General features: G+C 45.6%; 2 protein-coding genes across 2 annotated transcripts in view; one reads left to right on the forward strand and one right to left on the reverse strand.

Moving 5' to 3' along the window:
- Positions 1-4087, forward strand: part of LOC112960042 (vitamin D3 hydroxylase-associated protein-like) — a 10827-nt gene extending 6740 nt beyond the window's left edge. Inside the window, exons 12-17 of the mRNA XM_026054242.1 lie at positions 513-556; positions 1007-1046; positions 1853-1961; positions 2455-2600; positions 3204-3801; positions 3882-4087. Coding sequence (XP_025910027.1) covers positions 513-556; positions 1007-1046; positions 1853-1961; positions 2455-2600; positions 3204-3801; positions 3882-4039 — 1095 coding nt within the window. The 3' untranslated portion in view covers positions 4040-4087. The remainder of the gene's footprint in view (positions 1-512; positions 557-1006; positions 1047-1852; positions 1962-2454; positions 2601-3203; positions 3802-3881) is intronic.
- Positions 4088-27793: 23706 nt separating this feature from the next.
- DMBX1 (diencephalon/mesencephalon homeobox 1) lies at positions 27794-46964 on the reverse strand. Its single transcript, XM_026035734.1, has 5 exons — positions 46916-46964; positions 34330-34495; positions 30237-30415; positions 28757-29111; positions 27794-28286 (listed from the first exon to the last, which is right to left on the reverse strand). The coding sequence occupies exons 2-5, from the start codon at positions 34481-34483 to the stop codon at positions 27886-27888; spliced, it is 1089 nt and encodes a 362-aa protein (XP_025891519.1). The 5' UTR covers positions 34484-34495; positions 46916-46964; the 3' UTR covers positions 27794-27885.
- Positions 46965-70833: the final 23869 nt, after the last annotated feature.

Consider the following 70833-nt stretch of genomic DNA (forward strand, 5'->3'; position numbering starts at 1 on the left):
GTGAGGAGTTGAATGGTGAATGTGGGGCTCAAATTTCTCTGGAAGGCCAAAACAAATGTCTTTCTGGTGGCTGCTAGAAGCAGCCTTCAAAATGGAACAGGAATTTTAGGTAGTAGTTAGAGCTGGTGGCCTGTGAACCAGGGTTGCTGCATCCTCAGCCCAGCCACTCACTTCTCTAGGGTCTTTGGTCAAGGCAGATCATTGCTCTGTGCCTCAGCCCCCTCGCTGCAGAGCACAAACCCATCTCAAGGTCCTGGCTGTGATGTGCAGAGCAGCAGCAAAGGCAGAGGAAGAGGGCAGCAGTCCAGAGAGCCAGGGAGGCTGCAGAATGATGGATGGGATCTGGCGCTGGTGTCTGCAACTGGGAAAGGTGCATAGGGACTGAAGACACCTATAGGCAGAGACACCTATTGTGGAATCAAGCCCACATATTCCAGAACCAAACCACAGCCTGTTACAGCCACAGCCATCCTCAGCTTGTCCACTGATGGCCACTGTTCATTCCTTTGCAGTTCCCCAGTTTTGCCAGCTGTTTGGACATGCCATGTGGAGCACAGTAAGAACCTTTTGGGGGTCAGACACTGGGGTGGGGGCAGGTTGCTGCAAAAAGGGGCTTTGCAGTATAACACAGGGAAGAAAACTGAGCACAAGCTCTGGTCAGTCTCTCTGCTTTAGAACAACTGTTCTGGTGGGTGGATTAGCCAGATGGCAACTGCGAGTAGTAGGCATAAGAACAGTCATGAGACAGTGATTTCCTTTCCCTGCTGACGAGAAGAACAGCCCCCTGAGTTGTTCTTGTAATCACTGCGTGGCTACAGAGCCACAATAAATGTGTAGTGAGATTTCAGCTGGGCCCACTGTGCAGTGTAAGGAGAGTTTTGCTGCAGCATTTCTCGGGGCTGTGTGTGGGGCTAGTGGCCTTACTGCATTGCACACGTTCTGCCCCCTTTCCTAGGGAGGCTTTGCATCCACTCAGTGACCATCACCTGTGTTTGGCTCATTGCAGGTCACCAAAGGAACTCGCGGACCTCCGTGCTGCCATGATGGTAACGGGATTCCTTGAACGTGATAAATACCATCCCTGCTCCTGAGGGAGGTTGTCTCCCTGCTGGTGGGATGGTGATGGTTGTATGACATAGGTTCTCAGACTGTTGTGTGACATCCACAGATAAAATCCTGGACCCTGATTTTTGTAAGGTCACTATCCATGCAGAAAACAGTGTGCTCTGAATCCCAGGTGGCTTCATGCTTCTTGCAAAAAGTGCAGAATTGAATTTTACTGCTCCACAGAGGACACTTTTGCTATTACAGCCGTGGGAAGGAAAAGATTTCCCAGAAGTCAGTCTTGCAATGTAGCTTGTGTCTTTGTCAGCATCAAAGATTTTGTCCTGAATGAGAAACAGCAAAACACTTTTAGAGAAGTGGGAATTACTGGTGACTGATCCAAACACGTTCCCTTTTTCCTGGCGCTTGCAGCCTACTCATGCTGTTCACCTGCTTGCTGAAAGCAAACACCCTAAAGCTTCAGTCACTGCTCTGGTCTGTAAAACTCTAGTATTGCTCCCAGACAGCTGAAAGTAACAGATTACAAATGGGTACAACATATAGTGCTGTCAGGAGCATAAAATGTCAAATCCATATTGACTGCTAACGTGCTACAGAGGATGATAGGGTTATATAGAGAGGGGACAAGCTCCCCTCCCTGGACGCAGTGCTGTAAGTGTGGCTGGTCTGCACTTCTCTGCACCACTCTCATCACCTGTGGAGCTGGCAAAGCACCACAAGCTCCCAAGAGAAGAGGAGGCTGGTGCATCCTGGAATTCGTAACAATCTCTTGACTCTCTGTGGCCAGGTTTATCGCTGGGAATTCATCACCCGATGGAAGAACCTTGACCTGGATGTTGTGCTGTGCCCTGTGCTGGGACCAGCCTTCACCTTGGACCATGTGGAGACAAATCTTGGTAAGCCTCAAAGAGCAGATAACAAATAGACAGACTCAGCTGGAAATGCACCCATCTTACCTAAAAGTAGAGAAATCCAAGAAAATCCTTGTGGAAGTCCTAGCTTTGTTTCCATATGGCTCAAACTTTCCCTTCTCATCCTGCCTGTAGGATCTCAAGGGGTGATATTAAGGCAAAATGAAAGCTGGGATGATCACAACCTAAGGATCCTGAATGCCAAAAATATTTCAGCTACTAGGAAGGTAGCTAGTTTCAAGGTGGGGGACTGAAGTGATAAATTAGCTGGTTCAACTGCTCTTGTCTATGGTTAATGCTGGCCAGCTAAGTCCTCTGTCAGGAACTGCTCCAGCCTCTAAAATGTTCTGCTTCTGCTTGCATGGTGTGGACACCTGTGTTTGAAGCAGCAGGATGCGAGCCCACCTCAGTGTTTTGGGCACGTCACAGGCCTTACACAGGCTCCCAGGATTTCTCACTCTTTCCCCCTCTTTCCCAGATGCTCTGTCCTCCACTATGTTGTACAACATCCTCAACTTCCCCGTGGGAGTCGTGCCTGTCACCAAGGTCACAGAGGCAGATGAAGAGCAGCTGCAGCTTTACAGTGGGTACTTGGATGAGCCCTGGGACAAGGGGCTGAGGAAGGTGAGAAGGACAGGTCCTTTCCAGGGCTTGGGAAGTTCAGGGCAAACTTGTTGCTGCAGAGCTCACTCTGTCAGATCACAGTAATCCCATCTGGACTGTGGGGGTTGTGTGGACTTCATGCTTTGAGAAAACCTCAGCTGCTGTCATGTAGCCCCAAACCTGGCACAATTTAAGCATATGGGGTCTTTGCTCTTCTGCTTGTCTTCCTTTGCTGAGGTGTTAGCGCTAAAGGCTTAGCTAGTCTGCCTTTGGCTTGTTATAGCCTGATCCCATTGAGCTGGTTTGGTGGCAAACTCCAAAAGCCCAAACACTTTCACAAGAGTTTGCTGTTGGTGACACCATAAATTGCTGTATATGGGACCACTTGGAGCCTAGCTTTGCTCCTGGAGAAGAGGATATTTCCACCCCCTTCAAGAAAAGGTATCCTGAATTTCTTATTCTCCAAGGACCTTGGGTCAGGACAGTGCTCCTCTGTGTGGCTCCTGCTCTGTGGTACGTTCATTAAGGTCCTGGAGACCTTCCTTCCACCAAAACTTGGAGATGTACTAGATTTTCAGCTTTGAGTATGACCTGTTATGCTTCTCTGCTCTCCATCTGTTTTAGGCAGTGGAAGGAGCGGTAGGGCTGCCTGTGGCTGTCCAGTGTGTGGCTTTACCATGGCAGGAGGAGCTGTGCCTTCGGTTCATGAAAGAGGTTGAAAGACTGACCTGTGAGAAGAAACAGAGAAGTGATGATTCTGGGTCTAGCCCAGTCCAGAGCCATGGACTAAATGAGACCTCACTGGGAGAAGACTCTGTGGCTTGGCAGCCCCTAAAGTTGAGTTGCACGTTGCCAGAGGTGTCCCACACGATCAGCAAGGCAGAGGCGTGCCCAACTGTGCACAGAACAGCCTTGCGAATCATCATCGCTGATGACCAGAAGGATGACCTGCAAGCAGCTGTTCTCCAACCAGACATGGAGAGCGATGGGCAAACAGCATCATTCCAGCCTCTCACATCAACACCGGTGAAGCAGAGTGATGTAAAAATGTTGTCACCTGAGCCTGATGTGGCAACACTGGCGTCCTGGTCAGATGAGGAGAATGAAGGGCCAGTCCTGATTCGCCCACCTGATAAAAAAGGGGACCTGCAGCCTCATGAGGCGAAGCCTGATGCGCAAACACAGGCATCCCAGAAGGATGGAGAGAGAGACACGCAGACTGGTGAGTCAGAGCTTGATAATGCAGACACAGGAATCCTAGAGGGATGAGGAGAGGGACCCACAACCACCATGGTGAGTTAGAGTTTGATGTGCAAACACAGGTACCCCGGAGGGATGAAGAGAGGGACCGACAGCCTGGTGTCTCACAGCCTGATGGGCAAACACAGGCAGCTGAAGGTGACATGTCAAGCGAGGACCAAAGCCAACCCATCACCCTGGTTAAGCTCACTGCTCTGTGATATGCAAATCCTCACTTCCCCCTCTGTGGAAATAAAACTTGGAATGCAACTCAGCTGCTGTGCTGACCCTCCTTGTCACTGCTCACTTTCTGTGCCTGTGAAAAGTGTCAGGGGTCCCTTAGCAGCACGAGGACCTCTCAAAATATCTTTAAGAGGAGACATTCCCCTTCACTTGGCCTATTAAATTCTGTGGCTTGCTAGCTAGAAGAGCTTTTGGGGATTTTATAAGTACTTTTTACCCTTAGCTGGCTGCTGCATATGTAACATGGAAGAGGTATTGTGTGGTGGCTTGGTGGGACATCGGGAAAGTGATTAGCAGTGAGGTGCCTGGGATGCTGGAACCCTTTGGGAGATCCCTAAGATTGCTTAAACCGTCTTAAGCTTAACATGCAAACATGAGGACAGAGGGCTGGCTCTGAAAACCTCTTCCTCTGTGTGCAGCTTGGAGAATGAGTAGTGATTGTCACAGCAACCTGAGACCAAGCAGCTTTGAACTTCATGTGAACGTTAAAAAATAAGAAAATAAAAGAGGGAGAAAGGAAATTTAAGTGGCTAAAATTACTCCCATAGTTGTTTTACACAGCTGAATGAAGATAATTGTATTGGCAATTGTGAGTGATTACAGTATTATCTGCCATCAAAAAAGTTATTTTTTTGAATGCTAAAGGAATTAATGATACATAAAACTGTGCTTAGATTGAGTGCATTCATCAGCAGAAATGCCTCATTTTGGCACTGCTGCACTGTAATTACTCCAGCTGCTTGGAGAGAGAGAGAGAGCAGGAGATAGGGGCTATTGTGGATACTGCCAAAGATTTACATACATTTACATCCTGAGCAACTCTGGGGGAGCAGAGCCAAGGCAGCAAAGCTGGAGAGGGGCGACAAGTTTGGCCACCTCTGTTTCTGTAGTAGTGCATTTTGGAGAAGAGAATAAGGGGTCATCTCTGTTTCTAAAACTTTATCTAGAGTGTAGCCAGCATGGAGAAGAGGGTGAAATGCTCCTGAGCACTGCACAGTATGAACCTGGCCTTTATAGGATGCTGCTCGGGGTCTTTTGACTCGATTAAACCCACTACTGGGGTCACAAGCAGTGGTGGCCCTGTCCTCTGAGAGGAGGAGGTTGCTGGATGCAATACGGCCTTTCGGGTGAGAGCCACCAGAGAGCAGGATTGAGCTGCTGGTCTGGCCTAAACCTGGGGCTCCAGAGGCCTTTGCGCCCTATAAGCCTGCACTTGGCTTGTGCAGTGAGCACTAATGGAGCAGCAGCCTCTTCTCTGTCTCTTCGGGTCATGGGACAGCTTGAGCATTTGTAGGAAGCAACACTTTGATTTCAAGTGATTTTAAGTCCTCTTAAAGCAATAATGGGAGATTTGCTGCCGGTCCTCCCTGGCTTGTCTCCTTTTGCTAAGGAGGATGTCTCAGGAGCTTGATCCTGGAACTACAGTGCTCAACCCGCTGCTGCTGGGGTTTGTGCCCGTGCCCAGGGTGGTGGCTCGGACCCTCGGGGTGCTGGTCTGCTCTGCCAGCTCTGGCCTCGCTGCGTGCGAAGCTCCCTGTGCTTTTGAACCTGCAAGGGCCTCTCTGCCCCTCTCATTGATTAAACATAGAGGGAGTGGGGGAAATGGTGGGAATTATTTGAGTTTCAAGCCAACACAGGCCAAATTTTGAGTCTAACGGGACCTGGGTTTAATCTCGACAATCTTCTTACAAAGAAACATTCTCCCGTAGATTGAGGTTAAGATTTAAGTGGGATCCTGAGCCCTTCTGTGTCTCTCAGCACGTCTAGGCTGAAATCAGATCTCTTTGGGCACCAGCACGACTTTTCCTTGCCTAGAAAAACACTTACCTGGAACAGGTTCATGGTTTTTTTCTGAGCCTCACTTTCTGAACAGGCCAGGAGAGGGAGACAACCAGCCAGGGACCGCACAGGATTTCCAGGCCAGGCAGCTCTCCCTGCTTGCCATGGGGTGGGAGCATCCGCTTCCACGTACACCCGGACATTCCCAGTGCTCCCAGAGGGAAGGTTTGATCTGTCAAACTCCAATTAACATTTAAAAGAGCAGGAGAGGCGCTGGACAGAGGGAGAAGCTGAGGCCAGGAGCAGACGTGCGCCTGGCTGGGAGCAGCTTGCAGGAGCTTCCTGATGGCAGGAGCAGGACTCTCCTTCCTGGGGACCCTCTGGGTCCTATGGCAGATTTGATCAGTCTGTGCACCGACTGACATAAACCCTCCTGCACCTCAGTCTGGGCAGGGTCTACAGGGTGGGCTAAGGGGGGACCATTTTAGCATCATCACATCAGGAGCTTGGAGAGAGCTCGACCCAGGTGCCAGGGAGGTCCAAGGGGTCTGAGCGTGCAGAAGCAGCCACAGAGGGACTCTTGCTCATCTCCTGCCATTTCATCCCCCTGGTGCCATCAGAAACTCACCTCCTCGAGCTCCTTCTTTAAAACGAACCAGCCCATGCATGGAGAGGTCCCTGCTGCCTCCCACACCTTCCCTCCCCATCGCGTCTCCCGCGGGCCGGCAGCACTGAAGAACTGCCGAGATCACCCCGGCGTTGAGCAGAAATAAATAAATAACCAAATAAAAATGCTGACGTGGAGAAGTCAATCAGCTTTGTGTGGCCTTGTAATATCTCATTTTATCCGCGCCACGCTTTATTAAATTCTCATAAACCTGTCAATGAGGACAGATACCATTTCAGTTTACCCCATTAGTTCTACACAATGACATCGGGAGAGAGGAGGAGAGGGAGGTGGGAGGGAGGCACTTGGTGTGGAGAAAAGAGGAATGAATTAAAAAAAAAAAAGAGAAACCCAGAGCCAAACTCGGCTTCATGACAATAATGTAATAACATTGGCGCCCAGGGAAAGTAATTGAATTAAGTGGCTTTTGTTAATGGTTTTAAGATTTAGAAATGTAAATAATAGTTAGGGCTCTTTAATGGGACTGTGGTTTTAGGTAACTGCAGCCTTGAGAATAAGAAATGCTTTGCTGTTTAATATGATGTCAGATAGTTTTGTTACTCCTCCGGTTTCATGCCTGCAAAGCATATTTTGCAGTTTTAAAGCCGGGTGTGTTTATCATCTTTCCTTTCTAACTTCAGATGGAGCTTAATTCGGGAGTATTTGCATGAACCCTTCTTAGCCCGCGCCTATCAGTTATTTGCACCACCAGGAATAAAGTATTATTTCTGCCGAGCTGCTTTGGAGAACCTCCCGACTGAGGGGCTGCTCTGCTCAGCAGCCTCCCGTCTATTTACGTGTTCATTAAAGGGCAGCGGGAGCTGGTGTCGGCCCCGGCTCGGCCGGACTCTGCTCCTGGAGTAGCGGCCTCCGGAGCAGCGCCGTTACGCGCGGCTTAGGCCACTGGGGATGGAGAATCCAGCCGACAGGTAGGATGAGCCGGGCGCTTTAGAAATCACTTTCATGGGAACTCGTTCTGCTTAAAATATTATTGGATTTTCATTTAGGAACCTATCAAAGTGCAAGAATAAAGCCTGAGCCGCCTAACCCACACGGGTCTAAACAAACAGCGCTCCTGCCTGCTCGGGGCTCTGCCGGCTTGCGAGGGTCCCTCGAGCAGGCGCCAGCTCCAGGCTACCTGCCGCACCAGGCAGAACAGGGGGCTTTGCCTTTATTGGCGCTGAAGATCTCCCCCCTTTCAGGGCAAAGGCCCTTCCTGGGCTCTGCTTCCAACATCATTCCCTTAATTCCACCTGCTGCCTTAGCCTGCAGCTCCGTGCTGCTGGTGAGGGAGGTGACACTGGGGACAGGCAGCCCCATGGCTCTAGATCCCTTCCAGCAGCAGCAGTCAAAGCCCCCAGTGCCTGACAACCCTGCTCCACCTCACCCCGGTGGACAAGAAGGTCCTCAAGTTGTAGATGTAAAATTAAAGGGTGCAAGTTGCACACTTCCCCCAAGGGTTTCTTAGGTCACTTGGCAAGAGGGGACAGTCAAGAACACATCTTAATCAAGCAGGGCAGCAGTTGGAAAGAGATTTACACAACTATGTTGTTCAGAAGGGCTATTTATTGCTTAGAGAGCCATTAAATGATTGGCCGTGATAAGATGCAGGTGATGCTATTTTCATTAAAAAAAAAAAAAGTTGTAAAAGCAGATAAACGTTTGTTTCCCATTACTGCAAAAAAATTTGGTGATGGTGGAGACATTTGTCACTCACTTCTGTAGTGTGATGTTTCAGCAGGTGCCAACAATATCCTCAATTAAAATGACTGAAGTTACTAAAGCCTCCATTGAAGAGCTTGCAATTTGGTGCATCAGGTGAACTAAGAAAGGGATGAAATGACCCTGATTCAGGACACTGTGTTGATGCACAGGGAGATGCCTAAATAGGCAGCTCAAAGGGCTCATCAGAGCAAGCTGGAGCTGCTCCCAACCTGCAGAAACAGGCACTTGTGTGAGAGCAGGAGTTTGTTGTGCACAGCACAGGTGAGTGTGGCACTTCAGATGGTGCAGAATGGTCTGTTGATGGGTCTGTCCTGGGAAAACGTCTTCACTGACCAGCTCCCTATACAACCTCTACCTCCTACAGATTAAACTAGCAGCTCCAGGGTAGGTGGAACCTGAAGGGCTTTGCTGCTGAAGAAATTTAAGCATTGTATTTTTAGAGGACAAAAAGGGGAAGTAAAGAACCTGGAGAAGGGATACAGGAAGACTATTGTGGATTAATGAATCTGCTTAAACTGATTTTTTGGATTCAAACAAGGCTGGTGTTGCACCCAAGCCAAGAAAATACAGGATAAATTAGCTGCTCACGTAAATATGGCAACCTATGTTAGGATTAGAATTTCTAATGTTCTCTATTTCTGCAATATAAGCCCCCAGGAAAGGAAAAGATGCTTGACAGAGGAGTCCTCAGAAGGGGCAGAGCCTCTTCTGGTGTTTGATCTGTGCTGGCATGGAAATGGTTAATAAGATAATCTCTGGACCCTCTAACACAAAGAGAAAGTGAGTTTTCTGATCCATAAAGGATCAGTCTGCAGGAAGCCCCATCAGACTCCTCAGCGTGAAATTACACCGCGGCAGGGGGGTACAGTCCTCCTACTGTACAACATTAAAGAGATGAATTAGAACTTGACATTCATGTGCTTAATATGCCTATTCCTGGCATTATCCCACAAGGACCAGTCACTGCCAAGGACTTATGGTCACCAAGCCTAGGAAGGTGTTTAGGGTTGCTCATTTGCTTGTATCCAAAGCCGGGCTATCTGCCTTCCCCATCTAATCTCAGCATTAGGAGCAGGGAGGCAAGCAGCCCAGCTCTCCTATCTCACGGCAGTCTGGTCCAGCATGCAAAGAGCGGCCACACCATCGTTGGCCAAGTAAATCATGGTGATCCTCTGGACTGATGTGTATAGAACAAGAGGAAAACATGAGACATGTAAAATTAAGACCTGATAGTCAAGAGGCTGAGAAAGAGGGAAAGATCCAACCTTAAAAGTATGTTTCTCGGATAGCTGCTGCTAAAATATATATATATATATGTATTTTTGTATATATATATAAAAGTATTTGCTGGAAAGGAAAGCCCCAGCAAATCTATATTAGACATTTTTTTCTCATTTTAAAACCGGATTATCTTCCCCAGTGTTAAATTGGTGGGAGGCGTGCCTTGGACAAATCTGGATACTTCGAGCTACTTTACTGAAGGGATGCCAAGAAGCCAGAGCAATTCCAAGGCTCAGGTCTGTGCTGTGTGAAAATCCTGCCTGTTTGAACTCCAAGCCAGTGGAGAATGTTTGGTTTTTTTATCCATGAAATATTTTGATGAATGAAAAAAAAAATGGGGGCCAGGAGGAGAAGGGAAGAATCTACTTCAAATTCTGGAAGATGTTATAAGGGAAAATGTTGACTGCAAAGTTGCATAGCTCTGTTTCAGAGCTGAGCATTTTCCAAGAGAAAATCCAAACTTTTTTTTTGTTTTCCAGAAAGTAGCTGTTCTGCAGGCAGGAAATGCCTGATTTCACAGATGTGCCACACTTCTAGCAAAACCCATTTCTGATCAAACTAATTGAAAGGCCATTTAATTAGAACTGCTTTGAGAAGTGACTAAAATTTGGCAGAGCTGGTGGGGGAAGCACGAACAGCCAGAAGGCTGAGAAGCAGAGTCTTTGCAGAAGCTAATTTTGCAATTGGGTGGTGTGGAGAAATGCTGAAAGCTTCTCAGAAATGGCACGTGGATACTTTGCAGCACACACGTTCTGCTCCTCTGAATGCCGGGGTTGACCTGTTAGACCCATCTGCAAAGCAAGGACCTGGGGAAAGGAGAGTGAATATGGTGTGGCCCTGAGATGCTTTTAGACATGGACATAATCTAGTCAGAGTCTGCATGGGCTGCGCATAAGTGTACAGGTTCAATCCTGAGCCTGGCAATAAAACATCTCCTATGTTGGACCCAGTGAATGATCAAGCTTTGAAAGATGTATTTTGAATATATGACACAGTTACATACACCACCATGGTGCTCCTGCGCTGGTTTCCCCTCATCTCTCCTGGTGACATACGGGAAGAAGAAATTTGATTTCATATGATTTTTTTTTTTTAAGAACTGGTTATTTATTTATGTTTTCTTTAGGCTCAGACATGGTGGGAGTATTTTTTTACTTAAATGTAAAGTAGGGATCACACTGCTGTGGATGAAATCCAATAGCATAACGCACCCTGGCATCTTTATGTTTTTACCCCATGTGATGGGTGTTCTTGGTGCTGGGCCACACAGGGCACATCTCATGTGTTGCAATGCTGAGTCAAGCGTGGAGCTGCTGCTTGGACATGCAGAGCAGTCTCTGTTGAATGTAGACGCCACTTGGTAGAAAACAAATGGAACTAATGGTGGAGGTGCCTAAACACCTTATTTTCATGGATAGGACATGTTGTCTAAAGTTGTTTTCTCTGTGTAGGGACATCATCTTGATGTGAAGCATATGGTCATCACCTCATTCTTGAAGTCTCTAGATGTGTTTCTTAATGAGGGACATCTCTTGAAACCAATAACCTAACTTCATATGAATGCTGCCAAGATGAACACAGTAGGACTCAGTTGTCACTTGTCACAGCTGGGTGAGCCTTTAGGGGTAACGATGTGGGGTGGATTATTGCCTAGAATGCCATGGTCTACAGGGTTTTTGTGACCTTGCTCTAAGGTGTGTTAATGTCCAAAGCAAACCATCAAATCTCCTGGATCTTCACCAAACAAGCCCTCAAGACCAGATAAACATTTTCAGAATAAACCAAGAGAGGATTCTAGGATCCTAAAACTCTGCCTCACTTTTCTGTTGTCCCATTGTCCTCTCGGGGCAGAGACAGTGCTCCTGTAGCTGTTTTGTGGAAATCCCAAGAACAACAACAAAATTTCAACAAAAATAGTGATGAGTGGTGATAGAGCTCTCACACCTGAATGATAAAGGCTTATTCTCCAAACAAGTGACATTTTTTTTTTTTTTAGTGCTCTTGGCTTTTGTCTCCTGTGAAATTAGAAGTCTCCCACTGAGGGTTGGGTTTCATGTCTGGGTCACAGTTTCTACAGAAAGGAATTTTCATTATAGTTTTGGAAACACTTAAGCCTCCCTTTGCAACTGATCTGGCTGAGCTTTTCATAACCAGAGGGACTGTGGATGCCATCAGCAATCAGGGGTGAAATCTCAGGCAACCTGAGAAGCAGGTAGGAGCCATAGGATGAGACAGGATCTCATAGTGAGATTAACATGGACTGTGAGGGTAATTAACCAGTGTAGCAATTTGCTGAAGGTGAGGTGGGGCGTGTGCCCTTGTTGGCAGCCTTTTGACTGGAGAATGGATTCCCTATTTCAAGAGGGAATTAATTTATTCAAGTTCTTTGGCTTGCGATTTGCAAGGTGACAGACTAGATTATGAAGCTGGAAAGGAGGTTTGGAGACTGGTCAACAGCAGATAGACAGGTCATACAAAGTGTGAGAAGTAAATAGCTATTCCCAACATATCAAATGGCACGGTGGAAGAGAGAGTGTCCCAAAGAGATATGAGAGCCGAGATCTTCTCACAGGGCAAAAGCATGTTCATAAGAACCCAAATATACTCTGATCAGCAAAATTTAAAGAATAAAACTCTTAACTTGGGGTTTCAGGCCTGAATTTAATTCCTGATCTGCCAGAGTTTCCTGGGTGACCTTGGGCAAGTCGCCTATAACTGGAATTCTCTGAAGCTGATTCCAAATGCCCAAAGGATATTCCATGTCCGCTAAGCACTCTATATTTTCAGGAAGAAAATACAAAGCTCATTCTCATTCAGTGATCCCATCCTCACCTTGACCTTCTGTCTCTGAACGGTCACCAAAGTGCTGGAAGGCATCCTGAAGCGTGAATGATTATCCTACAGTTGTTCTTACCAGATGTGTGTTAACTTCTCTCTTATGAAGCTTCAGAGGAAGAAAGTATAACTCTTTCTCAAATAACCTGTTCTAGTGCTCTTGCCCTTCTCTCTTTAGGTTACAAAGCATCAATGTTCTCAGTCTTTCTTGCTGCTGCTTTCCGGTTATTCTCATTATTTTCCTGTGGACTTTTCTCCATTCTCAAGAAAGAATGTACTACTTTCTTGAGGTGCTACTGAAAGCTAGACATGCTTTTCCACCTCAGATCTAACTAGAGATGAGTAGAAATGATGTATTCCCATGCCCCTTAAGTACTCTCAGGACTGCCTAAGGTTGCAAGAGTACTTCATGGGCATCATATGGATTAAATCAAGCAGTTATGCTGAAAATCTGTCACAGCAGTTGTAGGTTGAAAAGTGGTAGACCTCTTTGTGATTGTTTTTTTCCTCCTAGAAATGTGCTGAAAATGTGGAATGTCTCCACACAGCTTTCTCTGGAGAGGTGAGATGCCAAAACCACAAAATGTACTAAAAGGAAGCAAAATAACTGCTATAATGTGGCAATCTTCATATGTGTGCTATATTTAGAGAGTACTTCATTGACTGAAACATGTTTTGATGCTTGTTTTTGCAAGAGAGAGGAGCTGGAACAATTTTACCATGGTTTATACATCAACAATAATACATTAGAATGCAGGTTGACTAGAGGTCTGAGGTAAACCTGGCTAGAGGTGAACCTAGACCATTAATGAGTGTAGAATAATTTTGAGCCCCTTTGACAAAAAGGAAAACCACAGTCAACAATGTGAAGTCTTTCTCCAAATAACAAGTATTGGCTTAGCAGCAACAACAGAAACAGAAGGATCTTTGATTTGATGAGGGTTGAAGTCTCTCCATATTTCTTAACCACAAGTTAATCCTTTAGTGTGGGTGGTGGAAACTCTGCTTCTAGATCTCTGTATTCTTCTAGATATGATCAGATTTTTGTCTCCTAGAACCTACTACAGAGTCTCCTGACACTCTTCTTGCAACAGATTTTTTTGTTTGGTTGGGTTTTTTTTGGGTTTTGCTGGTGTAGGTTTTCTTTTTTCTTTTTTTTTTTTTAATAAAACTACCTATTGGACAGTTGGTGTGTGAGTAACTGAGAACCATCCCTGGGTTGTGCTGGAGCATCTCTGGGCTCTCCAGCCAACCTGCTACCTGAACCAGTGCTGTCACCAATGCCAGATGAGGCTGGACATGGCTGAGTCTAGCCAAGTCTTGAAAGCCACCACCAGGAAAGGTGCTCTCTCATGTTATGTTCCAGGGTTGCACAATTGTCATAATAGGTTTTTTTTTTCTTTAATATTCAGTCTGAATTTGTCAATCTTCAAGTCATGGAAGCTGTCCAATTGTCACAGCATCTGCTTGTACAAGAATGATCTGGTTCCATCATCTCTGTATGTTTTCTCAAGCTGTTGTAGGCTGTGGTTGCTAGAAAGGACTAAGAAGAACAGACTGATTGAGCTAGTGTGAATGACACTGAATTGGCCAGAGTGAAAGGGAGTTATACTGGGAGAGTGAAGGGGAAGCTTTTGTGGTGCTGGGGTTAATCTCTCTGAATTATCTGTACCCTTTCTAATGACCCAAACTGCCTGTGCCTCCCTGGTAGGGCAGTTCCTTTTGAAGCACAGTATTTAGATCAGTAACTTGACTTGGAAGGCGTCTTCAGATGACCACTGGTCCATACTTCACCATGGACTTGACCATGCCATACAGCATCTAAGATAGGGCTAACTGCTCATCTGTAGCAGTCCGTCCCTCACCATCACTATACAGGGAGCAGAAAGGGGGTCCCATTTTTCCAGAGGACTGACTTGAGACAGGACGGAAAGACTTGCTTTGTCTGCAGATTCCTGCCGTTTCCTTGGCCCGGGAGGGGAGCAGACAGTGCTGTCATTGCTGTAATTGCAGTTCAGAGGAAGCGGATGGTTGAGGAGACTGTGTGATAAATCTGAATACTTCCTCGGGGTCAATTAAGGGCTTCTACTACTTAGGAGGTATTCAAGCCACGTTGGGAAGCTCTTCAGGGCAGACAACATGATTTTGTGCGTCTCCGCACTGAAGATTCCTGCTTCTGTTGGGAATTTCTGAGAAATTCCAAATTGCATTCATTCCTTTTACATCTACCACAGACTTCTCGTGTGCTGCTGGACAAGTCCTTTCCTGATTTCTGCTCCATACCAGGAACATGTTTTCTCCTTCTCCCATCTCCATCTTTTGCATGTGAGTGATGCACCTCTCCAAGGAAAGAGTTGTTTTCACCCATGATAATGATGTACAGCGCTTTGCACCACCAGGATCTCTTCCTCCTGAGGGAAAAGGACCTTGAGCAGAATAGAAAAAGTGTGGTGCTGAGCAGGTTTATGGGGCTGCTCTGCAGAGAGCGAGCGAGCCAGCCCTTAGGAACGCAACCCAGAGGGACACAAGGCAAGGGGAGAGATGGCCCTTTCCACCAGCCCCCACCTGCCCCTCTTTCCCCTCCTGTGTGAACCTACTGTAGATTTCTTGAATTCCCTTTGATGTTTATCTCCCCCAGTAATTCTATTTGGGGGATTTGCTAAAGCGACAGTTAGAAGAATACAGCCTGGAATAGGGAGGCCAGCCGGCGAAAGAATGTTAGAAACAGGATTAAGATCATATTCTACAAGCGGTTGTCAGCTGCTGAATAGGGCTAAAGTTTCTTATCGGGCCGGGGTGCCAGAATTCCTTTGGATTCTTTTCCCCTCTTTCCCTCCCCTTTGCAGAAGGCTTTCAGGGGAATGGTGAGAGCACAATCATCACCCTGAATGGGGAGATGGGCTCTTGGAAACGTCCTCCCACGGCGCAGGAGCTCAGGGTTCGGGGTTGTGGGCAGGCAGTAACCCTGATCATGGTTAATGTCGAAGAGGACAGAGGATTTTAAGGTTTCAAGCTCCATATTCGCGAAAGAATTCTCCCTTTTGAAAGTCCTGTGTTCAGTTTCATGATTTTTTTTTTTTTTGCATGTTATTTCATGAATTTCACTGGAAGTTTAGGTTTGTGTTTTTTTTCCTTTTTTTCATTTTGGTTGGTTGGGTTTTTTTCTCTTCTTTTTGGTAGGTTTGGCATCCTGGTGAGAAATTATTTGGAAATATTGGGGGAGGGAAGTATTTTAGTGTTCCAAACTGTAGAACACAGAAGAAAAGAAGGAAACTTTGAAGAAAAGGAAAAAAAAAAAAAAGTATTTTGAAAACAACAGAGGGGTAAATATTTCTAAAAGAATAAATTTTGGTAATATTTGAAACCACTTTTATAGAACAAAGATACAAAGCACACTGAGATTGCCTGGGTTATAGAGTCAAATGGGATTAATTTGCCTTGAGAAATATTCATGCGCTCATTTCAGAAAGCTTAAGGACATAGAGGCTGTTGATGCTTCCACTTGTAATTTTCTCATAACCTTGTTACAGACTAGGACCTCATAGCAAGAAAGACTTTGTCACGGTCACTGTTTCCCCACCATCTAAGGCACAAAAGTTCACAATTGGTTCCCACTACCATGGGACAACAGTTGACCAGAGAACACCCAAAGAGTTTTCAGAGATGGAAGAAAAAAGAAAAGATGTTTCAGCAGCAAACTGGTAGAGAAGAAATTAATCTGATAAAATATCCATATTGACTTACAAGAATATGGGTACCATTTGACTGAAATACATAGTTGAGAAGCGTGTAGAGTGATTTTGACATGTTCCATGCAAAGCAAAGAGGCAAAAAAATCTTGCTGCTATTTCTGAAGGCTGTTTTCAGAGCTAGGGAACTCAGAGTGCCTCCAAAGTCAAATAATGGTAAAGTTCTGCAGCTGGGCCAACATGTGGGAACCACGTTAATGCTCCTCAGCAAATTGCTCCCCATGGAAGTACCCAGGGTCAGAGACAAGGTCTGGATCAGAGCCAGGGGCTGAACCCAGTTTCCTGCAAGCGAGTCTGCTCCTTCCCCTTGTTTTGCATTCGGATGTGGTTGTGAACATTCGGCGGTGGAGGTATCTGGGAGATGTTGTGGGCAGCCCTCCAAGGGACTTTCCAGGAGAGCAACACTGCTTCTGGAAAGCAGCTGGGTTCAAAGCACAAAGACATTTGGTTCGATGCTCAAAATCCCAGCAACACATGCACCTTGTGCAGCTTCATGTTCAGTCTTACACCAAGACTTAGGCAGGCAAGGATGAACTGATGCATATGTTAATTCTATGCATTTAACCCTTTTCTTCTCCTTTCATTTCTTAAACACAATTCAGAGTCCATAAGATGGTACCTTTGTAAAGGGAAAAGCCTTTGCAAGAACCACCGGGAGATGGGCCATCACCCCAAATGCATAAAACAGCATCAGAGCACTGAGAAATTTGCTCTATCTCATAAATTAATGAAGAAATTCTCTGCCAAGATGCATTGAAATGCTGTTATGCCAAATAGCCACCTCAAAACTCATCCAAGCAGAAAGAGACCCAAATACAGTATTTCTTTCCATGTGAGTCCTGCTTTGGCCAAGGCTTGGCCAAGGCCACCGAGCTCAGTGGTGGCTCCTGCAGCCACGAGCTGCTCAGGGTGACATCTGGGAGCCGGCGAGCGGGACGGGCGCCTCTAAACACATGCTTAAACACGGCGCTATTTGCCCAATAATCAGTAACATCGAGAGGGCGACATTAAACAAAATAATAAATTGTCTGCTTGGCTTCAAATTGGATCCCTTTTTTATTTGATTTTGCTGGGATTTATTCCATTTGACAAACCATGCTGTTTAGAATACAATAGTGGCATAATCACAGCCCGAGGCCCTCATTCTTCAAGATAATGGGATACTTATTCATCTAAGGCAGGTACAAGTCTGTCCTTGGCTTTCGTTTTACAAGATTACTTGTATTTCTGTCTCATTCGCAATAGGTGATATCTGTCAGAAAGTAATTTTCACCCAATTTGGCGTTCTTAATATTTTGTCTTTAAACTCCTTTGTTGTTGATTCTTTTCCCCCACTGTTTTGACACACGTTTGGCAGGAAACCTGCAGCCAAGCCTCTTTCCCTTTTAAATAAATAAATAAATTAATAAATAAATAGCATCGCTGGCCCTGTTTACACAGCTCGACAATTTATTAGTTAAGCGTGACAGCACAGGAATTTTTCAATGTACAAGGCATCCTGGCTGGTGTGTGTTCCACTTCATCCTTAAGAAAAGAAAGCCACACTTGCTTTTGTTCAGCCTGACAGTCTCCAAGTTCACCAGAGAGGAGCCCCTGGTCCCGCGTGAGACGTGCCAAAAAGCAGGGGGTTAAATGCCAAGTGGAGCTGCTGAACGGGCATCTTGCACCAGCAAAGTACTTCAAGAGGTGAACTTAAATATATATATTTTTTTTTAAAGTAAAGGCAAGCGAATCAGGGGTTATTTTTTTGGCAGGAATAAAGTGTTGTTCCGATGTTACTGGAAAAGGAAAAGACAAATTTGGTCCATGGGCAAGGTTCTGCTTAATGCAGAAATGAAATGTTTGGAGTTTTTGACTAAATATGAACTCGAATTTTGAAGCAGCGTGCTAGAACTCTTGGTCAATTCAAGCCTAAAAAGTACTTTGATAAGACTCTAGATATTTGGGAGTTCAGCCCTTCTGTGCTCCCTATGCAAAAATCTCTTGTTTTGGCCCCACTTTCCCATTCCCTGTGCATTGCATGGATGCAGGAAAAGTCTTGCCCACTTGTCCTCATGCAGGAACATGAGAAGTGAAGCCCATCCTGGGCTTAAGCCACCCAGAGGAGCTGGATGGGAAAAGAATCACTCTAAAGCAACTCAGGCACCTTCCTCTTCTCTGTGGGTGTCTCCAAAGGCAAAACTAATTGACTTCTTCTGCTCCACTGGGTCTGCTCTCCATTGTTCCCCATTAATGTAATTTACTTTTTTTTTGTCTTACTTCAGAAACATTCCTGCCTGAGCAATTGTCTCCAGCATAGAGAGCAGGGAGAGGAAATTAAGATGTGATTGAGGGTTCAGAGATATCTCATGTTTCAGAGTGGATAAGAAAGCCTTTTTTTTCTCGTTTTTCCTTGAAGGTGCCTGTTAAGGAGAGTTTAGGCAAACACGTTAGCTGGGAGGAAAAGGATGGGGTGAAGCAGGGCTGATATTTGGGAAGCTGCAAAGCTTCTCTTGACAGTGCAATAATAATACCCTTAATTCCACATGCAAACTTGTCTACAGCAGATAATCTCTCTTGGGAGAAGAGTTTCATCCTTGGTGGTCTCTGCAGGGCAAGCACCAGAAATTTTCACCAGGTGGTTAAAGTTTATCTGAGAAGGGAGAAGCACCTATGAGGAGTGCCAGAATTTTTGTATTTTTGGTAGCACAAAGCAAAACTGAAGCTGAAACAAAACTGTTAGATTTTTCACCTTGAACACCCCACAAGCTGAAGAGTAAAGAGCCACCTCCATCAAACACAAGCCACTTATCTCATTACAGGGAAATTCATTTTTTGACTATAGAATAACTCCATACATAAGAAAACCTGTAACCAATGATTTTTATGAGGTAAGAAGAGTGTATTTTTTTCCCCTCTCATTCCTCTGTAGAGACAACCTCAGGGAGGTTTTAAGTCAACTTCCAAACCGCTCGGTTTTATTCTGTTCCTCTTTGGGGAGTCCTTGGAGAAATGATCTCCTGCCCCTCGTGGCTGCCCTGGCCGCAGCCTGCAAATAGCTGAGACAAGGGGGAGATTTTCTCAGCCCACTCAGACCTTGTGGCCCTTGTGACCCTCGTGGCCTTTTAATTGACTTCATAGGAAGGAAATAATGGGGAAATTAGCATAAATATTGCACTTGCAATCAAATTGTGCTTGCAGCTGTCGTTGGGGTAAGGGATGGCCTTTCCTGTGCAAAAATGATAGCTCCAAAGCCAGCCTGGGTAGAACAGGTATTTCATCAGGACTTACTGATGATAGAATAACCCCAAAGGCCACCACCTCTTTCACTGTCTAATTTTAGACTCGTTATTCTCTGGTTTAGTATTTATTTTATTTTATTTTATTTTATTTTATTTTATTTTAAATTTCAATTTATTTTATGCTATTGTTTTTGTCATTTGATGCGCAGCTTTGTGCAAAATGCTCTGGAAGGAACAGGTTGCTTTTAATTCTGCCATGCAAAAGACCTTGGAGGTTGTAATGGAAAGTGGCACTTTATTCCCTAATGTCTTCCTAGTTCCTGGATTAGACTAGAAGAAGATAGAGTGGAAAGAGAGAGGGAACTGAACTTCCAAATGGAGCTGGCTAATGGGAACCAGCTCTGCTGAGGCTGGTTCTGTCCATGGCCTGATGCTCAGTGCTGGAGAACCAAGCTGAGTATAGGATGAGCACATGCAACCTCCCCTAAATATTCCCAAGCCTCTAGTGATTTTATAATGTAGATTTTTGTCCTCCTGACACCTTGCAGAAAGCAGTTTGCAGGTTCATGATGGACCCTGTGGAAAGGGATCCCTTTTCAGGTGGTTGATGATGATGAAGGTGAAGATGATGCCTCTGGCTTCATCTGATATCCCCTGTGGACTTTGCATGCTATGGGTGAACCTTCAGTGTAGGATGCAGTGGAAAACACGTAAGTTATGCCACCATTGAGGAGTGCTTCAGGTCAGTTTACCCTGTTGTATCCTGAGTTTTATGAACTTATCCAGTTTTCTGTGTTATATGTGGTCATTCTAAGATTTGTGGTCATTCTAAGATTTGTTTCTCCATTGTGATTCCTGTGAAAACTGTAAGGAGGAAGTTCAGTCTCCCAGGAGATGAAGCATTCAAGTAATGTTGTCTTTTACGAGGCATTCAGCTACGTTTGCTGAAATAACCTGGCACCCCAGTTTATCAGCTCTCCTTTGTGTTTTCTTGTGGGTACAGTGCAGTCGAGCCCAGACATATTTTGCTTTACTAATGCAGAGAGAAAGTGTTTGAAAGAAATTTAAACTGAAGAAATATGTGCCTTGCTGGTAGGCTGGATGTGTTTTCTGTCTCAGTCTTGACTTTGCTTTCAGTCCCTTCATTCACTGCTTGAGATATGTTGGGAAGGTAATGTGTGAATCCCTGTGGGATTGGGGATTCCTAAGAGCAGATGGACACAATCACCTGCCGGACAACCCCAGTCTGGTTCCTTGGAACAGGCTCCGTGTGTCCCAGCGATGCCCAGCTCTGGCTGGGAGGTGACCAGGGCTTGGGAAGGGTATTTAGGTGCAAACACATGGTGCAGACACTCTGCTCCCACCCCTGCCAAATGAGTCCCATGAGCCTGGGAGTAACCACAGTCTCTGGCTGAACCTCCTGGAGCAAGCTTTAGTGAGCCAAGACTTATTGGAAACTCTTCTTCTGGCTAACTGCACTGCTTCCTGCAGAAGTTCAGCCAGCTAAATATCCTCCAGGCTCTGGGTCTAATCTGACAAATCCAGTGTAGGTCAGATGTAGTCCTACCACCTCCTCGCCTTGACACTCTCCTACAGGGATGAAAGCGTTTTCCTCTACTAGCTGCAGCAGGAGAAGGGTCTCCAGAAGGAAAGCTGGAGGCTGGGAGTCCCCATTGGATCAAGGGACTGGCCAGAGCTCTCGGTGGGAGCATCCAGGGGAGTGGAGCTGAGCAATTTCCCCCAAAAAAGCTGCCATCACCAAAGAACAGGCAGCAGATCCTGAAGGCATTGGGTAAAACGCATGCAGAGACCTTCGGTGATATATGGACAAATGCTGCAGGTATTTCAGTCCCCTGGACATTTCTTATTTACGAGGTCAAAGGTAGGGTAGGTTTTTCTGATGTGTGTCTGGCGGCGGGTTAAAATAAAAGACCAGTCTGGTCCCTTCTGGACCTGCAGCTCCTGAAAACAGAGCCAGCCCCAGTGTGTAATAGGATCCGTGCCGCTTTTCCTAGGATTGAATAACATTATGGTGACTTTGCATAGATTTTTTTCCTTTCATGCAAATAGTGAAATGATTTTCTAATAACGTGAGATAAGGCTGAAACATGATAGATAGAGGTGGAGTTGTTAATGAGATGCAAAAAGTAGCCTGTATCTCCTTGAACTCTTATTAAAAATAATGCTGCTTTTTTTTTTTTTTTTTTAATAAGTTACTTCTGGTAACAACAATGTGAGAGACTCTTGATGCAAATCTTTGTAATGAGTGCATTTTGATGAGCATTTGAAAAATATATATGTATTTATTTGCATTGATATGTTTATATGGCTTTACATATCAACTTAGTCAGGAAAAATTGAATAAAATGTCTCAGGTCTGGGAAATGAGAAGAGATTATGAAAAGCAGATTTAATACAGCACCATTTTTTGATGTTTGTGGCACATTTCATCATATTGCCAGAGACACCCAATTACACAGCTTGCAGAGTAATCAGCAAATGGGGGATCCAAAGGAGAATATTAACTGTGGTCTTTTTTTCCCCTTCCTCCTCCTCCTCCTTTAGCAAATATTATGTTATGCTTTATGGAAATGGATCAAAATGCCACATATGCAGTTAATACTGAGCTGTGGAGCTATTTCAAATCTTATTTTTCCTCTGACATTGTATTTTTCTGGAACAAACCTCCAGATGACTTTAGGTCAGGCCTTTTTACGGCCAAACCATCACCTTTAACTTTCTGGAAGTTCGGTCTGCAGCTTTAGTGGGTGACTGATTTTATATTATTGATCTTGTGTGGTGAGTAAGAGGCTGATCTCACCTTACTCTGATCTTCTTCTTAATGATAATGAACTTCTTAATGATAATGAACTGTTCATAACTCACATGTTCGAGAGGCAGAAATGGACCGTTTCTCTGAGAGCCATGGCCTCACCATGGAAGGGAGGTGGGATCCAGGGCACGTTCTAACACTGAGCATTGTTTGTGTCCTGTCTCCATGGGCCATGTTGGTGAACAAAGAGCCTGTATCCAATGAGATGCCACCTCCAGCCTGGGCAGATCACTGGCCGTTGGAGCCCTGTGAGTATTTCTGCCCAAGACCTCAACTGTTGTCCCCATGCGTGTCCCCAACTCCCTCGGCATGACTGCAGCTGTGTCCCATAGGCAGCAGTTGAGTGGTTGTAGGGAGTGAGATATTTGGTGGCCTGGAGGTCACCTGGAGGACATTATTTACCAAGTAGATTTTTAGTACTGAAAGGAAACCTGTAAATGAAGTGAGGAAGGGACTCTACTGGCCAACAGGACCTTCTATGGCCTGACGCATGGTCATGGAACCAAACAGCCCTAGTCACAATCTGATGGCTGTAGGTGATGGAAATGTTTGGTGCATGTGATCAAATAGTCCTTGAAGGCATTGATGGAATTATGTCAAAAAATTAGGACTAAAAATATTCCAGGCAGGGCTGTACCCAATCCCTATCTATCTTCCCACTATTTTTGGCTCTTACTTGATTCAAGGGAAACTCACTTTTCTTCCTCCATGTGCCAGACTCTCAAACTGTAGAATAAGGGTAAATGATACTTCTCTATAAAATTCTTTGTGGTTTATTGATGAGAGTGCCATAGAAGATATAAATCATTATTACAAACTTACTTGCTTTTCTTTCCCAATATTTCAATTACTTTTTTTTTCCCCATGATATTTCTACAGTTGGAAAATAAAATAGAAAGTCATAATGGGCAAGTTTGGTGGGGGCAAGAGGAGACTCCGAAACCAAAAATTTTGTTTTGCTTTGTTTTTCCCGAGAAAACTTGATTATTAAATTAACTCAGGAAACTTTGGATAACTTCAGGAAAAAATCTTTTGGGATGTCAGATTATGCCCATAGCCAAGATGTAAAAGCCTTTGAAATCACTCCCAAAGTCTTGCCTATCTTTCCCTGCACTCTCTAGGTGATGTTCAACCTGATCCTGAGAGAGCAGCCTCTGCTACCTGTTGAGCACAACCCTCCCTGGGCCACCTAGAGTTGTAAAAGTGGACAGGTCTTCTACTGAAGAGTAGAAATGTTCCCCAAACTGCAGGAAAAGCCATGAAATGCTTGAGAATGTGAATTTTTCCTGTCGTGCTGTCTGTAAAGACAAGCTGGCTGGTCATGCTGCCTCTGTCCCATCAGGCATGACTTTGTCTCCTGTCTTGGACTGGAAGATGACAACAAATAAGGCTCCTTTTGCTTGCCCTGGAGGTGCCAGACAAGGAAAAGTGGCTTTCTGTCTGTGCATGAAACAACATCAGTTTTCCCAACTTCAATGTCTTGCAGCCAAAAACGTCCCCCCCACCACCCTACTGGTATCAGCAACCTCAACGAGGTTATCAGCAAGAGGCTGAGAACTTTGTGCCCGTGAACATGGCTCTTTTGCGGGGTGTCCCAAACACCATTTGCTGCAGGGCCAGCAGACCCAGACCCAGGCACCCAGGTTGCTGCTATTGAATGACTTGCAAAAAGAACCTTTCCACCTTTCCTTGCTTTTTTTTCTTTTTCTTTTTCTTTTTTATTAGTGGATTATGAAAACAGGCAATAATTTTACAGAAAGCAGGACGGGCACAGTTGGTACATAGCATCATGCTGCAGTTTTTCCGAACTGAATATAAACTCTTTTTTTCTTCTTCTTCTTTTACCTACCAGAATAAATAAATATGATACACATTTGAGTTCATCAATAGTGAAATCTAAAGCACAACTTCTTACACTACAGCTCAATTTACAGCAATCTGTACAGTATATTACTTTAATTTCCTTTTTGTTTTCCTTTAAAAGCCTTTATTTCTTTGCAAGATAGGTTTGACACACAAACACAGTTACACTTTGGAGCTAACTGGATGCCTTGGAGCAGCAGCTGGAAAAAAAAAAAGAAAAAATATTTGCCTCCTGGCATTAGAAAATAAACCAAAAAGTTATTTTCAATTGCACAGACACATAAACTTCTCCAGCATGACAGTGCACTGCTCAATAGCAAGAGCATTAGAAAAGGCTTTGGCCATTTGTAGCAGACCAGGTGCAATATTTAACTTAAGCTGTGACAATCTGATATTCTTTATGAATATTTGGGGGCCCAGTATTGTTCTTAGTTGTGACACTGTCAGTCTGGCCCTGCTCCACTGACGGATGCACTGGCTCCACTTTGGCACCACGGTGGTGCAGAGCAGCGCCTAGGTCTTGCTTTAAGTCTCGGTGGGTTTCTTTGCAAACAGCAAAACTGCATGATCCGGGGCAGATCCTGAGATCTGCAGCAGATCCTGAGACCAAGCTCGGGATTGGGATTAATGGTAAGTGCCCCCTGAAAGAACTGCACCATTTTAGGAATTTTTTTGTTGCTGCTTATTGCACCAACCTTTTCCTATGCCTCTGCTCTTGATTTGAGTCGGGATCAGACCCGCCCTTAGAGAAACAGGCCTTTGCTCTGGATAGGCAAAGGGGGAGATGCATTGTGCTGCTCTAGAGCAGCTCATAAAGAGCTCAGCAGGAGGTTCACAGAGGGATGAGGAGCAGGGAATAGAAAAATCAACACATCTTGTTAAAATCAGCGGGAACGTTATGTAAATGGCTCGTTTTAAGCTTGATTGAGTTATGTTTCATAGCTACTGTAATTAACTAATAAAATAGGGTAGTTGTGAATTTACATTTCCCTTTCTACAGAGGTTTGTTAAGTCCTTTACATATTAACTGTTATGAAGTGCCCTGATGCTGCTAAAAATGTGTAAATGGAAGTATCACAGGCCACACACGGGAACAGAAATAGCTCCATTTCCCTCCTGTGTGGACATGCACTTTGGGGTTGCTTCAGCAAAATGAGCATCTGGTTTTGGCTGGCTGCAGGGGCCCAGACCTGGTTAAAATGTCTCACATTATGAAATACCCAAGTTACAAATGGGAGGTGGGAGAATCTCTGTGTGTGTGGTTATTTTGATGCTTGGGAGCTGGATTTATACTTCCTAAACAGCAAAATCTTCATTTTTGGTTGGGGAAATACAGGAAAATCCTTGTTCCCTTGTCCCTCTGCTTGTTACCATAGATAATATCGTGGATATTTCTGGGAAAAAAAGGAAGAGGAAAAGGAGAAAGAGGCTTCTTTTCTGCTTCTATTACTGGATTTTGTCAGTGGCATTAGTAAGTATTTGGAATTTCTTCTGCGCTGTTTAAAAAGCTTTAATTTTATTAACACTCATGAGACTCTTCCTGCACACTAGAAGCAATTCTGCTGCAAAAATCTTCCTTAGATATTTTGACCAAGTTTCCCACAGCCCCTGACCCTGCAAGGACTGCAGCTAACATGGTCAAAAATTGTGTGAAAAGGTTTTTGAGGGGTGGCTGGCTTACCAAGGCAGGGCAATGCAAGCAAAGCTGTACGAGGGGGAAAAGACCAGCAGAGGAAATCTCCAGATAGACAACCTGCTTCAAAATAGGAACCAAGGGGCATATTTTCCATTTTTTCCACCTCTATTTTTAAGGATCAGATATGCCCTTTCCTGGCCTTAGTGTTTTGCTATGCATTTATTTGGGGAACATTCCTTTCACGCATAGAGAAATCGGCTTGTTATTCTACATTACAAAATAAAAAATGTTGCTTTTCTTTTTGCATTTATCTCCCGTGGCTGAAACTGCACCAGTGCTGTTCTGCCCCAGCATCAGGCTGGCCGAACATCCAGAGAAGATGGGAATTTTTCTTTCCGCGGCAGCTCCTCTATCTGATGGGCTGGGACCAACACCGCTCGAGGCTTTTCATGCCTGTGACGAAGGAAACTGCACTGCATCCAGCCGCGGTGCTTGCTGGAGTGCATCAAGTCTCGGCCTGAACAACGAGGGGAGGGAAATGTTGCTCAACTTTGTTTCTGAAACCCTATCAACAATTTGAATTTCTTAAATATCTCTGGCCTTGAGTGGGGAATGGAAGGAGGGCACCTTCTCCATTGCAAACCAGGGAAGATTTGTGTGATTTCTTCTTACCCCCCCCCAAAATTTTCAAGTGTTTAAGATCCAAAGAAGAATGATGCAATATCACTCCTTTTGGTCTTCCCACTATGCACACAGGCTTGAATTAGTTGGGGAGCTTTTTTTTTTTTAATTATTGAACCATGGTTTCTGCATTGGTTTGAAGCAAGAGAGAAGTGAGAGAAGCCACAGAGTGTGCACAGAAGAAAAAAAGAAAAAAAAAGGTCATTTATGTTGGCGGAAACATTGCTTCTCAAAAAGGAACAAGAAATCTCCTAGACTGATTATTGAAATGAAGGGCCATTATGATGAAACAAGGCCAAAACTATTAACTTAGTTCATTCTGAAATTGGTGAATTTGGGTTACTTGCTAAACCTTGTGTTTTTTGGCAAGTTTATCTATTCCTCCTCAGCTCAAGAGAATATAAAGCCCCTGTACATCACCTGCTTTGCCTGCAGCACTTGAGCATTTTTCACTTGTTATATTTTCACTTGCTAACCAGTTTCTGAAGCTGCAGGGCTTGAGGGTAAAAATTTGGTGGTAAGAGCATTTCTCTAAACACAGCTTGCATTAATCACAGTTTTGTCACAGAACCTTCTAATATGTGGGGTATGAACACACCAGGAGTTCATACAAAGTTTTTATTGCCCTTTGTTGTCGAAGTCCGACCAAGTAGCTCTCCAGAAAGAAAACCCCATGATTTGTAAATAAAAGAGTTTACACTTTGCTGGGGATAAAAGAGGAAATGATTTAGATAAAAAAATAGTCCTGCAAATTTGGCTTTGATTCTTCTTCACATAGCCAGCAGCATTTGGCCAGTGTCTTGTCCTCTGTCTTTGAACAAGTGCTTTTGAAAAAAACAATGGAAAATGCTTGTCCTATAGGAAGTGCTCGGACTAGAATTTTACCTTTGTGTTATTTCCTGGCCAACGCAAACTTTCCTTTAGCAGAGAAGAGAGAAGTGGAGCAGTGATGGGCATCATCCTTTCTCCTCATCTCAGACACCTTTAGGACTCCGACCCAAAGGGAGCTGCAAGCTGTGGTGGGGACAACGGCCAACTTGTAACTCTGAGACTAGCTACTCAGACTGAGAAAGAAGGAGGAATAAAAGCAAAAGAGGTCATAGGTCTGTAACACTGACAGTAACACACGGGTGACAGATGCTTTCAACATTACCAACTATATACAGAATAAAGCAGGACTCTTTCTTTTCCCAAAGAAAGCAGCAACGGCACAAATGTGTATATAACACATGGGCGTCGTGTCAGGGGACAGAGGAAAGAGGGCTTTTTCTGAACCTCACCATCTCAGGTGATGGCAGTCCAGAGGATAGTTCATCTCTCTAAATACACATCCTCTCCCCCTTCCTCGTTCAATAAGCAGTGAAGACAAGGCTGACAGACCACAACGGGTGCGATGCAACCGCTGAGCTAAAGAGACCTTTATAAATGCAAAGTTTTCCCTGCATGGGAGCACCTTTCTCCAGGAAGAGATGAGGATGAGGAGGTTCAAGGCATGACACCTCTAGTGCCAACCCTGGTACATCTTCTCGTGGCCGAGGGCAGCCTGTCTTGCAGTCAGTTGGGTAGGGTGTCAAGCCCAAGGGAAGCCGCGTGCTGCTTTGCCCGGAGCCTGAGGTTCTCGATACTCGTCGTTTTACTGTTCAGGCTTGGAAGGGAGCTGGAGGCCTGCAGGATGGGTGAGGACCAGACCTGCTGAGCGTGGGAGAGTGACTGGTAATAAGACTGACAGTGCAGAGAGCTCAGTGGTGCCATGTTGACGTTCATGCCCAAGTAGGGCATAGCAGAGGGTGTCCCCATTTCAAAGGAGGAGTAATGGACCAAGTTGTTGGTGGCTGCCATGTGCTGGCGAAATTGCTCCTGCAGGCGGAAGAGGCTCAGAGGTGAGGAGGAGTAGGAGTGGGTCTGAGCCAGGCCACTGCTGGATGAAGGCGTCACCGATGAGCTGATAGGAGACTCTGCAGCAGGAGACAGAGGGGATAGGGGTTATTTCTACAAGCTAGATGCCAGCACTGATCTTCATCCAGGTAGGGATCAGACTATGGCAAGGTTTTCTCCTAAAAATAATGCATTGGGAATGCCCCATGAGAGAGGGATTGTGTTAGTTCAGGAGGGCTAAAACACATCCGTGGTCCAGGCTTGGCATGCTAGTTTCTAGAAATAGGTTTGCCCTTTTTCTTAGTGCTTTCCTACTGCCAGTAGGCACTGTTCCTCTGCCAAGTTCTAACCTCAGCAGAATATTTTTTCCTTTCTCTGCTACAACAGAAGTCAGGCCTTCCACAGGCTTCCCTTAGTCCTGACAGAAGAGAGACAAGTTTGGGAAGTCTACGTGCAAGATGCCATGTTCTAGGAGGTAAAGGACTATATCCAACCACTGGCATCTCCCTTAGAAAAGCCACCAACGATCCATGAACGCGCCGCCCCTTACCTGCTTTCGGGCTTGCTCTCTTGCAGTTCAAAGCCTTGCTGTCCACACCAGCACTCTTGTCTGCTTTCACCTCTTCCAAGGTGCTCTTGAACTCCTCCTCTCTGTCTGCCTGGTCCTCGGGTGCTGACTCGCTGGCTGATTGCTCCGACAGGGTGAGGTTGAGGTCCGTGCTTACCTCGCTCGGGAGGCTCTGGGTCTTTTCAGCCTCTGTGGTGGTGGCCTGGGTCTCCAACACAGGTGCCTCCGTCTTGCTCTCATTGTGGCTCCCTTCACAGTCCTTCTGCTTCTGCAGCTGCTCCTTCTGTAGGCTGCGTTGCTTCTTACGGAACTTGGCCCTCCGGTTCTTGAACCAAACCTGCAGTGTCACAGACAGCAAGGGGAGAAAATGGGTGAAAATCCTCCTTAACCCCCGACTCAGCATCATTCAACCTGGGAGCTTCAAAGGAACTCCAAGGAATTGGGTCCTGCGAACTCACAGTAGCCAAATATCTATCCACTTTGTTGGAACTTAGAGGTCTACTTGCTCTCAGGGCTTTTACAAATAGTACAATAAATATGCTTCTTTGTAAATGTGTACCTTTATATTAGATCTTTGAGACAAAACATTTTTCCTTCTGATTTGTTCAGATGATCGAGGTGGCTTATAGCTGAGTTTGAGAATATTACACTGGATCACGCTACAATGCTCTACCAGGTTCTGAGAACGCTTATTTACCAGTGTACCAGAACTATAGAGGAAAGAGTCAAAATAAGCCATTACAGGTATAAACACATACGAGGGAATCCGTATTTTTTTAATCAAATTCTGCAGACTAGAAGAAGTATCTTTTCAGTTCATAAAGGTGCTGGCTGGCTAGTTAGATCCAGAGACAAAATTCTGAGGGTCAAAAATATTTTGATATCTGTTTAAAAGAACTGAACAATGTTTTTTCCTAGAGCCACCACTTATCTACTTTGCACTGAAAAACTTGGTATTTAATCTTTAAAAGCCACAACAATGTAAGAACCTCCCTACCAGCAGGTTACAAAGCATTTTGCATTAGCTGAACCTTAGCCTGAAATGTTAAAAATATTGGTAATGGTGGAAAAGAGCAGCTGGAATTACTTGCGTTTCTGCTCCTCTGAGAAAAACAGAAAATCACCATAAATATATAAATAAGTAGATTTTTGCTGAAGTTTCTAAAACCTCTCCCCTAGAAATGTGAAAGGACAAATGAAAACCAGTGTACAGTTCAGACAATCCTAAATTTAAAAACTACGCGTGTGGATTCACAATTTCTTTAGCAGATGTGTCACTTGGGTTGAAAGGCTTTTTTTTTTTTTTTTTTTTTTTTTTTTTTTTTTTTTTTTTTTTTTTCATTTGCCCAAAAATCTTTGGTTACACTCTAGGAATCTTGAAAGTCCTGCAGAACTAGTCAACCCTCCAGGAACCCCAAAAGACCTCTTAAAATGTCCCCACTAAAAACCAAAGAATTGATACCTGTACTCTGGCTTCAGGCAGATTTGTGCACATAGCCAGCCGCTCTCTCATAACCACGTCTGGATAGTGAGTCTTCTGAAAGGTCTTCTCCAACGCCTCCAGCTGCTGGGCTGTGAAGGCTGTGCGGCTTCGCCTCTGTTTGCGGTGCTGGGATCCATAACGTGCCTCCAAAATGATGTCTTGAAATGTACAGCCGTTGGAAGACAAGAAGAGTGGCCAATTTAATTATTGGAATTTGTATGTTGAAGTTGAATAAAACACTTGTTAATATCTGGTGAACCTATATAGCAAATATTTGCAAGGACTTTAGCTCTACAAATTTTTTTGCATGCGCTTTGCTAGTAACTCAGGTGTTTGAGAAGATAAAAGCTCTGACTAGGAGACTTCTGGAGTGGTAACCTCTTTCTATGATAGCAGTGGGAACTTTTGAGACTCCTATGCTAAATTCAGTTGAAATGAACCAAAAAAAGTTAGTTAAGAATGATCTACAGATGCACAGATCCCATCATGACATAAGCAACATTCACAGGGAACACAATTAAAAACAAGGTAAGGAGGTTTCCTGTCACAAAGAGGAGAGGGGCCCACCACTATGATCATGTTCTCTTTGAAACCAAAGGCAGAGCTCCAGCAGGCTTCAACACCGCAACAAAACTCAGTGTTGACCATTGGGAAGAGCCCATGTAGCTCAAACCCAGCTGCCTCATGCCTGTTGTGTTGGCTGGGGCCACAGTAGACCACCTGCATCTTCCCAGAAAGCAGGCCGAGCTGCCTCTATTTTAGTGTCTTGTATGTTGCTTATTGTACTGTTCAAGGCATGATATTGGAGAGCTGCTATGGGCTCCAGTTCAGGAAAGCACTTAAGCTCATGTGCTTATATCTGTTTAGCTTGAAAGCACGTGCTTTACCATGGATGGACACTCTCCAGCATCTGGGTTGGAAAAGCCAGCCAGGAACTGAACCCAACCCCACTGATTGCAAGCCCAGAGTTCATGCAATGTGTCCTTCACAGCGGAGGAGCTACTCAGAAGGTCTGACATTGCAAATTGTGCTTGCAAAATTGAGAGCGGAGAAGAAATTCAGGCTGGGGAAAATCTGAGTCTCGCTTATTAGGGACACGGGCTTATTATTTTAGGGCTTATTATTTTACCACAAGCGTTACAGTTTCACAACAGCTAGTTGGAGTGGAAGGATCTCCTTAAATCAATGAAAATAAGTTATTTTAAAATGAATTATAAAAGCATAGTGCCTTTATTATGCAAGCTGGAACACATTGTGCTACAATGTTGGAATGAAATACCCAGCTTGGCAAGAAGTTTGCTCCCAAAGAAGAAATGCAAAAAGAACTCTAATAGTGTCTGATATCATTTTTAATTTAGTCAAGGCTATTACTTTGAGTAGAAAAGAGGGATAAGCACATTAGAAAACAACCTAATACGGGGAAAAGTCAGCATTATCAGTGCACAGAGCCAGATGAAGGCTCTTGTTGCTGTTTGTTTGTGAGTTTGTCACGAGTATCATGGCTTGAAAGTAAACAATAAAACAAAACCTGCTGTCAGGCCAGGCCCAGAACTGCACAGCCAGGTTCCAAATATGTTCACTAATGAGCGTAGCAAATCAGCTTTGCACTGCTCAAACATTCCTCTCCCAAACCTCCAGCTGTTTCATTCTAGGTCAGCATTTGCAGTGCCTTGCTGGGCTGCTGCCCAACGAGTGTGGTTTTGGCGACCTGGAGAAGACGTGATCGGGCTAAAGGTCTTTGGCCAAGCACAATACAGCGCTGGCTGCATACAAGGGACTTCTGTATTCAAGGTATCGCAGCTCCTCGGGGAATTAAAACGTTGGTAATAGCTGCTGCCACTCTTGGAGGCAAGGACGGCACCGTTATGCATTCAGAAACAACGCATGATGCAGCCTGCCTGGACGCAGCGGTGTTCTAGGACAAGAAATAGACGCCACCCTGAAATATTTTCCAAAGCCAACATTTGTGTTTCAGATGTAAGAAATCAGAAGAAAGGACATTGGTTTAACAGCCTACCTGCAGGCTGGAATATGCCTGAATTTCTGGAGTAGAGGTTAGACCAACCAGCTCCCTAGAGGCAGCAGTTCATGCATTAAGTTTGGCTACTCCAACGAAAGCTAAACAACAATTATTTTAATGCTTTAACTATGTTTTCAGGCTTTGTGCAAGAAGGAGAATATAAATTGCAGGTGAGGCATTGCGGTTAAATCCAGAAACCTCTGTTTTCTGACTTAAGGTCATTTGCTTTTGTGCTGCTTTATTCTGACTGTCCCCAGAAGGCAAATGAGATCTATAACCCTGCATTAAGAGATATTCAGAGGTAACAATGTGAAGTAACTGCAAAGGAACTGGCTTGTAGGTATGTAATGCCTATCCCACCAAAGATAAGCAGATCACAAGGGGACACTGGGATTTAATTTGGCAACTCTCTCACAGATAGGTTATTAATTTTAAAGATAAGAGGTCAGAAAGCCAATTGGATTTCTTGCTAGAGAATATGGGAATAGCTCTTTTACTCCTTTTTTGTTCACTTCTCTCCTTTTTTTTTTTCCCCTAGGAGGATCAAAGACATTATGTCTTCCATATTCTAGAGTAAAAGATGCAAACGACCAAAAAATCTGTCAAAAGATCTTTGCGTCTAGGGAAGAGACACCCAAAGGACAAATTCTGCAAGGCACACTGCAGTTCTTGGGAATCCATTCCCATTCAACCATCCACGAGCTGCAAGCGTGAGGGAAGGGCCGGACAGATGACCAGGACAAAGAATTTGCCTACCTATCATCACTGCAGGCCAATGACAGAGCCAGAATTAAAGTCTTCTCAATCCCACGTTCCATTGGAGTAGCCCTTAATGATCTCAAACAGGTGTGGGTGCACTGTACTAGCTTAAATGCAGAGCAGATATATTTTCCCTACCATGCAACAGGACTTCTGATCTCTGCAAACTATTTTTGAACAATTCCTGCTACCGAATCATAAAATACTGCCTGGACTTTGCAATTCCTTTTAGTGGCAGTATCATTACAGTGCTGTTAAAATACATGGGAAATAGAACAGATCCAAGAAGCTCTAGACCAGGGATTCTTGTTCCAGTGTCCAGTCAGCAACAATTTTGTGCAAGTAGCACTCCCTAGGTAAAGATATGTGTGACTTTATTTGGGCCTAAAAAGGTTCCTTTCAGGAAAGCAAAAGACAGGACAAGCCCTGCAAGCCACATGCAAGCCAAGGGCTAGGATTCTGTCAAGAAATAGGTCAAGATGAGACGCAAGAGAAGATCTAAATGAAGAAGATATTTTTACTAGAGAAAAGAGTAATTGATCGAAAAAGATATGGAAAGTAATTTCAAGAAGGGGTGACATGGAAAGAGCAGGAATTTGCTTATAGCCTAGAGTGGCAGGAGAGAGTTTTTAAGGAAGTTTTTAATGTCTGGGGCCTCAGTGAGGAATTCCAAATCACTGCATGCTCGCATTCATCAGGCTGTTATTTACTAACAGCAAAGCTGGTCTTTCCGGCATCTGTTCTTCACTATTAAAAGAGATGTCAGTGTCTTTTTAAACTTATAATTTTAATTCCCTGTAGTGGCACCGTGTTTCTCCTTGCACCAAGCTCCCCAGGTACCACTCCAGAGCAAGAGCAATGTTCAATTTGCAGCCAGTACTGCAGGGCGCCTCTTGCCTGCACAGTGTGGCCTATATATTGAATATATGGGATTGTCACCGAGTGTTTATCACCAAGGAGAGAACAAGAGAAATGCTGCCACTGCTGGAGATGTAGTCGACACCTCCATGATTTAAATATGCTCTGCCTTCCCTGCTCTCCTGCCCAGGGCTTGGTGGCTCTCCAGTCAGGGCATGCTGTGGTGCACACAGCCTTGTCCTTATCCCATCTGCAGATGTTGTCCCATCCTGGATGGGACATATCCCATGGCATGATGTCCCATAACATCACGGGATGTTCTCCCATCCCAAACACTGGTTTGCCAATCACACACTGAGTTGCTTGAAATTCCTTGCGAATGTTTAGCTCGTGCAGGCAGCAAGGGGAGGTGCAGAAGCCACAAGTTGTTCTTACCAGCCAGTCTCTCTGCCAGGGTGAGCGCGTGCACCGAGGGGCGGTAGTCGGGCGCGTGCTGGGCTTGCTGGGCTGCCTGCTGGTGGAGGTTGTACATGGCGCTCAGGGAGTTCATGGCGTGAAGGGAGTAGCCGTTCACTCCATAGTGCTGCATGGCGACATAAACCTGGAAAACAAGAGCCAGCAGGTGAGCGGTGCTTAGCTACACGCTGCTCCCGCGTCCTCGTGTCCCCACGGAGCCTCTGAGAGGCCAACCTGGAACTTGAACTGAAGCATGCAAGGGTCACCTCCCGGCTCCAGCAGGCTCTAGACTAGGGTTCAGACTAGTTCCTCCAGACCTAAAGCACCAGTGACGCCAATCCAGCTTCCCAGCTGAGAGTCCAACATCTGACTCTCTGCTAGAAATGGTACACTGAAAAATACAGGATCTTCAGGAGTTCTCAGCATCGTTTTTAATGAGCTGATCAAGATTTAACCCAGAGCCAGGTGGCATTTTGTCCTTGCCATTGCCTGCAGTGGGCTCTTTCATGATCCTGTTGCCACAATGTCAAAGAATCTGTCTTATCTGAGCGCATTCATGTGTAACTCATTTCCGTTCATTCTTCTGAAGGTTCTTTTTAACAAAACACAAATGGTAGTCAAAAGAAAAAAAGAAAAAAAGAAAAAAAGAGAGGGGAGAAAAAAAGCATGTGGTGTAAAGAAAAATAAATCTGTAACATAACAGGGCCAAAAATGTTATGGCTAAAGGGGGAATTAAAGTTTGCAGTAAATACTGGGGTCTTGTAGCTCAATAGCAAGGAAATTATTTGAAAAAAAACCTAATGGCTTTTTTTTCTACTGCTGGCTTGGTATGAAACTTCAAACCATTTTTCTTTATAGACTATCTTTAAAACTGAGCCTAATTTGGTCTCAAAAGCTGAATGATGCTCCCTTCATCCATGCTACAAATGACAGAGGGCCTGGAGGATGCCCTTTCCCTGCTTCATCAGACATCAGACAAGATGTGAAACATTGCTCAGAACACAAGACGCGAAACATTTACCACAAAAAAATAAATCCCCAAATATTGTTCCCACCAGCAAGTCATCGAACAGAAAGTCAATGCAATGAATGACCATTCAGAGACAGAAGAGATCCAGATGTGCTAACGTAAGGAAAGCAGACGAGTTATCTAGGTAGCCTCTTAGAAATTAGTTTTGATCATTTTGATCATCTCTGCTCAGTCCCATTCCCATTTCCCCAGATCCCTTGCACTCTGTCATCGCATCATCTCCATGCAAATGGTGCTCATGGAGAACAAGTCCAGCTGTGGTTACATCAGGGAGATCTTACATAGACCATAATGTAGCCTTTGTCTGCATTGGACTTCCCTACCCATCTGCTCTAGATTCACTCCTAATAGTCTTCAATTTTAGGCTCCAAAATAGGCTTAGTGGTTCCCCCACATCCACCTTCCACCTTCTGTCCAGGCTCCAGGCACATCTCTGTGGCACATGAAATATATCACCAGTGATACTCTTTCCCAAGCCAAATCACACAAACAAACAAATAAACAAACAAAGCAAGCTAAAAGCAAAAAGCTCTGCTCTAGTTTGAGCTCGAAATTGTTGGAAAGACATTTTTTTGCATGAATACATGAGTTATTGAAAAATACATCAATGTAGGGCAGGGTACCTAAGATATATTCTATATCTGTTTCTGGAAAACCCAGGGATGGGAGATATTAAAATTCAATCTGTTTTGGTTTTATATATCCAAGCACTTGATTTTAATTTCAATTTCAAAGTATTTTATTTCAAAATTTTCTAAATTAAATTTTTAAAGATTCCCAAACTAAAATAATCTGTTCAACATTCATTTACACCTTATTATGGTTTTATTCTTTCTAATGGAGAAGAAAGTAGAAGCCAACACTAGTTTTGAATTGAGCCATGGGGATGGTGGATATTTTTGGTACAGATGCTGTCCTAAAAAGCGAGAATAGGTCTGCTGTAATAGAACTTAAGGAAGACTTGTTGCTCTGGCCAAGAGCTGAGAAATCAGCAGAAGAAAGAGGTACATGCACAAGCTAAGAGGGGACTGAGGGGGTATCCTGTTCATGTGAATGGGATGAAAATCCATCTAGGACACTGAACATATTAGCTGCCCTGGGCTGCTGCCAGACCTCAATCCTTAATAGACACTGGAGAATCCACACTGGGAGAAACCTTGCCAGGAGATACGTGGGAGGCCAAATGGCTTTGGCTCCCCTAGCCACATAAATGCCCGAGGGTTTCCCAACGCCTTTGCACGCTGCTGTTTGTGCACCAGAGGGGCACACTGGGCAAACAAGGGGCAGAGGAGGGAGCTCCCCGGCACACGCAGTCCTCAGAGGACACTGCAGACAGTGTGGGAATGGAAGCCCATTCCTCGGGAAAATCTCCATTTATTTGGTTAAAAGCTGCTTTTAGAGGCTTTTTTTAATGTGTGCATTCACACGAACTCTCCTGGTATTAATAAATATAATAATAATAAACACAGCAATAATAAATAATAATAAGGGAACTTAAAAGACAATGGCAGACACATGGAGGAGGCCAATATACACCACAGCTTCAGCGATAACTGCCTGGCATGCTGCAGTGCAGGCAACCAGCAGAATTCCCTGGTCAGCTGTGCCATAAATACATCATCCCAAATTCAGTGCAAAAAAAAAGAAAGTCTGAGGGAAAAAAAGAGATATCTTACATTTACTGAGCGAGCCTGTTCAACCCAATAGGCCAAGTTAACTGAGACTGCAAGCAATTCCTATTTAACTGTCAGCTCTGAGAACTCTCCAGCCTCAATAAATTAAATATTTAAAATACATCATGCAGCAATTTTTTTTTTTAATGGAGAAAGCCATTCATCAAGCCACTGCTGTGTTTCACAAGCTGTCGAATAGTGCTTACACTGGTTAAAATAATCTTTATATTTCATTAAGCAACCAAATAAGCTGATCCCTCCCCACTGGCTGTATAGATGGCTTTAATTTTCAAAATCTGCAAATGCATCTTTTATGTCTCTGCTGGCTGCAGGGCCTAAGGAAGGAGAGAAGCTGGGAGGAGGAGGAGGAGGAAGAGGAAGAGGACAAAGTTTCAGCTGCTGCTTTGTAGTAGAGCCTTGAGTGGGCAGCGACACAGCTGGCAGGGCAGCGCAGGGCCGATTGGGGAGGAAAAGGGATGTTTCACCCCATTTTTCCATCGACCCCATAGTAGGGTGATGCAAGTCCCTTATGTCCCTCAACAATGTAGTATATGAGGGGAAAGTGGGTGCTGGACTTCAGGGCAGCATCGTCAGCCCCAAGGGCTGATGCCAGCTGGCCTGGGCTTCTCAGCTTGTATAAATGGTGCTAAGTTTCCCTACTTAATGAGTATCTAATTACATATCCAGGTGCACCATCCCTGAGAGAGAAAACTAAAGGGGAAATAGCTGCTGGCTTCCTCACTGTGTGGAAACTTCTCTTCCTCACAGCTGGTATCCCTACATGTATTTGAAAAAGGTATGAGAACGTCTTTAAAGAACAAGAGTAGGGAAGACTTGGGAAAGACTTAAACTTCTGTATTTTCCCCCCTCTACCGAGAAAGAAAGAAAAAGAAATACAGATTTATTTATTGCACCTAAGAATTTGAGATCGGGGGTATTTTCCTCTTTCTGCCTTCTTCACTTCATCCCTTTATTCCCCACCAAAACGTCATCTGTTTGCATTTGGCTTCACCTGCCATGAACAGGAGACATTTAACAAAACACAGACGTGACAAAGCCTATCAGGGGAGAAACGTCTCGACTCCTGCAGCCCCAAGTGTCACTTGTGCTCTGCAGAGCAGGCAAGCTCGACCCTGGCTAGGACAGAGCCGCAGCTTGTGCAGACTCGGCTCTGGAGCACCGCGAGTTTAAACGCAGACGGTGGATTTGCTCAAATGGGTTATTCCGGAGGAAACCCTTTTTCTTACCAAAGAGAATATCTAGATGGATGAAGCATCTTCAATAGTTCTGATTAATTTACCCAGGTAGAGGTAGGAAATGCTTAGGATTTGAGAGCTTCTCTGCTCAAAAAAACTCTGTTGGACACCGTGAGTTTGGGGTTGGGGATGGGGCTGAAAGCTTTGCAGGGGCTTTGGGCTGTTTTCTATATTCCCTTCAGCCGGCTCCTTTAAAAAGGGAGTCATCGCAAACACAAAACACACAAACTAAAAAAAAAAACACTATGAGGTTAAACTTAAAAAGATGAGGTTAAACTTAAAAAGATGAGGTTAAACTTAAAAAGATGACTAATTTTTCTCAGAGGAGTCAAGAATGGAACACCAGCATTTGCTTGAGACTGGTCAGCATCAGCAGGATGTTTCTTCACCATTTCCTTAGCGCTTTGCAGAAATTAGGGGGAAGAGGGGCATGTATGAGATGTTCATAATGTAGAAAACAAACTTTAGTGAAATTCTGCCTGGATTTTGATAACTTATTGGCAGAAAGGAAATTCAGCACCAAAGGTAACATAAAGGAATCTCACACAGATTCTGTTGTGATGAAAATAAATTGCCCAGAGGTGCCTTTTAATGTTGCAAGAGCCCTGCACAGCCTCGAGCCCGAACCCTGAAGCAAAACACTGCGTGTGGAATGGGAGCAGCAGCAAGCAGGAACTGCAGAAGAAATGTCTGGTGCTCCCCCGTGACCTTCAGCGGAGGGTTGGTGCAGGCGACAGAAAAACAGGAGCAGCCCTGTCACATAAAAAGCAAAGTTGCAACATGCCGGGCTGCACAGAGCACAGGAATCCGTCGGTTATTAACCAGGAATAGCAGAGATTGCTTTGTGTCTTCCTTATTACTACTGGCATTAAACATCCTCAAAAATAAAATCCTTGCAAAATATTCCCCCAATCCTGGAGCCCTTCGGCTTAATGTTTTCATGCTTCGAGTGCCTGTTCAGACACTTTAAATCAGCAAGATAAATAACAAATTTCTGTCCCTACTTATCAGACAGTCTAGGAAAAGAGGCTCAATCTATCCACTGATATAGGTTTTATATATATTTGTTGCTAAATGAATTACATACCTAGGGGCTTCTGAATAAATGAACCTTGCAAGAGGTTTTCTTCAATCTTCTCTTTTTAATAGCCCTAAATCTTTAAGATATAAAAGGGGTCCAAAATCATGTAAGATAATAACTAGCATGTCATAAATCAGTTTTGTTCCTCACGTGAGATTCTTTCCTTGGACATTTAACAATCTCGCTGTCATTGTGGGTGAAATATAAATAACTTGAAATACTGCAACACGCTGTATTTTTGCATTCAAACACCAAAGTCTCAGAGCAACTCGTATCATAAAAGCGGGTTTGCAAAGGATTTTTCTTACGACTGGAATAAGGAACTGAGAACAGCTCTGAAAATTGACATTCCTCATTTCTCATCTACCTGCAATATTTTTACGCCTGTGTAAATCCCTGGATCTAAATACAGTTAATTTCCTGAGGCAGAGCAGGTTCAAAATTAGATCTAGTCGGAGTTAATCTCAACCCACCCAAAGCAAAAATTGGCTTATTATATAAATTTTTGCAGGGACTGGTGTTCAGTTACTGCTACTGACCTTATTAATACTACTCGATTCCTTGCCTGCAACAGGCAGGCGAAATCTTTCTCTAGCCCTTAAAATGAAGAAGGTCATTTCTTAAGAACACATAGAGCATCCGAAACCTGGAAATACTTCCATTTAGGGAGAGTGGCATGGTTTTGGGGTGGACTTTGTCAAATATTTGCTTCTGTCAGAGCTCTGGTGCTGGAGAAGACCACAGCTCTAGGTATTAGTAGCGCTCACTTATTCATGCTGGAAGCGTGAGAGGATCCCAATGGTTTCCTAAGGTTTACAGAAGAAACCTTGGAGCACCCTGGTGCGATGGGGAAATTTTATCAGCCAGTTCTGCAAACTCGAGCATCAAGTTACAAGAAGACAAATCATCGAGCCCTGGCAGATGGAGGTAACTAAAAATCACAGCAACAGAAGAGTTAAACTTTTACAAAATCCTCTTCCCCACCACCCCAAGCCCCAGAAAACAAAGCTGAGCGACTACAGAAGCTCCCGTTCAAATAATTTCTAGAGCCTCTGACTGCAGAGTGTGGTCTCCAAAGGCTCAAAATAAAATCAAGACACCCTTGGAGCATCTGACTTAGGCACAATTTTCAAGGCTTGGAGATCATCATCTGCAGCACAGAGCTGATGGGGACTACTGAGCATCACTGCAGCACTGAGTCTCTTGTGGCCCTTTAGATTTCATTGGTCATAATTTATACTCTGCCAGTCTTGCAGTTTGGGTCGGCGTAAACGCAGCTCCCACTTCCCCTTGGGAGTTGTGCTCAGCCCTCAGGATCAGCTCTTGTGGTTGAGACCAAAGCCAAAACGTTTTCCTGAATAAATAAGGAAACCTCCTAAAAGTGAACATCCCTTTGGCTCCAGGTCCTGCTCTGCTTCCAGTTTGGGAAAGGCAAAGGGTTTGATGCGGATCTTGTGATTCCTGTTGGAGCTGGACCAGCCGGAGCTGCTCGCGCAGTGCTCCCCTTGCTCCCCGATGCCGACGGCAGCAGCCAGCCCGGCCTCACCATGGCTCTGACCCTGGATTTGGGGCTTGGAGTAACTGTCAAGGGCTGTGCAACCCAACTACCACATTCACAAACAGCTTTGAAGGTTTAACTTGGCTGCTTGCATGCAGAAATAGAGAAAAAGGATGAAAAAAAATAGATTGTCTCTCTCATGCCTTCCAAAGCAAGCATGTTTCTGACTTAGCTGTATTTAGATGTGGTTGGCCTGGCTTGGCCTTTCCTCTCCCTGCAGTAAAAGGGGCTGTGCATGAGAAGCAGCGCTCCCCTTGCCTTGGCGCTGGCAGGGGGATTCTCCGTGCTGGAGTGGAGGGACCCGGCTCTGCCTTTGCCCACAGCGCCGCACCAGCTCCGCCTGCAGCCGTCCTGGCCGCCCAGCCCCACACGGTCACATCGCCCCGAGAAATTAAGCAAAACCCCAGAGGTTTCCACCCTTAACACGATTGCACCAAATTGCCAGAAATTCTATGGTTTTGTGCCAAAATAATGAGGCTGTGGGGAGAATCACAACACGCAGCAAAGGCAGCGGAAAGGCTTTGCGGAGGCAACTGGGTTGTTTCCAGCTCCTCTCCTGCTGCTGCCACCACTCCAGGCGTGGGGCTGGTAAAGGGACCGTGTGCTTGGTGTTGCCAGCCCAGCCAGGATCCCAGGAGGATGTGAGCGGCACCAGCGCATTCCCCTCTGCCCTGCTTGGTGGGTAGACTGGGATAGAGGGAGTAACTTGGTGACTTGGATAGAGGGAGCAGTAACTTCTTGCCCCACTACTGTTATTCACCCATCAAGTCAGCAAAATAAGTGATGGGTGCCAAACTGAACCGTTAAATACACCCCAGGAAGGGAGAAGAGCATCCTTGGAAGATGCGATGGTTACCTCCTGTCATTGCTGCTTGTCCTGCTTGGCATGGAAGGACTATCCCGGTTGCTCTTTCCCCTGCTCAGCTGAAACGCGGCAAAGCCACAGCACTGCCTGCAATTTCCTGAACTGGGAACATGTAGACCTGAAGAACAAACTAAATTTTGAAGATGATGGGATGGAGAAGCCGACATACGGAGCCTGTGATGTTTCTGCAGGGACAACTGCACTGTGGGTCTGCCCCTGCAGATGATATTTGCAGGCATAGCATGCGTGGGGATGGCTGCTTCTGCTCAGGCGGGATGACAGGCAAGGATCACCTTAGCAAAAAAAGGAAACACCAACCAACACCTCAAAAATACCTCTTCCGCAGGCTATACAGCTGTGGGATGCTTTCTACTTTAAAGGGACAAGCATCTGCCTTGTGGAAGTTTTTTCTTCTTTCACAGCAGATGAAGCTGGTTTGCTTGTTTTCCTCACATCACTGCAAAAGCCACTTGTCCTCAACCGCTTGTACAGGGAGAAGAGGGTGAAAAAAAGAAAGAAGGAGCTATGCACAAGCAGGGCCACGAAGTAGGGTTCCTACAGAAACCAGCAGCTGGGGAGGGCTGGGGCATACGTGATGCTTCCTATAAGGGCTTGGATACATGCACGGGCCTGGCGGCAGCTCCAGGCAGGCAGCGCGTCTCGGGCAGCAGCAGCAGGTGCCCGCGCTGCAGGACGGCACCGCGCAGTGCCCAGCCCGCCGGGCGCCGCAGCGCTCCCGGCCGCTGCCTGTGCCTGCCGCCGCCCCGCTCCGCATCCCCCCGCTCCGCATCCCCATCCCTGCTGGCTCCCCTCTACCGCAGCAGGATAGAGAACTTCCCAAGCGCCCCTCCCAGCGCTTCCAGCTCTGTCATCCAGACGGTTTAAAGTTGCATTTTGTCAAGCCAGTGTTTGCTCTGGCCACGCGGAGGCTGCAGTTGCTCCCAAAAACGCGGTGCCAGCAGCTACCAGGAAGAAATCCCATTCCCACAGCAGCCCACCCACAGCTCCTGGCTAAAAAGAGCCGCTGCGGCCGCTTTCAGAGTCGCTGGCCCCAGGCACCCCCTGTGTCCTGGTGCTGCTCCCGGCATCCCAGCCCTGCTCTCATCCCGCTCCCGGAGCCTCTGTCCTTCCCCGCAGCTGCGGCTGCACCAGACTCACTTCAGGAATCGCAAAGGGCACAATCCAAACCCCACCGCAGACAGCAGCCAGAACAAGTAATTTCAGTAGCTTTGGAATAGGCTGGAGGGAAAAACATACAGGGTTTTGACTTACTTCAAAACATCACAAATTCCTTCCTACATGGTCAGCAGCATTTAAGAAAAGAATAACCTCCTCTCTATCTACAGCGTATTCTAGGGGACATTCCCCCAAAGTGGGTTATTCTTATCAGTAGCTGTGTAGAGACTGGAACATTTGGGGTTCTTTGAATCCTTTTTGCTCAGCAATTTCCCCTAGGCTTCCCCCTGCCTGCTCAAAAAGAGAAGAAAAAAAACAAACAAAAAAATAATGTCCAGGCAGCTCTGAATGTCTCTAGTGACTCCAGCTGCAGAAGTCAGCACGGAGGCTTTAAAGGGGTCCAAGCCTAACTGGCGTTTGTCAGTGCCTCAGCAGAAGCGTTTCCAGCCCAAAGAGATGGATTTCGGTAGCCTCGGGGTGATCCCTGGGGGACGATGCAGCTGCATCCTTGGGAACAGCTTCTGGTCAAGGGGGCGCGTGTGGCTTGAGCAGCAAAGGCAGTGGCAGCCACGTCGGAAGAGATCGGCCCCTGTTACCTTTTCTGCCGTTCGTTGTTTCATAGGGCTGGTCGCAAGGGTGGCAGAGAGGAGGAAAATCTTTTTTCCCTGGATTCGTTTTCATCAGATTCCTCTCTTCCCCAATGACTTTTTTTTTTCCAAGGATAAATGACATTTTTAAGGATAAATGGGAACAAAACACACCACAATCACTCCCTCTATGACCGTGTTGCACAGAACTTGCCTGGCCAGCCTGCCCTCACCTCGGGCTGGCAGGGAAGCGTGTCCAGCTCAGTTTCTCTCTCCTTGCCACAAGCAGCGGCCCAAATTCCCAGGGGAAACAGCCTCTGCACCAGAGCCGCATCCCCAAGACAGAAACCAGAGCCCCCTGCAGCCTCCCAGCCCGTGTGAGTGTGAGGGGAATGTCCGGGTTGCACATCAGGATCGGTTTAATTCAGAATTAACGCGGAAAGATGGAAACCTTCTCTGGCTTGCTCTGATATAAAATAATACATCCAAAATTGTACTATCGACTACATCAGGGTAATTTAATACAATCTCTCATCTGTCACAGGGTAGCTTTGAGAGCTGAAGTCATTCTCACCCATTCAGGGATTTTCTGCCCTTACAATTCTTAGTTATTTACATACCCAAATGGAAAAACTGAATTTAGAAACATGATCTGAAAACCGAAGTGATGCAACGCAGCTCTCTCCTGCTGGGGCAAATTGGGGCAATTGGGTCTTGCTTGAGCTCTTACTCATTGGTGTAAAAAAAAAAATAACATGCAAGGAGAAAGAAAAGAAAAAACGGACATCTAAAGTGCCAATTCTGAGGTCCAAGTACTGAAAGAAAAACACACACTCGGCGCAGGGCTGAAGCCCCAGCACCTCCAGGGAATTGAGGTCCTACTTTGCCTGCCTTAGTTTCCATCCCTGGAAAGATGGGGAGCGGGAAACCAAGGGCTGATCGAAACCGTGGTGGAGACAACAGCGGGACAAGGAGGTGCCCAGCGCATCCCGGCCCCCGTGGCCCCTTCTCCCGGGATCCCGCAGCCCGACCGGGACGCAGGTCCCGCCTAGCAGCTAAGAGCGCCTTTCGTCCTCCCGCGCTTTGTGCTCCTGGCAGGGGAGGCAGGAGCCCCCCCTGCAGCCCTGCCTTGGGGGAAGCGGGAGGCTCCTTCAGACAAAACTGTTATCCATTAACATCCAATTATCACTTGGTCCAAGCCATTAATTATAAATCAGCCTCCTAATTGGGATAATTAGCTCTCTGCTACTTAATGTAGTATGACTGATGCGTTTGGAAAGAAGGTAATCACTCCATTTGTTTAGCGTTAGGAGAACAAATCCAACTCTCACGGTTTAATTTCAGCCTTAGCCTTCCCCCTTCCTCCTCCCCAAACAGCATGAAAAGCTCTTTCCAGCCCCGGTAATTATTTGGGAATCGCGGTGCTGACGGACACACGGCAGCCCCGGGGCCGGGCTAGGGCTTCAGCTCGACACTCGCCCGCGCCCCCCGCTTCGCCCGTGTCCGTCCCCCTGGGGAGCAGGGGGGAAATCGCTGTATTTGGGGAAAACGGGGTTATTTAGAGGGGACGGGGCTGAGCTCGGGCTGCCCACAGATGCCCCGGGCCGTGGGTCTTGGCGCCCTTCCGTGTCCCCGACGGGTCTTAAGGGCCCGTCGGCAAAAGCTGAGGAAGACAGCGGGAAAACTTCCCTGCTTCCTTTCTAATTGCTCTCTCTCTTTTTTTTTTTTTCTCCCTCCTTCCTCCTCTCTCATTTCCCCCCTCTTTCTCCTCCTTCCCCTTCTTCTTCCCCCCCACTTCTCCGGGATGTCTCATTAATGCCGGCTGCTCGTCGAGCCGCCGATGGCTGCGGGACATGATTAGATATTTATTACTGTCATTTACATGGAAAACTTGAGCTAACCAAGTGGAACTGGAGGGGGGCCGCCCGAGGGGACGGATGGAGTTGGGAGGTGGAGCGGGGGAGGAAATTTCTTTTTCCTCGGCGCTGAAAACCGAGCTGGGGCCCGGGACGCAGCCGAGGGACGGGGGACTGCAGCGGGGGAAAATGGGGGGAGCCTCCAGAAGGTCCCCCCGTGGGATGAGTATTTCGACGGGAGCTCCTTCTGTTGCGGGCCGCGTTTGCTCCTCGCACTGCCCGCGTTTCGTTTCGTTTCTGTTTCGCGGGGCTCGCACCACGTTTGGTGCGCGGCTCTCGCTGGGAAAACGGTCTCGACGGCCCAATCCTGCGGCGTCCGCAGCTCCCGGGCCGTTCCCAGCCCTCCAGAGCCCCGCGCCCGTCGGGGGGCAGCAGCCCGGGAGCCGCGGGACTCCGGGCGGCGCCGGCCCCAGCGCAGCCACGCAGCGGATGCTGCCAGGAGCGGCCAAATTCCTCCTCCCGCCCTCCTAAAAATATAAAGCGGCCACATGGGGTGCCCCGAACATTAAGTGCGGGGGAGAAACTTCCCGGAGCGCCTTGCTCGGGCGAGGGGAACCTGTGTCCCCCCAGCGCCTGTCCCAGCCCTTCTCCGGGACACCCTCATTGGGGATTTGGGCACCTCGCCCCCGCAAGGGAACCTTGTCCCCGCTGTCCCCCGCAGCGGGCACCGAGGGGGCTCAGGCCCTTTCCCCCGCCGCGGCTGCAGCCTCCCGCTGCCCTCGCCTCGCTGTGACCGCATGGCCCCAGGGGTGGCTCTGGCGGAGATGTATGAGATGTATGAGATCTCTCGCGGTGCAAATATTCACGCGGCTCCCCATTTGCTTGGCTACTAATGGAGGGGGAAATGGGTTTCGACTGCGAAGCCCTTAATTCATCACGCAGCCTGACAGTGCGGGCCGGGGCTTGGGCGCATCTTGCCGTGATTGCGCGGAGGGGACCGGGCTCCGCCGCCGCTGCGTCCCCGACCTTCCCAGAACGCGGTGCCGTCGGACTTTCCCCGCAAAAAAACCGTTTCCTGGCGCTGTCACAGCCTGGCCCTCCCGCACAAAACTTCCCCGCGACCCCAAAGGCCCCTGGGCAGCCCCTGCGGGTCATTAGTAGCCCGATGGGCGAGCAGGGCGCAAGCTGCGCTCCCCGTCCGCAGTCCGGTCTGACCCCAGGCCGGCCGCCCCCAATACGGTGTGGCCGTGATTTTTTTTTTTGTTTGTTCCTTCTTCTTCCGTTTCCTTAGGAGAAAGTGGACCATATTCCAAAATAAAGTTTAAAGGGGCTCGGGAGGGGATGCAAAGCAATTGCCAGGACTTGCGCGGCACCGTGATGGGCTTCCCCGCCTCCGCGCATCCTCCCGCCAGCCTCGCAAAGAAGCCTCCAAACTTGCCTTAATTCCCTCCGACGCGCGCGCCCGGAGCCGGTAATGTCCTACCTGGGGCAGCCTCTCCGCCCGCCGTGGGAGCCGGCCCGCGGACACGCGTGGCAGCGCGAGCGGCCGCTGCGCGCCGGCCTCGCCCCCCGCGCGCCTCACTGCGCGCGCCCGCGCTGCCTCCGCGCTGCCTCCGCGCCCGGCCGAGCTGCCATCTACCGGGAGGCAGCATTGAAGAAGGATTTTTAAAAGGAGCTTCCAAGCGACCCGGGAGCTTCCCAGCGAGGTTTTCAATGGTCCTCCACCCTGTCAATCAACGCGGAGCTGCTGATACATCGCAGCACCCCCCCCACTCCCCCCAACACTTCTTACCAGTCATTTACTCTAAGGCGAGGTGTAAACGGCTAATTAAATCCCCGGGAGTGGCCGGGATGCTGGCGGAGAGAGGAGAGCTCGCCTTGGCCGGGGGGTGATGGGGTCCCTAGGACACGATGGAGGGAAGCTTTGCCCCCCACTCCCCCAGCCCCAGCACCACCCCGAGCACATCCTGATAGCTCTCTGTATTTTTTTTTTTCCTTTCTCCAGTGTTAACTACAGACGCGCTCCCATCCTGCGCCCCGGTCTCCCCAGTCCCGTCCCCTACTACCCCCTCTCCTGCTGGGTTTTAACAGAGATGGGACTGGCCAGTTTAACAGAGATGGGACAGTAAATTCCCCGCTGGCTGCAGCGGAGGGACAGACGGACGGAGGAACCGGAGGCAGCAGCCGCGTCCGCGCTGTTGCCAGGACAAGGAAGGGAAAGGGGAAAAGTGGGAGAGAAAGAAGCCAAGAAGGGAGATTTCAGCATAGAATAAACACCCATTCAATGTCCCCTATCCCCCCATTTATTGAAATTTATTTTACCATATTTTGAGGGGGATATAAAAATTCGAAAACTTTTTTTTTTTTTTTTTTTTCATATTTTTTTTTTCGGCGGGATTTTCGCGAGTACCTTCCCGAGCAGCGCTCGGGCTGGTTATCTGGCAGAGCTAACTAAGTGGAGCGCCGGTTGTATTTGCTTTTCAGCTTTGCCATGCCTTCGCAGCAGAAAGAGCAGTTTAAAGCCTTTAGAGAGATTGCTAATAGATGCCAGCTCCTTGCCTTTAGATTCTCTCCCAGCCCAGAAGGATTTAGGATGGGATTGGGACACAAGACGCCATTTCAGGCTCCAAAACACCCTGTTTTAAAATGACTGCGGGTAAGAGGATTAAAACAATAATACCCTTCTCTTCTTGAAGGGTTTTTTTTTTCCCTCTCTCCCTCCTATAGAAAAGATTTCTTCTCCCAGAGCAAAACCGTTTAGACAGGAATTAAGGGAACAAGAAAGAATAAGAGGGGGAGAGAGGACCTTTTAATTTGAGCTTGATATTTTGTACAAATTCTGTCAAAAATAAAAAGAAAAAAAGTATGGGGGGGATCGGTCTGGCTCAAGACATCAGAAGACTCCAAGTGCCTGTTTCTTGATTTTATTTTATTGTATTTTTTTAGAGGAGTAAGAAAACCAAGCAATTGTCCTGCTAAAAAGAGCAGGGGCGATTCTATTTAAATATATTTCAATCCATTCCAAACCTCGCTCCATAAAAACCCTACTTGCTCCCACGAAGACAGGGAGCTCCTCTGCAGCCCTTGCCGCTTCCAGTGCATGTCTTCCCGCTCCTATAATTAATAATCACCGATTTATTTATTTAATTATTTTCCTGCCGTGAAACCGATTGGGCAAAACTCGTCACTTTTACTGCATTTTTTTTTTTCTTCCTTCCTTTCCTCGCTCCCTACAACGAGTTGAGCAGCGGCGAGGAGAGCAGTGGAGGGGAAAGGAGGAGGCAGATGATGCTTCCCAACACTAAATAACCCTCCGGGTCCCCAAACCCCAGTGTCGGACCTGTAGCTCGCGGAAGCCGGGGCAAAAAGAAACGCAAAAATTGTACAAGTGTCGGGCAAAACTTTGCGGGTTCCTTGGTTGGATTTAGCGGGGCTGGGCCCCCCATTGCGGGTGCCGGGTGTGGGGGGGGGGGGGTTCAGCATCTCTCGGCTGCTTTTGCTGAACTGTCACTTGCAGCGCGGCCACCAAATGTCACCCCCTGCCACCGCGGCGGCACCAGGGTCCCGTCTTGCTGCTCGCCTGGAGATTTTGTGACTCTTTCGACGAAAAACCTTTAGTTTTAATTCCTCTCACCCTCACTGGGTGAAGAAGAATTTCCTCCGTCTTTAGGAAAACTCTCCGCCGGCTGCACTCCTGCTCTTCAACCAGCCCCTCTAAATAAACGCCTGTGTTTCAGAGGTTTAATTCAGCGCGACTTCGCAGAAACGAGTAAATCGCGCGTTTAGCTCGGAGGAGCAGCTCAGGTTGCCCCTTCCACGGATTTACAGGACCCCCCTCCCGCCCCAGCGTGTCGATGCGGTCCAAACGCGAGGGGATGGGGACGAGGTGCGCGGAACCCGCCCGCGTTTCGCGCCCGCAGGGCGGGGGGCTGCAGGGGAGGGGGCGGCCGCGGCCGGGGCGCTTCGCCCCGGGCCACCGCGGTCCCCGCCGCCCCCAGCCGCCCCCTGCCCCAAGCCGGGGCTGCCGCCGAGCCCGGCACCAAGCCCCACGCTTGCTAGGCAAGACTTCCGCCCGTGAATAATATAAATAATATTAACAATTTTATATATATAAGAAAACGGGGATTGAGGGTGAAGGGAGTCAGAAATCGGACGCTTTTTTTTTTTTTTTTCTTTTCTTTTTCTTTCTTTTTTTTTTTTTTTGGTGAAAGTTTTCCGGCGTTGCTGGAAAAAAATATATGAAAATGCGGAAATCTTCACTCGAGCTCGCGTGGGGACAATCGGCAGTTTGTTAATTTCTCAAACAAATAAGGGTATTTTACATTCCCCTGATATTAACGATAGTATTTTGGCTAACCGGTTAGGTCCACATATGTACAAAACCAACCAAACAAAACCACAAACGCTTTAAAGACTATTTCTTGTGTCTTTCCCAAATGAGTGGGAAACTTCAGGTTTCTCCCTATGTAGGCACTAAGCATTCAGACCTGAACAATGCAAAGAACGGCCGATTTTTTTTGGGGGGGGAAAAAAATCAATTAGACAATCAGGGAATCACACCGGAGAAAACCTGGGCTTTCTTCATTTTATTTAGAAATACATCTTGGAGTCTTCCTATAGCAGGTATTTTTAAAGCCTCCCCTTCAAGTATGTAAGTATTTTCTGTAATGGAAAGTAACTATATGTTTTCCTTCACACAAAAACTGTGGCTTTTCCTTCCACACAAATAAAAGCCCGGCTGGTTATGATTTAAACAGTTAATGCCTTAACTCCCTCTCACTCTGCCCTTGTTTTTGTGGATTTGCTCCCACCTCATGCCAGGACAGTAGCCTGGGCTGGAGATGCAGACGCTGAATTTTACGTTGAATGATGAGAAGTTAAAGCTCCAGCTCTGAAAGATGGGCAAGGAAACTGCAAACCCTGCCAAACCTCCTTACTCCTGCATCTAAGGCAGTTATAGCGCAAATGATTTATCCTTGCCTCAAATTATTAAGGCTACAAGGTCTTAAAATAGCTACTTAACCAAATCAAGGCCACTTGGCTTTGTTGTGTTTTGTTTTTCTGGTATGGGGCATCTTTGGGGGGGTTGAAATGTTCCAGACATTGTCCAGTACTTTGTCCCCGACGCCAACCGCATTCGTGTGAGACCGAAAGGGGATTAACTTGTGAACTTTTAAAAATCAGAACTTAAATGAGAGGCAAATCTAGGCCACAGCTCATTGTGGGAACCGTTTCTTAAGCAATTAAAGCGAGAAGAAATTCCTCGCAGCCTTTTTCCTTAAAGCAGCTTTCTGAAGGATTTAAGGAGGACTAGTGTCCGGTCCATCAAGAAAGATTTAAACTGCACAGTGATATAGAAAATCTCCACTTGCTCTTATTTAAAGGGGCACTATCACCATTTCCATAAGACCCTTGACATTGTTTCTTTAATCTTGTTTATAAACTTAAACAGATTTAAAAAGTTTTTTTCTCTCCCCTGCCTCTTTTTTTTTCCCCTCCATGAATTCATTGAAAATATATTTGATGCAGTATTTGAAAAGAGACCAAAATAGGCTCACTTTTAAGGATTTTCTCTTACTAAAAACTCTCAAGCCACAGATCGCTACATTTCTCCTTTCGCTCTGGAGGTTTGGAGGAAAGTGAGATTAATGGGAAGAGGAATTTATATATTTTTCCTCCAGGGTTAACAATGCCATAAGAGTTCTTTTCTCCTCAAATTAGGAGCCCACAAAGCACCCTTTCCTTCTACACCTACTCAAACCCTCACACAGCATTTGTGCTTTAGGACATTTTACCTTTTCTGAGAATAGAATTATGTCCTAAGAAACCTTACACAATGTCAGATCTCTTGCTTTTACTCTCTTCCTTCCCTTTCCTTTCCTTGCCCCACTATGCGTGCACTGTTTCCTTCTTTATTCCCTCATGCATCCAGGTTGGTGGGACTGACTTCTACCTTGCTCAGAGGTCAGCCAGAATTTATCACATTATTTCCAAATTTGAACTATTTTGCAAGGTTTTCTGCACAGCATAAACCAAACCCTAATAATATTATTCCAGCAGAAATGGCTCTTCCCCCTTAATTCTTAAAAAATAAAAAAGAAAGAAAAGAAAAATAAAGAAAAGAAAAGAAAAGAAAAGAAAAGAAAAGAAAAGAAAAGAAAAGAAAAGAAAAGAAAAGAAAAGAAAAGAAAAGAAAAGAAAAGAAAAGANAAGAAAAGAAAAGAAAAGAAAAGAAAAGAAAAGAAAAGAAAAGAAAAGAAAAGAAAAGAAAAGAAAAGAAAAGAAAAGAAAAGAAAAGAAAAGAAGGAAAAAAGAAAAGGAAAGGAAAAAAAAAGTCTACACCTTGGAGTCACCAAAGCTTTTGGTGCTTATAGCTAATTAATAGCCCTAATGATATTTTTCCAAGTCCATGAATACATTATGTTTGCAATCCAAAAAGGCGCTAGCCCCATTCAAGGGTACTTCAACATCTGCTCATTTAAGGGCAATTAATCATTTTGATATATGGTTTAAAATTGACTGCTTCCAAGGGACTTTTTTTTTTTTTTTTTTTTGACAAGAATAACAAAGCAATTTGCCAGGAGCCATCTCCTGGACGTGTTATTAGCAGAGCCTTCATCTTAAAGAGGGTTTTAAAAAAAATCCTCCGATTTAGGTACCTGCTTTAAAGGGAACTCAACACCTGCTCGCTCCCTTGCTTTCCTACACCTCCTTTGGATCTTCCTCTGCTCTTTCATCCCTGGGACTAGAGTAAGAGACATCTCCCATCTTGACCCCCTCTGCAGAAAGTTGTGCCTTTTTCACAGCTGCACATGGTTTTATAATTTTGCTCCTTAAGGAGAAGGCGAGCTGAATATCATGACACCCAGAGCAAGTGTGGTTTCCCCTCTTTCCACTCTTTTTTAATTGCAAGAACAACTACTTGTACATTCCTGACAGAAAATGCCCTGCTCTCCCTCCTGGGCCTCATCCTTCTCTCCTAGGCAGGCAAGGAAAGTTCCCCGTGCTGTTAACTGCAGTTTGTAACAGCAATAAACCAATTGTTGGTTTAGCCTTTATTTTATTTATTTTATTTATTTTATTTATTTTTTTAAATACCTGTAAGGAATCAAATATACCCAGAGTATTAGGTGAAAACAGCCAAAGAGATCGATTTTTTCAGCCTCTGGTTCCTGGTAAAAGTGTTAGCTGTGAGAATGTAAAGGAGAAGTCTCTTGCATGCGGAGAATTTAAAGTATAGTTATGATGGGCAGATCTTCTTATTTACTTATTCGCTGGATCCTGGCTGTGCTCGGAGACTCCTGCCGAATCCGGAGCCTTTTCTGTAGGAAAAGCCGTAGGAAAAGTGCGACGAGGCGGAGAGGCCTCGCTCAGCCCTCCCCATGGACGTGAGCTGCAGGAGCCCAGAAACAAGGGGGTTTCTTGCATCCCGTTTTTCAGACTGCCACAAAGTTTCTGCAACCCCCCTGGCTGATATGGAAAACATGCAGTAAAACACTAGAAATCTTCTTGTCCGCTTTAAAAGGTTCTTCTTTCTTTTTAATTCTCTTTTTATATTTTTTTTCTTCCCTACTGGATGCACCAAGGACATGCTGGGCGCAAACACCTTGATCCAGAGCCTCTAGGACCCTCTAGGGATTGAGCTGCTCCTCATCCTTACAAAGATCTTATCCATCAGTCTAAAATCAGGGAAAATGTCCCTTCTTACATTAAGATTTTCCTTAAATCTACTGGAGAGAAGTTGGTTTAGAAGACATCCCTCTTGCACACCCTTTTGGTTTTAGTTGGGAATTGGAAGCCACCCTCAAAATAACCCCAAAATGTGGGGAAATAAAAAAAAAGGCTTATTTCAGCACCTGCCTTTTAAAATCTTCTGAGAAAGAGATTCTACTCCCCGCATAGGACTTGACCAATATGAATTCATGATCATTGCAGATCCTTTATCCCTGCCTTATGCCCAGAACCTTTCCTAGAGAAAACATCTGATGAAATCCCCTCGAACACCCTGCTGCTTGGTCCTGTTGTGGCCCAAGAGGCCTTGAATGGAGATAGGAAGTTCAGCACCTTCTCTGCCGCTGAGGGAGAAACTGGAGTGAGTCTGGCCTGCCCAATCCCCTAGTGAAAAGGAGAAAAAAGGAGAAAACCTTTTTTTTTTTTTTTTTTTTTTTTTTTTTGTACCTGCCTCTCCCATGGATTAATTTTGGGGAAATAAGCCCCTGGGGATTTACAATGCTCATCCTGAAGCCCAGCACGAACAAATCCATCTCCCCGGCTCCGTCGACTTCCTTCACGGATGGGGTCTGTCCGGCGATTTTAATATTCCGCGTGCTCGCTGGGGCACCGTGGGATGCTGCATCCCCTCTGGAAGGCATTTCCTCGCCAGAAAAGCCTTTCCTGGCTGCTTGGAGAGCTCCACGTGGCCACGGCTCTCCGCTTTATTATTCACACCCTGAAGGGAAAGAATTGTAGGTGTGCAGGGAGGTGGTGTCAGGAATACTGCAGCTCCTGGAGCCTGTTTGCCAGCTCCCGGAGTGGCAGAAAGGTTGTCGGTGCTGCTTTGTGTTATCCAAGTTAAAGGTTAAAAAGGGGAGTTAAAAAGGAAAAAGAAAACAACCCAATTCCTCTTGCCGTGCAATTATTTTTGGTCCCCAGTGCGGATTTATAAAGCTTGATGCAAAGAGCACAAGGGTTTGCGGATTGCTCCAGTGCTTCCTGAGCTTCCTTGCTCTTCCCTTTCCAAGCCTGGGAGCTGTGAGTGCTTCCCTCTCCTTTCTGTCCCAGGGAATTCTGCATTTAGGCAGCGTGATTCCCACGAGCCTGTGGCACCGACCACACATGGAGGCTTGGGCTGCTACTGTAATGCACAGCCCGGGAGAAAAATCCTCCGGAAATCTTCAGGATCGGAATGGAAACTCTGGAAAGCTGCTTAAATTCTATACATGAATATGGTCTAGCTTGGAGAGGACTTGCTTTCCATGGGATTTAGATGAAATGCCCACCTGAGGATTTTCTCACCCTGGTTTACCTGGATCCTCAAGTCTTCCCCTTCCATCCCAGGGCTCCCTCCCAAGGCCGAGCTGGGTTCTCATCTCTCCACACAGGTCCTGCTGCTCCTGGAGGCACCTCAGCTCCGTTCCGCTATTGTAAATTCAAAGTAATTTATTCAAAAGCGACAATATTTATCTAGATTTACACCGTTTAGCACTAAGTTTGGTCCTTCAGTAACAGATGCTCAAATGCACGACTGCATTTATTTCGTATCTACCTCTGAGCAAAATGATAGATACGTTTCCTGGGGGATAAAATCCATCTCGCAGGCACAAAGCCTGGGTAGCCACACTCGGAGCAGGAGAAATTTCAAGGACATGAGTGGGCTGGGGAAATCCAGCTCTCCCTTCTGGCCCGGAATCACCCACTAGGTCCATTGCCTGATCCTACCAGGATGGGATAACGGGCTGGGTCTTTGCCTTGTGCTTGGAGCATCGAATTGAGGTATTTCAACCCACTTCACTCCAATCCTGCTCTGCAGAGGTATTTCTGCCCTGACTTTGCAGCCCTCATGCTGTGACACTGTCCCTGGGCTGTCCCCAGCACCAGGGCCCATTTCTCCGAGGCTGGGGACTGGAAAGTGAGCTCTGTGTGGGTTTACATAGCGCACGACATGAAATATGTTAGGCAAACACCTTATTAGAAATGATTTGTCATCCCTCTCTCAGCTGCATATAACTCTATCTCCAGACTATTATAGTATCAAATATATTTTACAAGAGTTTTACCTACAGGTGACTTGCTCTTTATTACTGGATGTAGGCAAAATCAATACTTTTGTAACTAGAAGATCATTTATTTTGCTTTTTGAAACATTTTTCAACAGTGGGAGAGCAGCTAAGCCCGGTGAAGCTATGATTAAGAACCACAAACTCTACCTTCTTTCCCCTCTCCCCCTCCTAACCCATTTATTGACTTAAATAGGTAATTTCCAAACCCAGAACACCATTCTGAGCAGCCACTGCTGGCACATGCTTTTTTTTTTCCTTTTTTTTTTTTTCCTTGCAGAAAGATAATTCTTTAAACTTGAGTAATTTCAAGGGGGAATCAACTTAATATAAATGTACCTGTCACTGTTTGAAATAGAAGCAGATTCTGGCCTTTCAATAAGGCCACTTCTACAGTCCCACACTGGGGAAAATCAAAAATTGCTGGGAACTGATAATGCATTCCTAAAGCTACGCAGCCCTGATGGAGTTCAATCAGGCCAAATACCCTGGCTGCTTTTATGTGTTTATTTTACCTTCTGATTTGTTTTGAAGGTCATATGATGCAAAGATGCTTGAGAGGAAACGCTTGCTTTTTAAAGGAGGTTTGTCCCTTTACGGCACTACGCTGCTAGATGGGGGTATATCCTATATATCCTATATATAGGGTATATCCTTCACCTCCCAGTTTGTGAGCTGTCCTTGCACGGACTTCATGCCTCTGCTTCATCTGGACGCAAGGAAGGGAAGTCTCTCCTTGTGCACCTTGCATGTGTGAAGGAAAGGAAAGGGAACAGCAGTGCTGTGGAAAAACTGCTATTTCTCCATGCACTGGAGGGAATTGGGATGACACAATTTGCTGACAAAACATTTGCTGTTTGTTTTCTTTTTTTACAACCTTTCTGCAGGGAAAGAGTGGATTAAAAAAAATTCTGCAGGAAAAAATAAGTAATGGGTGTCCATCTTGGGGGGATGCCCATCATGAATTTGAATATTTTGGATCTTTCCTTTTTAGCTGTTGACAAACATGCACTTTCATGTCAAGAAAAAAGAAAATGAAATTGCATCTCCCGATGGATCATCCCTGTAGGAGAGCTGTAGCTGTGCTTGCAGATTCCAAGGTGCTTGGAGATATGGAGAGACAATAGCTCCTGCAAGGAACTTGCCTGTTCCTGATGGCACTTGTGGTAGGTGGGTCAGGGGGAATTGCCTGACGTGTGTCCATCATCCCAAATGTTGCCTGGCTCAAAAGCAGGACGTGGAGGAGTCTGTAACCCCCTAATGTATCACTAAGACCTGCAAAGTCCTCATGTAAGAGCAGGTTTTCAGAGCATCTTTTTATTTATTAACTTTTTTTTTCCAAAATATTTTGACACTTTCCAAGTAGATTTCTTCTAAACTTCTGCAGAAAACATGAAACTTCTTTATTATTTTATATTTTATTTCATTTTATTTTTTTTAAATATGTTTTGGATTGAGAACAAGTTGAAACCCACAGAATGGATGTTCAGAATTTCTCTTGACTCAAGCTGCTGTCATTAATTCTGATTTCGAGCCTGGGGGAGAAAATGGCAATAGGTCCATCTGAGTGCTTAGGAAGATAAAAATTCTGCTTTGTGATCCGGCAGGCTTATGGCAGGGGTAAGGGTGTCTGTAGCAAACCCGCTTGGGTAAGAATTTTGCTCAGTATTCACGTCCCATCAGATGAAGCTTTCAGACCAAGCTGGGCTAAGGAGCTTTTTTTTTTCTTTTTGGCAAAACTTTCGTAGAAATGAATGACTGAGTAGATTGGACTCTTTGGGGTGAAAAGACACCCATGGATAGCAGATACCAAGCTACAAGGAGGGGAAAGACAACCCACCTTCTCAACAAGCCACAGGGCACAGAGCTGGTTCAGAACAGGCAGAAGATGTTTGCTCTTCTTGCACGGGTCTTTTTGCAGGGACCTGGTGGACTCCTTACAATAGGATGCAGTGGATGTTTAAATGGACAAATTCATGCAAAGAAGATGACTAGGAATTATGAATGCATAGAAAACACGTCTATGGTAGAAGATCATCCTGCTGACAATGCTTGGCCTTGGGCAGAGTTTATTTCTCGTCCCCACATACTCATCCCTTCTTCTTATGCTCTTCTGTAGAACACTGGACTTTGGGCTAGTGATCACAGCAAGAAACTTGGCACAGCCATGGGGGAAAAGGGTGCTGGGAACCTAACTCTACCTCCTGCCAAATAACCCAGATCCTCTGCTATTGCCTCTGTCTGCCAGAAGTGTTGTGCTGTGGCCACGTGTCACCTGTTCTCAGTTTCTTCATCACCTCTCGGTTTCTTCCTGAGGTTTTTTGACAGCATTGATTCATAGTGCTTTTTCTTCTCTTTCCTTGTTATCTCTGAGAAGCCTGGACTTACCACTGAGCCAGCCCAAGACATAGCACAGTGCTGCCCTGTGGGGACATCCCATGAGCACATGTCAAGGTCTAAGCATCTTCCTAGGATGGGAAGGCAGAGGAGAATCAGCCCCTATACATGACTGACCAGCATTCAAACCAACTAGCTAAGAGGTGAGGTGGGATGGGGCAAGTTAGCAGCAAACCTGTGGCTTCTTTCTCATCCCTATTCCCTATTCCACATCAACCACTGTGATTAGGTGACCCAGAGTCCCATTTGGGCCATGGTCTTCTGCATCATCTGGAGAAATATCACCCTAGCCATGCTGGACATTTACCTGCCCTTGGTCTTTACTTGCCAACCCAATCTGAATTTTACTCATTTGGGGAAAGAAAGGCATCGGAGGGAGGTGGGGATGTGGTGGTTCACGTCGCCTTGTAAATGAAACCTCCTCTGTGCCTCTGTGCCCCGTTCCCACTAGAAGCCCGTCGATCTCGCATTCACGGCATGTCCCGCAAAGTTTGTGTCAGTGGATTTAAACTTTAGAGTTGTGTGACCAAGGAATTCCCAATTCTGTTGCATGTGTTCCCCTGTCTCCCCCTCTCCCCCCGTCTTTCTCTTGGCTGTGAAACAGCACAAGGAGACTCTTTGTATGCTCCTAATCCTGAAGCAACACAGCTTTAGCAACATCCAGGGATAAAAGCACCATCAAACCACAACTTTATGGGGGCAAATCTCCTCTAATCCCTCGCTTTAGCTAAACAAAGCTTCTTGCCCTAATCCGCTATTGCTTAAAAAAAAAAAAAAGCTCAGATTTTGTTTTTAGTAAGAAGATGATCCAAAGGACTAATTTTAAGAGAGACTAACCAACTCTGACAGCTTTTAAAATAGACGACAAGAAAATAGATGCAAACTTCTCTCTCGATTCAAGGGTTTTCAGGCTATGCAATAAGAAAAATATCCAGGGTTTAACTGCTTTCCTTTAAGCTCACTCTTATTGTATTAAATGCTCTGACCAACTCAGATTCAAATCACCAGGCGTAAATGCCATTTGATCTTTAAAAAGAGAGTTAAAAAGTGTGCATATTATTCCCAGGAAGGCAGTCCAAGGAAAATCAATTATCATAAACAAGGATTATATTATACACACGGTCAATATTGAAAAACAAATACAATGCTGATAATAGGCTGCTCAAGTGGTTTGCATTTGAAGCTACTTTGATTGCATTAAAGATAGTTCTTTATTAATCTAAAGTTAGGCAGTGAGGAGTAATTGAGCTTTTAAACAGTCACTGCAAGCTTTGGGGCTTCTGCTCCAAAGCCAAATCAAGCCTCGAGTCTTTTTTTTTTTTTTTTTTTTCTTTGTAGGACATAGGAAAAGTGCTAAAATTTAGCTTGGGGACTTAGGTGTGTGTGTGAAATTTAGCTCTGCTTGTCCTCAAACATGGGAAAATGTGGTGGGTGGAGGAGTAAAGAGGGGCCTTAGAAGCATCCTGGGGTTTTGGTTTCAGCAGAGAGCAGACTGCCCATTTCACCTGTCCTTGCCTTCCCAGTTAATCCCACTGGTTTATGTTCGTTTCTTTCCCAGCGGTACATTTCTGCACTTGGGAATTTTTGGATTTCCTTTGGTGCCCAGCTTGGATTGCAGCAACCTGCCTGGCAGGAGGATCAAGAAGGAGGTCACGACAACCCCGGGGCTCAGTTCCTGCTCATGTTTTGCTCTTCATGGGCAGGAAAAATCAGCCACAATTTTCCCTCATGTCAGCCTTAGTCTCAATACGTTGCCAGTGTGGGGAGCACTGCCAGGGCTCTGATTCACTGTGCACCTGAGGGAAGCACGTGTGGGGATGTCACCTGCCTACTGCCCGCTGTCACCCTGGCCTGGAGCTGCCACGGGGTCTTTTCTCATCATAGCTCCTTCCTTCTAGCTGGTTGGGTGAATGGAAAAAAAGAAAAAAAAATATATATACACACATATGAAATATGTAAATTGAAACATATATATATATATATATATATATATATATATAAAATAGATAGATAGATTTTTTTTTTCTTCCAGGATTCCAGCACTTTGGAATGCCATTTGACGCAAAACTCTGTGGGTAATTTTGTTGCCTTGATGTCAAAGGCTAGGAGTAAATAGCAAGCACAGCACGGATGGAGCATGCTCCAAAACCAAAGCTATGGGAATATCTTGACATTACATAAAAGCAGAAGTTAAAGTGGGGAAACTCACTTCCAGCATGTAGAAACTTGCTGAAAGGCAGTGCTCCAAATGCCCGGACACTGGGAACACTGGAGAGATCCTGGGAAGCTTTCCCATTGTAGAAAGCTGCAAAGCTCCACATTTTTCCCCCATGTGTTGACCAATGGCTACTGGAAGGGAAGGCCCACAGGCCCATCTTGCAGGAGCCTGCGGATCACCAAGCAAACCTAGATCGCTCCATGAGGGATCACCACGAAAACCTGGATACCTCCATGATGAAGACCATAGTGAACCTCCAGGATGCTCTACCTGGTGTCCCCTGCTCGTGTACTGGTGTACATGGAGCTGCTGCAGACCAGGCCGGGGCAGCGTGCGCTGCGGTGGCTGCCGGGCTGCCAGAAGGGCCGGGGCCCGACCCGCTTTGTTCCTGGCCACAGAGACGTGCCTAATCTTTGGCTAAGCTCCCCTAAGACACCCAGCTTTCCCTTGGCTTAGCCAAGCTGAAAGGAGCCTTTTGAAGGCGGCCCGGTGGCGCGGGCTCTGTTTGCACGCGGGCAGCATAGGAAACCAGTAAACATCGTTCCTGGCGAAAAAGGGCCAAAGTCCATATCCCTTTAGACGCCGAGTTTCCCTCTCTCATTGACCTGCTCCCAGAAGCGACTCCTGATTTGAATAGCAAACAGCAGCCGTCTCTCCCTCCACGGCTAAGCCTTTTTCTTTTCTTCCCCCCAAAGCGAGGTCGCATCTTTTCATGAGGCCTTTCCGCGCGGCTGAGGGCGAGCGGTGGCCATGGGCCATGGTAGATGTTCAGTGACACCGGCACCCGGGCTCCTGGCTGGCCCCATTCCCACACAGGCTTCATCACCAGTGACTTCTGGTGGCTCATTGCAGAACTAGAGGGAAATCAGGTGTTTTCTTTCCCTCTAATGGAGCAATGTGGGAGATTTTCCTCAGGTCATTGGTGTTCTTTGGGCCTTTTTGGTGTTTTTCCATCAGAGCAGGACAACAGGGCAAGGGCCTCCATTTGCCTTTGGGCTAATGAAGTCAAACAAACATCACGGAATTCGCACCAGGGCTCTGTCCTAGCGGTTCAATCTGTATTAAAAATGTTTCTTTAGGTAAAGCTTATCCCAAAAATCAGCTGATGGGCTGGGAACGTTGCCTTTGTTTTCAAAAGTAGGGTAATGATTGGAAGTAGGGACATTTTGTCTCTAGATTCAGATTTCAGTGTATTTTTCCCCTCCCAAGCAGAAGGAATTTGACACAGGAGTTTTTGATTTGTGCTCTTTTCTGCTAATCAAGCTGTTCTCTGAAAAACAAGCAGCAGAAGGCAGCAGCCCTGCTGGTGATCCCAGTTGGCCTTCATCCTTAAATCTCCAGGTCTTGGAGTCAGACTAATCATGGAGCCAGACTAATCAAGGTGGAGAAAGGTACCCAGGTATGATTGATAAATCTTGAAAACCTGGAATGATATGTATGATCTCTTGCTTTATTTTTCTTTAACTTTTGACTTAAAAGTTTGGACTTTTAAGTATGGACACTGAACAGTCTGACAGGAACATTCAAAGGCTTCATGCAGTTGTTCATGCACTAAGATTTTAATACCCATTCCCTTGCTGCCTAGATTAACCTGGCTGAAAACTATAGATCTATTCTGTGCATCACTGTGTGTAGGAGAAAGGCTGTCTTTCACCATGGAAAAACATTGAAAAGTCCCATTCTCCCTTCTGTCCTTGGAACGAGGGTGCCCAGGCACCGAGTCCAGAGCCCAGAGTATCCAGTGCCATGTTCAGAGTTTTATACTCTATGGCATTCCTTAACATCTGATGTGAATATTTCATAAAAAACATTGCAAAAAGCAAGCAAGCAGCAAGCCCAAACATCCCCTTGCAGCAAATACTGGGAGAAATAAATTTAGCTGAAAAATCTCTGTCTTGTTTCTTTGTTATATTTCTTTCTCTTGGATAAAGCACAAGAAAGGGGAAAAAATAAAATCCGCTGGTTGCAAAAATGCCTTCAGTCAAGTTCTCTCTCTTAGTGACAGCTCAGTTCCAGCTACAGGAGTCTTAATGATATTTTGGCCATAATGCCAAGAGAAGCAAGAAAGCCCCTTCAGAAACCCAGAGCTTTCACCCGACTGGAGCAGTAAGTAGACAGCTGAAATGCATCTTTGAACTCAGGCAAGGAAAAAATGGTTTGTCGCAGCCTTCCTCCTCCTCTTCCCCACATATATCTCACTTCACTGACATGGTGGGTACTCCCGGTACATGTGCTCCATAGCTCAGGTCTATTCCCAGTGAGATGTTTAGGAATGGAGGCCTGGTGCTAGCTGAGGACCCTCTTAGTAAGGTGTTTCCTTAGCTTGGAGGTGTGCTGGTAGGATACAGCGGGGAAAGTTTTAAGTTTTAATTTATATTAAGTTGAGCTAATGGTGAGGAATCTGCTCTCCTCTTAACTGTGGACCTTCCAGATCTCCACAAGTCTAGAGGGATGTATCTTCTGCCTCATGCTCGTGGGATGTCTTAGCCTTGTAAGCCCTCAGTGGTTATGTCTGGCAATTTTGGCTGATATCCTATCCCAGATTTTGGAGTTAGGTGCTTAAGCTGCTACTGAGGACTCAAATCTGCAAGCGCTTCCTGATGATGATCCTATCTTTGAGACAAACCTAAGGTGGTGTAACATTGTCCCTATGAGTGTCCAGCCTCACAGGGACAAAGGGTAAAGGGACACTGCTGTGGAGACTGTCTGCCTCCTCTTCATGTCCCTCCTGTCTCTCTACGTCTCGTCAGGCATTGGATGCTCAGTGAAAGGCATATGCAAAAAAGTTATTTTAACCCTTAATCAAAGTCATTATCCATATGCTTTATTTGCCTTTAAACCCCAGTTGGAACCATTCACAGATATCTCTGAGCTGATCCTGGGTAATAAGCACTAATGTTTGAGCTTCAAAATTGCTTGTAAAGTTGCAGTCTGGTGAAGCCATCTGGTTGAAATCTGTCAGTACTTATTATCCACTGGAAGTTTCTCTTTTTGTAGCTCTAATGCTGTATTTCATTATCATGGAGAACTGATCATATTAAACTAATTACAGGGAGTAGATGATGACAAATTCCTCTTTAATCTGCAATCTTTTTTATTATTACTATTATTAGAATTAAGGTCATTCTAAAATAACTTGATTTTGTAAATTCCCTGCTAGCAGTTTTAGCTTGGTTGAATATTTACAAATCCCTCTGTCTCCTGTTGCTCCCAATGGGAATGAATAAGCAGAGATTTGTTAGTTACTCAAATTTACCATTGTTTTAGAGGTACTACACATTGTTACCATGTACTGTGGAGAAGAGACTTTCAGACTTTCAACCTTGCTAAGTCATTTTTACTCCAACAGTGCTAGACTGCCTTCAAATCAACATAATGTGTTTCCCATCCCTAGGCTTGGTCAGAGCAGGAGAGCAGAGGGAAGTGCCAATCTGACCCATAGGAGCAATGAAACGTAACTTCCCAGGGTGACATAACCAGATGAACATACAGATTGTAAATTGGAAACAGCCTCTGTGCAGACTGATTTCTGCCTTCCTTCCTTAAAGACACTGGCAGATACATCAGGTAATTGGTCTGGGCCTTGGCCAAACAGTTCAAGGAATATCCCTTTCTTGAGGGGACCCTGCAGGAGATGGCAAACAGTCCATGAGGAACTCGGAGATGTTAGGGCTGCTAGCTTTGTCTCTGCCTCATGATTTGCTTGCTGATGGTTTGCTGCTGAGGTGATGTGACTGTCCTGTGCCTCAGTTTCCTTGAGCTAAGGATAATACCTTTCTGGGGAGCTAAGCAGCAAATCTTGGGGTCTTCAATGTTGTGATCCTTGCTTTGGCTGCTTTGGATAATACTTTATTTTGGTTATTATCTGGTTACATCCAAAGACTGGAAGACAGTTCGTCCCTTTCCATAGTCTCATAGCCTTTAATAGTCTCATGTTGTTGCTTCTTCATATATTCTGCTGTGAGACCTGGCGAGCTGCCTTCTCTGCTATGACAGGTTAACTTCCCCACATTTATTTACCCCTTCTCCTCCTCCATGCTGATTTAGGGTAGATGAGTTTGAATCTCAGAGTTTATAAAATCTGGTCAGGATACTGCTTTCCAATTACCTTTACACTTTAAAATGAGTTTTCTGTAATAGGATATAATTTACGGCTTGAGCTTATTGCTGGATCTCTGTGATGTAACTTAGTACCACCATTTCCATCCATGCAAACAGGAGCAACTGGAGCCCTTCCCTTAGGGCTTACTCAAATACACTATATTTAATAAGAGTTAATCCCTTTAACACAGTTGCTGGCCTTGCCTTTTGAAATTGGATTAAGATTGAGGCACTATAAAGAGTTTTTAATGCCAATGAATGCTACATGTTCTAGAAAATTGGAGTTGTAAACATGGCACGGATGCGAAGATAAGCCTAACCCCAGGAACTGGCCTTAGGAAGGGCTGAACAATGGCCTTTGTCACACCTTTAACTCGACAGGACTTGACGACTATGACACTAACAGATGAGCAGGGTTATGAAAAGTTTAGCTGATTCTCAAAAGCACAATTAAATAGCAACCAGACAGAAAAAACATTTCTAGCATGAGAGTGTGAAAGAGCAAGATCACCAGCCTCTCTTGAGGTCTGCAAGAGACTGGAGGTGTTAAACTCCAGAAGCAACTTCTAGACTAAAGTGGAAAAATAGGATGAAGCAAACATGGATGAAAGTGGCCCACAAAGTGTTTTGAGATCTGCTGATTAAAAATAGTTGTAGAAGAAATAGTTCTTTTAGAAATGGCTTTGAAAAACATCATAAATCCCATCGTTTTGAGCTGATGTCATAGAAGGTGCAAATACTCTTTAATCTCACATTTTAGGATTAATCAAAGTGTTTCTCTGATAAAATTTTAAATCTAATTATGAACTTAGATTTGAGTTTCAAGCAATAAATGAAGATTTGGACCTTATTTTCACTCAGGCCACTTTTCTGAACTCTAATTTACTCCCGTCCACAGTATTATAGTTTTCCATCCATGCTGTTTTGAAAGCAATGGAGAAACATAAGATGAATTAATTATGTATACGGTTATGTACATACAGGGCTACAGATATTCCTGGATCTCAGAATGTCAATCCATGAATGTCAGCGAGGTGGGACAGAAGGTGTCCCAGCAGTATGTGCAGCCTCCAAGACCAAGCTTGTGGAAGGGCCTGGCTTCCCGCTCCTGCACAACTCCGTGCTGCTGCACAGCGGGGACCTCACCTGATTTATTTCCTCCTTACCTTTCATGCTGTTCTTAAGGCCTTTGGTTTCCCAAGAAGTAAGAGGAGAGGTATTTGCTTAGCCTCTCTCATTTGCCCCTTCATTTGTAATATAAAGTCATAAAATTAAAGCCTGGATATCTCCAGCCCATTGATAAACATTGACAGCCTCAGATCTCATGCCCCTAAATGGAAGAGGCAGTTCACGGATGCAAGCAATTGCTGAACTTCAGTGACATTTGGAAAGAGAGAGAGGAAAAAAAGGAGTAAACAGACCAGGGAAACTCCAGCTTGACATAAAAAACAACATGATGAATAGTCCACAGTGACCATTGGCTCTGGTGGCTGGAGGACAAGCTGAAAAAAAAAAAAGCAAGTAAGAAAAAAAACAGGACAAGCAATCTGCAACCAGCCTAGGAAGATTACTGCCATAAAAGCAATGCTGGAAGGGGCTAGTTATCAAGTGGAAAACAAGAAAATACAACTAGCTCCCCAGTCACCAGATTTAGGGGACTCTGGTTGGAAGGTTCATACTCTGGTGGGCCATTAGAGCAGAAACAGAAATGGATGCAGTAATCCAGAACATATTGAGTCTCTAGGTTACCATGAAATATAATGCAGGGAGAAATGAATTATTTTCCAAGAGAAGCTGCAGAAAGCACATATATAGACTTTTTTTTTATTGGAACTGTGTTATCAACAGTCTCTCTTAATAGTCGAAAACAGCTTCTTATGTTTTTTATGGAGTTTTAAAGATCCCTCTGGACATGTCTGGAGGGGCTGAAGTGGGGGGAGCTGCAGCTGGAGGAGGGAGCAGGGGAAGAGGACAAGGGACAGAAAGAGCAAGAGCGTGAGTGCAGTGCAGCTTTCCTTGGGCTGGTTCAGCGTTTGTATGCAATATTGCATTGTGCTCATGTTGCTTCATGGCTTGTGAAGAAATAATGCTGCAAGTCACCTCTGTTATGTGTACACTTCACTGGCCTGCATGTTTTCCTTTGAGTAGGGTAAACCAGCACTTCTACAAAAACATATATATTGGGATTCTACAAAAAAAAAACATATATGGGGATCAAAATACATATACCTCCACCTGTTTTATGCTACTCTTCCCATCTGAGAATGCCCTGAATGGGTAACAGAAAGACTCAGAGGAGCCCATGGAGACCTACATTCCTCCAGATTTTGGAGGTTTGGGGACATCTCCTGATTCTCCTAAGCTGCACATGTTCCCGTGGCTGTTCTTTAGGACGTGCATACGATGTGCTGGCTTTATTCAAGCCCTAAACCCTGCAGCCATGCAAATGTATACAGCTCTAGACTTAAGGGGACAAGGAGGTTTCTAGCTAAGTGCCCTGTGAAGAAAAGATGTCAGCTCAAGACCGAGAAAAAGAATGAGGACTTTAAATACTTTATTTTTTTTTCTTCCTAAGGAAAAGACTCTTGTGAAATTGCTCTCTTGACATTGATGTGACTTTAAATGTTTGGGAGTGAAAATATTAAGACAGATATAGAAGGTTTTGATGTTTTTTTTTTTTTTAATTTCCATTCACAAAGAGCAATTTTATACCTTGACATCTCTATCCGCTTCTAATATTAACACCTTGTGAACAGAGCCACTGATAGCATGAAGTTGTCATGAAATGAATCTAGAGATTATAAAAATAATGTGCAGCAAGGTTTCTTTTGCTTTGTCGTTTGGATTTTGAGGCTCTGACCTGAGTGTGATGAGATGTTTGCAAGCCTTCTTGACAACCATGAGAAAAAAAAAAAGGAGAAAAGGAAGGGAAGGGGAGGGAAGGGAAGAAAAAATAAGGGAAGGAAATGGAAAAAAAAAGAGGGAGGAGGAAAGAAAAAGAAAAGGAAAAATGAGCTAAGAGTAAAAATCCCTTTAAAAATTAAGTATTTCAACCGGGAAATGTGCTTGACATTCTTTGTGCACACCCATCAACACTATACTGTCTTTTCTGTTTTTCTGCAGAGCTGCTAAGTAGAAGAGCTCATAGCTGCAGTTTTCGCTCTGCTTCAATGTATATTAAAAAAAAGAAAAAAAGCATCTAAAGCATCTAGCTTAATGGATTTCTTAAAGTCCACCTCCTGGACTCCTCTCCTCTCCTCCCCATGCACAGAAAAGTATATGTCAGGAATGTAAACCGAGTCTCACTTCAGCCCTGTGTGAAGAGATACTGATGGCAGGGTGGACTAATATGTACAAATTGATTTTTACACTGAGCACAGAACAAAATAATTCCAGAGCCTCAGGCAGGGATCTGGCTCACAGTGCAGCCTAAATTGCCATTTTTTTAATGAGCACACAGAAGGGACGCTAGTCTCGGCTCAGTACATTTCTTGGCAGCCCCGCCACCTGAAGGCTCTTCCTAGCTTAAGACACCAAAGCAAATAACACAGCTCTTCCTGGGAAACTAGCCTGCAGCCCTTTGGATGGAGTAGGGTCCTGCGGCATCCAAGCTTCCAGGGCCAGGGCCGGTTTGCAATGTGCAGGAGAGGAGCGCCCAAAACTGGTTCTCGTGCCAAAAGCCCATTAGGGATGGGTGAGACGGCAGCGTGTCCCGCTGAATGGGCCCATGGGTGGCTGTGCTGTCCTTGTGGAGGGGAGGAGGTGTCCATTGTGAGATGGGTATCCCGAGAAACAGAGAGCTTGCCATGGCGCGTGCTGGAATTTCTTTCGTGCTGTGCCAGTTTCCAGGTCTTGTGGAAGCATTCGAGGTGGCCATGGGGGCAGATTGGCACAGATTTACATGCCAGGCTTGTCTCCAACTCTGCTTCTCTTATTCTGTTCCGCCTAGGCTTCCTTAATTTAGAGCCTTTTGTTACAAAATGTAATGGATATTGCCCTAGGAGCCGTTTTCAATTGCTCGTGACAATATAAGAAACAATTAGGCAAAACATATTTTTGTTTATACCCACCCTGCTCCTTTCCTCAGAGAGATTTAGAGATCTCCGCCTGGCTGGGTTATTAATATGTTGCTCTTGAATTCTACAAGAATCAGGTTCTTTTAGGGCTGACTGGAGTCTCAGCTCCCCTCCAGCTGGGCAGGGTTTGGAGGAGGAAGATGAGGGGAAGAAACCAGAACTGAAAATAATAGAAGAAATGGAAATCCTATGTGGGTTTTTTTTTTCCCTCCTTGTATCAAAAAGGTTTCAGATGCTGAGGGCAGCAGGATGTGGCAGGACATGGGCCTCTGAGTAAGACTTGCACCCGCTGTGAAGATGCAGAAAGGGATGGAGAGGGGAGACATCCTTCTGCTGCACTTTGTGGGATGCTGAAGGGGAGCATGGTCTGCCCTGTGAGGTATTGCTTGGACTGGGGTGGATGCTGAACTCTTGGATCACCTTCCAAGCAGGGACGAGGGTCAGCCAGTGCTGTAGACACAAGACTCTGTTCTCCTGGACCTAGTGGGAGACCAGAGGAGAGCCCAGTGTGGAGAGATGGGATGGGTAAAGGGAGAAAGACCTGCCAGCTACTTAGGAAGAGAGGTGACAAAAGGTGACAGGCTCAGTGCCACAGCCTGCACAGTGCTAGGGGTTTCCAGCAAGAAAACTCAGAAACAGAGTCAAAAGAGTGCTGGGGACACCAAGACAGATTGTATTGTCTGTTCCATCCTTCTCCTGACACAGGATTGATCTCAACTGGACATTACTCTATGGTCTGTCTCGCTTGGCATGGCCCAAATCCTGAGGTCGCTGTGACTGCCCATTGGAGGAAGGCTCTTCATCTACTAGACACGTCGCTGTATTTGCCTGGCAGACCCCAGTTACACCAGTAAACCCTCTAAGAGCCAAAGCCAGCAGTGAAATACCCTTGTTCTCTGGAGATAGACCCAGCGCAGCCCCCATTCGGCAGGGCAGGCCCTTGGTCAGCCCAACGAGCCCAACCATGTGCATGCAAACAAGGGCAAGAGGGGAGGGAGCGTTCATCGGTGCAGCAAAGGGGCCCAAGATACTCAGAACACATGGCTCGTCCTTCGGAAATGGTTGCCTGAGGATAACACAGTGTTTGGACCTTCATCTGGCACAGAGAATGAACTGGAAGCTGCCTTGCTCAGTCATTTCACATAAATCTCAGTTACTGATACAAAAGGCTCTCAGGGGGTCATTGATAAACCCCAGTGTGAAACCCAAACAGCACAGCTACCTCCTGGTGAGGAAGGAGCAGGTTTAGAATGGGTTAATTAGAAAGATAATGAGCTAACAAGGCTTCATTTCTGTTCAGTGGCTCAATGAGGAATTCATTAGAAAGGCTTAATCTAACTGAACAATCCCACGGCTTAGAGAGATTGCCCATTGATTGCCAGCCCAAACTGTTTGTTTACAGGTTTTTACTGGCTGAAAGGTCTCATTCCTTTATTCGTAAGACCCTTCGGGTGTCCCATAAGGAGACCTGTGTCCCCAGTAAAAAGCAGGAGCAATAAAAATCAGGCAAAAAAAGCCAGATGGGAAGTAAAGTGAGATTCTAACCAGTGGTGAGGGCGTGGGAGTTTATTTGTAGGGTTTGGATGCTACTGGAAAGAAAGGAGCAATTAAATGTTAGGAAGGAAGAAAACTGGAAGAGCTCTGCCTGATATTCCCCCCCAAGTCTTTTCTGTTTCTTGCTTCTCAGCATAAAATGATTGTTTCTGGGAAACTTTCCTATCTTGGAAATGAGGTGCCCCTACAAGGAATGTGCTGTGGGAGGAAATCTGGGATTTAAATCTCTGCAAGCAAATCCCCTTCCCTATTTGCCCACTAGCGGCTTTTGTTTCTCTTCCCGCAGCAGCATTTGGGGGAGAGTGGGACTGTGCTGGAGCAGCGCAAGTGCAGAAACTTCTCCCACTCCTTGTGACCGCAGGAATGGGGTGTCCTGGATGCTGGGCCCCAGGGGATGCTTCGCAGCACCCCATGCCTCCCTCCTGAAAGGTCTGCCCTTCGCTGTTCCTGGCGGCAGGTTTTCATGGTTTTACAAACCGAATCAACGCTAAAACGGGTTGTACTGCAGTCCCATAAGGGTTCCTTTGTTGAGATTTCATCTGCTGATAGCAAGTATCTGCTGAGAACTGCTAGTTGAGTAAAACTCAAGCCCAAACCTCTGCTTTTGTGCTCTTGTGACAGGCCAACCTTCTCTCACAGAGGTTTCCTTCTCTTTTCTGCTATACTAATGGACTTTCCTTGCAGGGATGTGTTGCTGCATGGTCTGCCCCTGGGCACCAAACCAAAGTGATCCACATTCAGAAACCTTCTATCTGGTCTTCCACCAAAATGCAACTGTGAGATTGTGGTAATATTTATGTCCTTATTCTTTTAATAATGCTCTTTTGCAATACGTGATGGGACTATATGTACCGGAAGAGCCCTCTCCTGGATCATGGGGCAGGCTTCCCGAGGGAGACAGCATCTTTGATAAGGCTATCAGCTATGGTCAGAAAAGTGGTGAGGATGACAAACATAGACCTGACTGAGGTTGAGGGCTGGAGGCTTTCAAATATCTCTTGAGCATCTTCCAGTGATGTGAAACTGCAGAAAACAGAATGTCTTTAAACACTGAGGAGAGCAGGACCTGACTTTCGTGGTCCTTTTGGACCTCTGTGATCCTTTTGCTGACCACTAGACCTGTCGATCAGAAACAATATGTTTTTAGCAGTGAATGAGGACGGTGGTAATTTCTAGATGGAGTATGTTAGAGTTACATTATATCTGCTGAGCTCTTTAAAATCTTGCCAGATTAATAGTCTTAAAAATATATCTATCTCAGTGCTACATTAACCACAGG

This window comes from Nothoprocta perdicaria, unplaced genomic scaffold (genome assembly GCF_003342845.1).
Source record: "Nothoprocta perdicaria isolate Ctin4 unplaced genomic scaffold, notPer1 scaffold_0, whole genome shotgun sequence".
NCBI classification, from domain to species: Eukaryota; Metazoa; Chordata; class Aves; order Tinamiformes; family Tinamidae; genus Nothoprocta; species Nothoprocta perdicaria.

Bases quoted from the DNA above. Each gene is read 5' to 3' on its own strand.
- DMBX1 (XM_026035734.1), bottom strand. From the start codon at position 34,483: ATGCAGCACTATGGAGTGAACGGCTACTCCCTTCACGCCATGAACTCC. The intron at 30,416-34,329 runs GTAAGAACAACT...GTACATTTCAAG, and splicing joins CCTGGCAGAGAGACTGGCTG to ACATCATTTTGGAGGCACGT. The intron at 28,287-28,756 runs GTAAGGGGCGGC...CTCCTGCTGCAG, and splicing joins GAGAGCAAGCCCGAAAGCAG to AGTCTCCTATCAGCTCATCG.